Source organism: Akebia trifoliata, chromosome 3 (assembly GCF_017979445.1).
Source record: "Akebia trifoliata isolate Shusen 1 chromosome 3, ASM1797944v1, whole genome shotgun sequence".
In the NCBI taxonomy this organism is placed as follows: Eukaryota; Viridiplantae; Streptophyta; class Magnoliopsida; order Ranunculales; family Lardizabalaceae; genus Akebia; species Akebia trifoliata.
In genome coordinates this window covers 36,175,633-36,247,721 of record NC_141377.1, presented here as the reverse complement: position 1 = coordinate 36,247,721, position 72,089 = coordinate 36,175,633, and the positions used below count along the sequence as shown (strand labels likewise).

General features: G+C 34.2%; 7 protein-coding genes and 1 pseudogene across 8 annotated transcripts in view; 4 read left to right on the top strand and 4 right to left on the bottom strand.

The window, feature by feature from the left end:
• TBL14 (TRICHOME BIREFRINGENCE-LIKE 14) overlaps positions 1–1,613 on the top strand; it is a 5,459-nt gene extending 3,846 nt beyond the window's left edge. Inside the window, exons 4-5 of the mRNA XM_086434792.1 lie at positions 1–147; positions 389–1,613. The exon at positions 1–147 is cut by the window's left edge and continues 49 nt beyond it. Of these exons, the coding sequence (XP_086290918.1) occupies positions 1–147; positions 389–1,217 (976 nt within the window). The 3' untranslated portion in view covers positions 1,218–1,613. The remainder of the gene's footprint in view (positions 148–388) is intronic.
• A 1,793-nt stretch (positions 1,614–3,406) lies between these two features.
• Positions 3,407–18,870, bottom strand: LOC147406658 (TOM1-like protein 3). The gene is made up of 11 exons (XM_086434791.1): positions 18,678–18,870; positions 18,479–18,558; positions 18,036–18,183; positions 16,628–16,706; positions 9,030–9,128; positions 8,820–8,933; positions 7,356–7,501; positions 6,335–6,416; positions 4,914–4,999; positions 4,637–4,834; positions 3,407–4,222 (listed from the first exon to the last, which is right to left on the bottom strand). Exons 2-11 carry the CDS (start codon positions 18,510–18,512, stop codon positions 3,562–3,564), a joined length of 1,647 nt encoding a protein of 548 aa, XP_086290917.1. The 5' UTR covers positions 18,513–18,558; positions 18,678–18,870; the 3' UTR covers positions 3,407–3,561.
• Positions 18,871–32,230: 13,360 nt separating this feature from the next.
• LOC147406657 (U2 small nuclear ribonucleoprotein auxiliary factor-like protein) lies at positions 32,231–42,219 on the top strand. Of its 2 annotated transcripts, none has more exons than XM_086434789.1 (7): positions 32,231–32,514; positions 34,082–34,202; positions 36,304–36,465; positions 37,643–37,692; positions 38,061–38,193; positions 41,734–41,800; positions 41,883–42,219. In XM_086434789.1, the coding sequence occupies exons 1-7, from the start codon at positions 32,317–32,319 to the stop codon at positions 41,929–41,931; spliced, it is 780 nt and encodes a 259-aa protein (XP_086290915.1). In that variant the 5' UTR covers positions 32,231–32,316; the 3' UTR covers positions 41,932–42,219. The 2 variants fall into 2 exon arrangements, with proteins under 2 accessions (XP_086290915.1, XP_086290916.1); XM_086434790.1 differs by having other exon boundaries at positions 32,236–32,514; positions 37,646–37,692.
• Positions 42,220–43,513: 1,294 nt separating this feature from the next.
• LOC147406656 (uncharacterized) lies at positions 43,514–45,081 on the bottom strand. Its single transcript, XM_086434788.1, has 2 exons — positions 44,271–45,081; positions 43,514–43,971 (listed from the first exon to the last, which is right to left on the bottom strand). Exons 1-2 carry the CDS (start codon positions 45,044–45,046, stop codon positions 43,908–43,910), a joined length of 840 nt encoding a protein of 279 aa, XP_086290914.1. The 5' UTR covers positions 45,047–45,081; the 3' UTR covers positions 43,514–43,907.
• Positions 45,082–53,517: 8,436 nt separating this feature from the next.
• On the top strand, positions 53,518–56,735 carry LOC147406655 (Tetratricopeptide repeat (TPR)-like superfamily protein). The gene has a single exon (XM_086434785.1). It carries the CDS (start codon positions 53,769–53,771, stop codon positions 55,908–55,910), a length of 2,142 nt encoding a protein of 713 aa, XP_086290911.1. The 5' UTR covers positions 53,518–53,768; the 3' UTR covers positions 55,911–56,735.
• Positions 56,736–57,878: 1,143 nt separating this feature from the next.
• LOC147406654 (Pentatricopeptide repeat (PPR) superfamily protein) lies at positions 57,879–61,280 on the top strand. The gene has a single exon (XM_086434786.1). It carries the CDS (start codon positions 57,879–57,881, stop codon positions 59,943–59,945), a length of 2,067 nt encoding a protein of 688 aa, XP_086290912.1. The 3' UTR covers positions 59,946–61,280.
• LOC147406653 (pentatricopeptide repeat-containing protein At2g13600 pseudogene) lies at positions 59,946–61,858 on the bottom strand (annotated as a pseudogene).
• Positions 61,859–68,232: 6,374 nt separating this feature from the next.
• On the bottom strand, positions 68,233–70,492 carry ABCG5 (ABC-2 type transporter family protein). Its single transcript, XM_086434784.1, has one exon. The coding sequence runs from the start codon at positions 70,289–70,291 to the stop codon at positions 68,378–68,380; it is 1,914 nt and encodes a 637-aa protein (XP_086290910.1). The 5' UTR covers positions 70,292–70,492; the 3' UTR covers positions 68,233–68,377.
• Between the last annotated feature and the right edge of the window lie 1,597 nt (positions 70,493–72,089).

Genomic DNA, 72,089 nt, shown 5'->3' with positions numbered 1-72,089 from the left:
ATATTCAGGATTTGGTTGTAAAATGTGGTTATCAGAGATGTGGGCTTGTAGACTGAACCGACGCACAGATTTTTCCTATGAGGGGTTCAGGTGGCAACCTGAAAATTGTGAGATGCCGGATTTTAAAGGTTCAACATTTTTGAGAAAGTAAGTATCTTCTTTATTATTCCCACTTACTTTTTTGAACAAGGCTAATTCTTAGGTAATTTTATATGAATTGGTGTGCTCCTAATAAAAGTTGGTGAGGCAATAGAAGCTCTCTCTTTCTCTCTTTCTCTCTCCATTTGAATAGGTTGACCAACCACTTTCTACAATAAGAGCTTTAGTGATGCCGAGAATTGGGATTTATGATGAAATGTTGTGATCTAATGGTGATAATGGATTCTAGGATGCAAAACATGACGGTTGCTTTCATAGGGGATTCCTTAGGAAGGCAACAGTTCCAGTCTCTAATGTGTATGGTTACTGGTGGTGAAGAGAGCCCAGAAGTCGAAAATGTCGGAAGGCAGTATGGTCTAGTCAAAGCTCGTGGTGCTATTCGTCCGGATGGTTGGGCTTATCGATTCCCAAGCACCAATACTACCATCCTCTATTACTGGTCTGCAAGCCTATGTGATTTGGAGCCCCTAAACATCACAGATCCGGCCACTGACTATGCCATGCATCTTGACCGGCCAACAGCATTTTTGAGCCGTTACATCCACCAATTTGATGTCTTGGCTCTTAATACGGGACACCATTGGAACAGAGGGAAGCTCAAAGCAAACCGTTGGGTTATGTATGTGGACGGCATGCCCAATAACGATAAGAGCCTTGCGGAGATCGGGAATGCCAAGAATTTTACGGTTTTTAGTGTCGTCAAGTGGTTGGATTCTCAACTTCCCCGTTATCCACGACTCAAGGCTTTCTTCCGGACCATATCGCCTCGGCATTTTCTTAACGGGGATTGGAATACGGGGGGTAGCTGTGATAATACCACACCGTTGTCTCGTGGAAGTGAAGTTTGGCAAGATGCATCGAGTGATGTTGTTGTTGAAGGTGCCGTGAGGGGAACGAAGGTTAAGATTTTGGACATTACTGCTATATCTGAGCTGAGAGACGAAGGCCACATATCCCGTTATAGCATTAGACCAACGGAGGGTATGCAGGATTGTTTGCATTGGTGTCTTCCGGGAATTCCCGACACATGGAACGAACTTCTTTTCGCTCAAGTATAGGCCGTCCCATGTCGTATAGTTTATCGATTGTTTTTTTGCTCTATTCTTTGATGCAACTTCACTTGCTGACCGATTGATAAGCAGAAGCAGCACCTCATTCAAGTAATTCTGTCATCCCTCCCTCTAATTTACGTTGGAAATGGCATTCTTGTAATTTTAGTTCGATCTTTTCATAGCATTTTTTATGCAATGAGCGACTGCTGGAATGGAATTGAAAAAAAATGAGGGGTATGACTCTTATTGCAGACTGAATGACGAAGTATGTTGCCGCGAAGCTGTTAAATGTATCATATCGTCATATTATAATTTGTTAGAAGAGGATTGATGGTCTTGCATCGATTTAAGTTCTTTATGTTATTTTCTGGATTTGTACAAGAATATCCCACTTATTAATTTTTGAAGAAGTATCCCATTCTTTGATTAAGCTTTTGTTCGGTTGTGTTTTTTGAATTACTGAATTTATATCCTGTACATTAATCATCTTTTAATCATGAATGACGATGAACATTATTTAAAAGTTAATTTCTTGGATAGGTCTGAAACTAAGCAAAACCGTAAATTAGTTTCATTAGAAGGTTATATCATATACATTTTTCGATAGATATAAAATTTTATTTAATTTTTTTTTTTTAAAAAAGGCAGAAAATGAGACCTAATTCTTTAAGAGAGTTGCTATTGCCATGCCAACTGCGTGCAAATTTTTGGTGATTTATATAAGAATTGGTGTGGCATAAGTAAAAGTTGGCGAGGCAAGGAACCAGGGAGGCATCAATATAGCGTGTGTGAATTATCAAATGTTCGATCAATTTACACCTCTTGAGTTTACACTTGCAACAAAAGGATTTTTCCAAAGTGAGACATTTGTCACAGATGACAAGAAAAATAAAATAAAAATCAAACTAATATTTGCCAATCCAAGTCAATTTTTCATGTCAGTCTTGGCCGAGATATTTTAAGATGTTATGAAACTTTAAACCATGGTTTTGACTATAAGATTCAACAATTGTAGGAATCATAATTCAATCAAAAGTGATTAAAATGTACAAAAGAAAGAAGACCAATAAGAATGATTAACTAGTTCATCTCTTTCTTTTAAAAAAAATAAGTTTGCTTTTGTTTGGATTTTTCAGGGGTCCATAACCACCAACAGATAAGTTTGTTTGTAACAAAAATCATATTGTTCGAAATCCCTTGCCTAGATCTTTCCAACCTCCAAATTAAATGTTTTTATCTCAGAAATTTTATTTTTTTGAAAAATCTATAGTATCCTTAGAAACTTTATATTTTACAACCAACAATGTTGTACATACAAAAATCATATTGGTGGGCTTTTACGGCCCAACAGGCATTAGGCCTGACTCATACAAGCCTGAGCTTGGGCTGTACTTGGGGCTTATGGTGGGCACTCATTTACTGGCTCAATCCATTACACCCAATTGTTTAAATGGGCTAGAGTATGGAATGTTTGGGCCCATAATAGCCAGGCCTGGTTTTGGTTTAGTTACATCTGTTCAGGGCCTGTCTATAGTAGAGCTCAGTCAAGTCCTAAAATCTGGCCCATTAACACTCTAATGGTCTTGGCTATCAGAATCTTATACTTGTAATCACTGTTTTCAAGCACTAAGATGTGAGGCGAGGCACCATACCAGCTAAAGCCTCGAGATGTATGGTTTAAGTCTTACAAGTTATTAAATATACAAATAAATAAAAAATTATGGTAGTTCACAATTTTTGTGAAGTTTTTAAAAATGGGTACAACATATACTATTAAGGTGTAAACCCATGTCCAAAGATGTCCAAAAAGGCGGTCGTATCCCCTAAGGCGTAAGCCTTTTCAATGCCTCTTTAAGTAAGGTGTAAGCCTATTGATTGTGATGCGGCCTATCATGGAAAATGAACTAATATGGAAACTAATGCAAAGATAGTAAACTTACATGGTTGATCTGTGATGACTTGATTAGTTCCAACCCTGAGTAAAAAACATATTATGAATATGAAGATACCCAAATTTTGGAACCATGAGGAGGCTAGGTGTAGGGATAGAAAACTAGACCAAAGCATGGACCAATTCAAGAACCCAAACACCAATTCACCATAATCACATAGATAAATATATTGGATGAAGAAAGCAACACACTCTTAAGCAACAACGCCATAAACAAATATTAGAGAAGGCAAGGCAACTTCTATGCTCCAAATAGAAACTCCACCAAATTTTATTTAAGTAGCAAGAAGTCTTTATTCAAGAAGCAAGAAGTCTAGTTATTTATTGTAGTGACAGACTAATAACTATGAACAATAGTAAAAAAACACAAACTGTCCACACTAAACGCCAACTTACCATTCAAAATGATCTATTAGTACCAGGTTTGGAGGGAGATGAAGACTTGGCCTTTGCGAAATCCAACAGATCTTTGAAGAGGGCATCCTCTGGTTTCACTTGTTTAGTTGGTGGGGTCGATGAGTCCTGAGCAACGGTTTTCTCTTTGTTAAGAGTGAGATTCTGGGTCTGCCCTACTAACCCGTCATAAGAGAATCCCGATCCATTACTACCTTTGGCTTGGGAAGGACCACCCAACAAACCTTGTGGGTGTTGCTCAAAGAACTGTTGTCTCTGATCATACTTGGATGGTGGAGGTGGTAACCAAGGAGCCGAGGGAAGCTGCTCGGAGGATTCCTCAGGTTTCTTGGGTTCATCGAATTTCAGTTGCTCAGGAATCACGAAAGATGAGGTTGAGTCCCACCCATGTGATGGAGGGGGCGAGAAAGTTATTTTTGGTGACAATGGTGGATGAGGCGGAACTGCAAGGGGTGTTGGTTTGGGCGATTCTGGTAATCTTTCAGATTTGTAGGAGTCCCCACTGAGATAGTCGATGATGCTGGCATCAGTACTGATTGCCTTGTTTGATGAGGGTGGTGGGGGAAGAAGTGGGCTAACATAGACCTGTTTGTTCTTGGCTTCAGCGGAATTACTACCCTGCCCCTGCACAATGTCTTTCGAGGACCTACAATAACATAATACACAATAGTTAGTAAGAGCTCTCATTTACTTCAAACAGATATAATGGCATAAAGGACCCTTTATTAGATGGTTTTGAAAACTTTAATCATCAAATCTTTATGGGAAGCAACGGTTTCAGTAAAGAATTTACTAGCTCATACTTCATAACATCTGATATATAAAACCAATCTATGATGACCCCCTACAATTTTCTAGAATGAGAACAACCACTCTAGCAATCTATGAAACATAAAAACTAGAGAAAATATTAATATGGAAAACTTATTGGGCATTGGGTATTTTTAGTTGTAGGTTACACTAAAGTTCTGTATAGGATACGAACACATTGATACTTAATATGAGGAAATTTATAAAGTGTGATGGAAACAAAGAAAGGGAACCTCAAAAAAACTGTCACCTGCGAGCTAGCTGAGCAAAATCATCTTCAGACTCGTCGTCCTCGTGATTGACATTCACAACAGGTGCAGGGGGAGTTTCTATTGCTCCTATTCCCAAAGATGCAGTAGGGGTTCCTTTCGCTATGTCATCATGTTTCCGAAGCACACGCTGTAAGTCATCATTCAGCGTCAAACCCTGTGATAGAAGTTTCTCATCTCTGAAATATTAGAAAACATCATAGTCAGTGCCAACATTTTTAATGAGATAACTGTAAAAGCATTGGAGCATATCCTTACGAAGTAGTGTTCACAAGAAGCATGACACGTTTCTGGTACGCATGGCACTGCTCGACAAGGTCTACAATCAGTTCTTGCTTTATGCCCTGCCCATAAGAAGCACATAAGAAAAAGAAAAAAAAAACAATACAAAACAAAACAAAATCATAGGAAGCAAAATTGGAGGAAAAAAGGAGAAGAAAAATAATTGAATCTAGCATTCCATTTTCCAAGGAACAAAAAACCCTAAATATTTGTCAGGGGCCCCATTAAGTTGAACAAAACTCCAAAGCGATGTTAAATAAGTGGGGGTATTTCTTTTGACAAAATCTGCAGACACCATTGAGGAGTTTCTCAATTTGTGCCCACCAATCTTATCGTTTGCCTACATCCATCAAAAAGGCTCACTCTTATCATTTTTTTTTTTAGTCAGACACTAGCTCTCTCTTTCATCAATGGACCTTCACCATGAGACAAATCCACAAATACTTGATCTTTCTTTGTGTATTTGTATTATACTATGTATTTAAAGAGATGAATCCCATCCCCCCCCCCCCCCCAAAAAAAAATAATAATAATAATAATAATAATAAAAATAAAAATAAAAATAAAATAAATAATAATAATAATAAAAATACTCCTAAGAGATCAAGGAGACGTACATGGGATTATAATGAAAAAAAAAATCCTTCTCTAGATACAATTAAGCCCCATCCAAATACAAAATCATGGAAAAAAGACCTCTACAATCTTTAAACACCATTGACGATCTGACAATGAGATCTTGATTCGTCAGATAACACCACGTGGCTCCACGTTTCCATTAAAAAACAAAAAAGCACTCAGTGGTTTCCTTCCTTCCCTAAACCACAAGAGCCTGCAAGTGGGAGGAGACTCGTAACACAACTTCCAAAGGAAAAAAAACAAAGGTAGACCAACTTCTAAATACATGCATGAATAACCCCATCCTAATCCAATTCATCCCAAAAAGAGGGAAAAATGATCAGCACCTCCCTCTTGCACACATAGCAAAGATCGAAAATCATCTTTTTTGTCAACTGTCAAAATCGTAAGTGACAATCCAAATCCCACCCCCCTCAAAAAAAGAAGAAGAGGTACTTCGGTTTCTTGAGGGTTGCTTCTTTATCTTCCTCTCATCTCTGTGTGAGGTAAGTCCTCTCAACCTCCTCTCTTTGCCCTATAGTAATAATTTTTTTTTATATCAATCTAAAAGGGTATAAAACCAGTTCCCATTACCAAAATCCAAAAGAAAGGTTATTATGTGGCTATCAATGTTAACCATAACAATTATGAGGCTATTATTGTCTGGTTTGAGCAAAATGAATGAACATGTAACTTGTTGGACTTCTTCAAAAGAAACAACAGCTACACCGAGCAATATAGTAGGCAGTCTTTCAAAGTAATCAAAAAGAAGAAATTACCTCAGGATTACGAGGATCCAATGCACTAAGCATTTCCATCAATACACCTGCCAAACTCTGAGCATTTTGAATCTCTGTTAAGCTGCATTGAAGACAAATCAGGAAAATTATCAAAATGCAAAAAAGATTCATTCATCACACACCAAGTAGAACAATGTCGCAAAGAAACAGTGCAGAATGGATTATAAACCAATGGATGAATCCAAGAAGGGCCTATGTTCTGCTTGTACAAACAAACTCACAAGAAGTTGAATGGAATTATCCAAAATGTATTAAAAGGATATGATCAAGAGCAAACCAAAAACATAGAATTTTCATCTAATAATATAATAAACACTATATGCAAGAAGATATAAAAATTACAATGGAAGTAGGGTGTTAAGCAGATCCAATTAGTGTGCCTTCCTTTCAAAGCACACAAGACAGAGGTGAGTACTTGTGTGAAATCCTACATGAAGTTGTTTATTCCATGAGTCACCTAGAGCAAGCAATAAATTCAAATTGTAGATATATAACAACAAGCTCTTTTAATTGCCAAACAAGGATGGTTCTTCTTATGCTAGATTCCAGAACACGTCATTAGTTTTCTTCTCATAGTAACATTGAACAAGAGCCCCTCTAATATTTGGCATAACATAGAACAAAGGGAAAGAAAATATAATGAATCTTCGCTTGGTTCGAATTTGGGTTCACAGTTCGTGGTCTGCCACTCTTGGAAGAAGACTCAGGTCAAGAGGGGCATATTATCAGTTTAAAAACAAAGGGGTATCTTAATATTGACCAAACCATGCGGGCATCTCTAACATTCACCAAAATAAGGGGGTTGGTTGGCTGTTTTTTTACGAACCGAACCTCGAAATGGTTCGGTTTGTATCAATTTGTGGTTCACTACTATATTAGCAAACATGGTAACATAGGCGCAATTTACAAAATGGGCACATATTATTCAGTCTGCTGGTTAGTTAATTCAGCTGAGACCGAAAGACAATCAAATTGCCAATTATCATAATGCAGAAAGTACCTGAGACCAGAAGCATCAGTTTGAAAAACTGCCTCAACAGCTGTGTTCTCATGTGTAGGAGCAGAACGAAGAGTCGGCTGGGTTTGGGGTGGAGTAAACAAGGGGACACTATTCTCTGCACGGGGTGGGAAATCTACTCCAGCAGACTGCCAATTATTGAAAAAGAATCAATCTATCCAATGTTCGAGTTCAACAAAAAAAAGAAAGAAAATAAATAATTCAAATTCTAACATTTACTTAGAAACCATTCACTGCTCTAGGCTTCCACCCCAAGCTCTAAATCAAATGATTTGTCAGGAAACAAGGAAAAGAGATTACTAATTTTTTAAGTAAGATACCACATAAGCACATGGGTATCCAAGGGAGAAACTGTAGGTGTAATATATGTTTTCACCATCACATTCTTAATCCAACTGAGCTAAGTGTCTTAGCCTGATTCAGATATAAATAATTACGCGCACAAAAAATCCCTTTACATTCTTTCCACACATTTTTCCGCTAAGGTTTTTCTCTTAGAAATGTAAACCGGAAGACCTGTTAGGGTCTTGTTTATCAAAGGTTATTCTCCCACCAAAACATATTTTTTTACCCTTATCAGCTTCTGTTACATCCTTTTAACGTACCCTTACAAAAATAAATTTTGGCAGAGATCAGCATCTAAGTATCAGACTCCTAGTTAAATATAATAAAAATAACTGTAGGACCCACTTTGCTATAGTTGTGTGGGGGATAAACATCCCGTCCGCTACAATTTTGTGTGGGACAAATTTCCATCAAACTACAATTTTGTGGGACCCACTTTATATTCTTTACTCTTCACCTCCTTTAACTTTACTATATTTCCTCTTTTTACCCCTTTAACCCATTTTGTTGTTTTTCATCTTTTACCCCCTTAATCTTAAAAAAAAATTATAATACCCCGCCAACTTTATTTTTTTTCCACTTTTACCCCCTTAACCCCCAAAGAGGCGTGTCGTAGGAACGGGCGAACTCTAGCATATATATAATATAACGGTAAGTCTCACTTTGCTACAATTTTGCGGGGGATAAACATCCCATCTAGCTATCTTTCCTCTTTTACTATTTTTTCTCTTTTACCCATTTTTTTCAATAATTCCCCTCTATCTTTACTATCTTTCCTCTTTTACCCCTTTAATCCACTTTATTATCTTTTCCCATTCCCCCTTTTTTAATAATACCTCTCCAACTTTATTGGTTTTTTCTTTTTTACCTCCTTAACCTCAAAACTTTTTAATAATACCAATCCCACTTTATTATTTTTCCGCTTTTACCTCCTTAACCCCAAAGAGGATGCCCGTGCCTATGGCACGGGCGAAATCTAGTGTATAAATATATATATAACTTCCCTCCTGAAAATAAGAAATGCTTTTAACCGTCCGAAAAAAGAACCTCTTAAAATAAAAAAAAATCTAGTTATAGGTTGAGAAAATCAAAAGTCAGCACCTTCAGTTCATGATATGCAGCATGGTATTGGGGATATCTTCCTCCAGGTCCCCCAAAAGCTTCTTGCCATGTATCAATGAGAATCAATATCTTTTCCCTTACATTCATGTCCGGCTGCAATATTGAAGCTTGACATCATCAGTACAGGAAATATGATATCAAGACAAAGGCACATAAAGAAGATTTAATCGAAAGAATGGAGGCCGCCACCTTTTTCTTCACTATTTTGACCATGTCATGTAAGATATCACGCTCAACGATTTGCTGGAACACATTCTCCCCACAGTTTTTGCTAAGAGTCTCTAATACCTGGATCAACAATTTTCATAACAAACATCACACCTAGAGGAATTCTAAAAGAGCATTAATTGTGGAAAGTCCTACAATCATGACACGGAAACATGGTACTAGCAGCCATGTACATAGTACTGGTAATCTAAGTTTAAAACTCCATTCTGCTTTGTCCATTTGGGTTTTTCGAAAAACCAAAATACAGAATTGAAACATTTTGATACACTCAGAAAACAAGATTTGTCTTATATTAAAAAATAAATATAGAAAAAAAATTAAGTGATTAAATGAAAGTCAGGATAAACATAACACTTTTCACATCAATGCAGATTAGAAATATTCCAAAACATTCTGAAACAATCATGTACCTTGAAACAATGCCTTTTATGCATGAATAGTGCAAGAATTAAAATATTTTAGCGATTGAATAACTTTAGGAATGATACATCCCGCTTCTTCGTTCCAATACACATTGGAAATATTTCAAAACATTCTGAAACAAACATAGAATACCTTGAAACATTGTACTTGATGCATAAAAAATGTTTGAGTAGTCTAGTTTAGTTGATTAAATACATCCTAGAAGTTTTTTTGATAGGTAAAGGGTTTAGTGGTTAGCAAAGTGAAGTTGGGTTCAAGGGGTTTTTGAACTTAGGACGTGAGAACAACACTCCACGTGTCTTACCAACTTAGCTAAGTTGGCACTTCAAATGAATCATAGAAGTCATACATTTTTTAATGCTTAATTAAGAACCAATATCCATGGCCCAATGACGAGGCATGTGAATTTTAATCACACGATTGTGGGTTTGACACCCACCAAATATGATTCTATATACGATGATAAATATGAACAACATTTACACATACTAGAATTAATAAGAGAAAAAAGTGTTGAAGTTATGGCTCAAAATCAATTAGGCCCGGTCCAAGTGTGCGTGTTTTTGGATCGGTCCAAGGTAATTTGGGTTGGGCTTGTAACTTATGTAAATGGCCCACTTATGTGGTGCTTCTAAAGAGAGTAGAGAAAGAAAGAAAACCTAAAGAGGTTGAGAGGTTTGGGAAGACTGAGATCTAGAAGAAGGTGAAGATAAGTGATAAAGGTGTTTCCTTGTATCAATTTGCCCCGTTTTCTTCATAGTGAAATCGAGCTCCAACACTCATACCTCCATGGACGTAGCCCTTGGGCGAACCATGTAAAATCTCGCGTTGTGGGTATTATGTTCTTACTTTTTCTTTGTGTGATTGTTTATCTTCTTTGCATTTGCTACTATTAATTGGGTTTATCCTTCATTGCAATTATCAAACAAGGTCTTGGAAGGTGTGGCATACAAGGTGTTTGGCGAAATGTTCAATAGGTGTGTGATCAAATTACTAGTGTTCACATACACAACAAAAATTTACACATTGCAATGTAATATTAACTAAAAATATCAGGATCATACAAACTAATGTGCCGCACATATGAAAGATCAATAGAATGTGGACTTGTGTGGAGGTTATAAGTAATCGGGATCGTCTTCTAATTCTTTGAACTGCATGAGGCATGTTCATTGTACCAAAGGTTTAAAATATCAGTTTGAGGCAATGTCCAAGCCAAAAAAACTAAGACATTATGGACAATTCAAAACATTCAATGTTTCTAGGTCAATGCTTCCTTCCGTTCTCAGACCAATCCAAAATATCTCGGTTGAAACATTCTGAGATGGTGGGAAAATTTAAACAATGGTCATGCATACTGGCAATTCAATCCAACTCCTCTCCATATTCTCAACAAATCTCTCTTCTTCTTCTTTTGATAGGTAAAAGAATTTCTATCTCTATTTCACAATTAATTCTCCTTCACGCTTTCTCTTTCTCTTTATCTCTCTTTCTATTTGAATTGAACCAAAAACTTGAATAGAGAAGAAGTTACCTATGTTACATCATCATTGTCAGCATCATCAAAGCCTTATCCTAAAGATTTGGCGTCGGCTAACTAAATCATGTTCCTCCATTCCACTATCTCCAAAGCCATGCTTTCAATTATTCGAAGTGTGTTCATATCTGCTTTCACGATCACCATCCACACTTTTATGGGACTTCCTCTTGTTCCTTAGAACTTTCAACTTGAATATTTCTTCTAACTGGGTTGTAATCAACCTAAGTCGAACATGCCCAAACCATCTTAGTTTATCGCCTATTGAAACTACTCTTACAATTTCTCGAAGGCATTCATTTCTAATTTTATTGTTCCTAGTCTTCCTACTCATCCGTGTAAACATCTTCATATCTGCCACGCTCAATTTATTAACACGACGCTTCTCGATCACCCAACATTTAACTCCATAAAGCGTAACTGTTTGAACTATCAAGTTATAAAATTTTGCTTCTAACTGGATTGATTTGCCTATCACATGGCACTTGAGAAGTGCAGCTCCATTCAATTCGGGTTTTATGGGCAAACTCTCCATCCTTATGTATAATAGATCCAAGATACAAAAGTGGTTACTTCAAAGTATTTCTAGACCATCAGTTTATAGGACATTCCTCCTCTTGTGTGTAAGTTCTAGGAGAAAAAGCTTTTTTTTCTCTTTTTTTTTTTTTTTTTTTTTTTTTTTTTGTGGGGGGGGTTATCAACCCGTGGTTTGCAAATAACAATGTCTACCTTTTTCCTAAGAATTAGGTTTTCAACAATGAAATAATTGTTTTGTTCATACCTATATGTTGCATGAAACATACCAAAACTTTTCAACACTTTTGGAAGTTGAACTTCAAAATATACTATGTTAAAGAGTCGTAATGTTTGGACCAAAATATTCAAACCAAAATGAAACTGTGAACCTTGTGATGTTGTAGAGTAAGGTGGGAGGGATAGAAAGAGCATAAGCCATATGTTGTCAATAGTAATAGAAACGAAACAACATACTTGCATCTACACTAGAGCAAGATATCATAGCTTGTCTATTGGCCAACCAAGAGACAAGGTCAAGCCTACAAAACATTCCATAAACATTTTAAGGACCAATGATCATGGAAGCAACTAGCCAATCAAAATTCCAATAAGCCATATGAGACCAAAGATGATAAATTCTTGAAATAGACTAATAAATTGCCGTTGAAATTATATTATCTGCATATATGAAAGAATGCCCATGGGGCTAAAAACAAAAATAGGCATTGATTGAATTATATAAACAATTACTTGCTTGGCAACTAAACTAAAGGGCTCATCAAAATGGATGCAAAACATTTCAAAAGGTCAATAAGAACAAGAATGTACAAAGGAAGAGAGGGTGAAGGATTGTGTGGATGTTGGATACTCAAGGTGGGAAAATTATAAGGAGATGAGGAATGCCAAGGATGAAATGTGTCCCGCGATGATAGGTGAGACAATGTAAATGAAGCGAACAAAATGTGGGGCTTGAGAGATGTTACCAAGACACCACAAAACCTAAGGTTCTAGTCATGCCCAAACACCTTTACACAAGACAACACTCCTTGAAATGTGTCAATGATGTGTTGAGCTAACATCGTCGAGAAAATTTAGAATTGGCACTTCTTGACAAAACTAAGGTGTTTAATAAACTCGACTTTTGTGTATTACAAGTTTCTAAAACTTAATAGAGAATGGCTTTCAATGACCTAAGTACAAGGTATTAATTTCGATTTCTATGTCTATTTCGGTTAGTCTGGAAATGGAAATATTTTGATCAGTGTGGAAATTAATACAAGTTTTGGAAATAACAAAAATATTGAAGAAATTTTCATTGACCTTGAAGGAAATGATAAAATAGGCATTAAAGCACACTCATTAAGTGATCCAAATACAATAAACTACCATATGGAGTGTGAAATTGAATATCAACATCATTTTGCTACACATTCGTGCAAGTATTGAGAGTCCGACAATGAAAATAGGAAAAATAATATTGCATTAACTACATACAACTTAATATTTAAAAGAATAAAATGAAGAAATTATCAATTATTGCACTCTTATGTTATTATATTTCTTTTATTTTTTGAATAAGTATGAATAAATTACTAATGTATCCAACTAATTTAAACACGGTTGATTGTATGTATAAACATACTAATATGCTTAGAATACATTAAAATAAGATGAAATAGATACTTAACTAATCATAATTCATCTATACCAACAGATGAATGTTATATGCAATTGTTTATTAGTAAATACTATGTGTAATTTACAAGTTCTTTCTAGAAGAAATTATAAGCATTTTTTAAAAAGAAAATTTAGGTCAAAATTTATTATTCATCGAAATATTGCATTTTTATACCTAAAAATTGATAATTTCAAATCAAATTCACTATTCATCGTAATATTCCGTGAAATGAATAGTGTTTCCACCGAAATATATACATAAAGAAATTGTCGGCTAAATTTTGTGTCGAAACTGGTGGAAATAGGAATATTGCGGTATATTTCATGGAAATATGTCAAAATTTAATATTATGCCCAAGTATAACCTTACATGGTGAACACATAATGAAGTACGCTAAAACTAGACTAAAAACTAGGAACATTCACAAAGTATAGCATTTCATCTTATGCATGTCGTTATGTCACATTAGGTACTCTCCTCTCAAATATATATATATTCAAAAAGTATTGGCTTGGGAATGAATAAAAAGTGAGAGGATGATGATGTGTGATATACACTCTTTAAATGTGAAGTCCTTTTCTCCCTTGTTCCACCATTTCTCTCGTTGTCACTTAGATAAGACTTACGTGTTCCTCATTTATTCTTATTGTATATGTTGCTCATTTGACAACACATGACAATAGTGCACCATTAAGTTCTCTTTGTTTGTTGATTGATACACACATCTAGCTCTATACATTTCTTATTCCTTTATACTTAGTTATCTCCTTTTATCTATTTGTTTTGTTTAATCATCTTCATCTCTAATATTTATCCTTTTTTTTTCCTCTTATCTTCATAATAATGTAGCTTCTAGATTTTTCTAGTCTATACTTATTTGGCTTTGTTTTTCCAAGATTTGTTATTTTATATTTTAATTATTCACATCTCATTAATATTTTCTTATGATTATTAACCCATGCCAAGAGTTTCAAAGTATGACTATTATCTTTTTTTCCTTGAGCTTGAGCTAGAACAAGAGAGGACTAACAGGCACGTACCATAGAGATCACTTCATCGTACCGCTCACATTTATTCATTTTTTATTCTCTCCTCTATTTATAACAGTGTAGTTTCTAGATATTTTCTATTTTTTTTACTTTTCTTTGTTTTTAAATGAGTTGTAGTTTTTATATTTTAATAATTTATGTATAGTTAATATTTTCATATGGTCATTTACTTGTGACAAAATTTCTAGAGACCAACGCGCCAAACCTTTGACACTTGGCACTTGTACCATGTACTTAGGTAACACAACCCTTGAGTCTGAGTTGGATCGGGAGAAGAACTATTAAAATGGAAAGCAACTCTCATAAAAACCAACAGAGTAAAGATAATAATAGTTTCAATAGATGGATGGAGACAATGATGGTCCTTGTCACCTTGTGCGCCAATGAATAGCCAAAAAAGATATAGGTTGGAAGGAGGAGTTTTGTACAAAGCAACAATCAAAAGCAACTAGCATAGGCTACCGAATAATCAAACAAAAACATATTAAAGTTGCAAGCTTAATAAGCATTGCAATAGGGAGCTATCAATTTGAAGTTCTCACATTTGGTATAAAGACCATGGAGGACAAGTATAATTTTACTTTCATTGGTAATCATTTAAGAAAATAAATCATTGCTAGAGAAAAAAAATGGACTTGGAACGGGAGTAATACTTTTTAATATAAGGCATACTACCTCTATGACATCGATGAAACTGGACATCATGCTTTGGGCTGATGAGAACAGGTGTATTTAAAGGCAGGCCTAGATAGCCCTTGAGGTCTCTCTGCCAGCAAGCTGGGCAAGGATATCCAAAGAAAGAGTGGACCTGATTTAACAAAGGTGCTAGGTCTAGAACTCTCTTTTTCCATTTAGGATTGAACATTGAGGTTAGGGTATTGACCTCCTAGAACAATTGGTAAAAGAAATGATCTTAAAGCTTAGTCTAGGCTAGAGTTTTGGTGGTTTGGGGATATTGATTTTGGATAGAGTCAGATGAAAAGTTGAGCATAAGTTTTCATAAAGAAAACCCTGAGTAAATCTTATTGATAAGTTCATGAACTATTTGAGTGTTAAACACAATTTTGTTGAATCTTTTTAATAATACATGTAATATAGTTGTTCAAAGATTTGCAATAATTAGCAATTTTTTTGGAGATGAACTAATAATTAGCATATTATTCACTACTAATTCCAAACAACTAAAAAAGGACTGTTTTTATACCAAGATAAGAAAAGCCATCATTTTTTCAATAATTCCTTTTTTCTTGCAAAATTTTTGTGTAAAACCCCCAAAATAATTTGTGAATTTTCCCGTCCTGGATTTTTCCATGTACAATAGTAGGGTTTTAGATTGAAAACCCAAATGAGTAGTAGGGTTTGAGTATTTGTCCCATAGCCCAGTAATACCATTTGCTTAAAGAGGCAAAGTTGTAATTTGTACTACAAGACAAGTGCGAGGAGCCAACCCATTTATGATTCCAGGGGAGAAAACTCCTAAAGGGAAGGATCCAGAATATCATATATCTCAGGATCAATAGGAATAGGAAGAGGATTAGGGGTTGGCAACATGCCACGACAATCTATATGGCATCGAAGTACTCATTGTTTTCTATCTTTCTATTTCAGGGGAGTGGTGCAACTAATACCCAAAAGCATAATGAAGTATAACAAATATAAAGAGGACATGACATGCATGAAAGTTCCTTTATTTTATCTATAAAAAAAGGTTTTATTTAGTAAGACAATTATGCTGGAGACCATATAATTACTGGTCCAAACCAACCCTAACAACAAGGAGGACAAAAGACAAAAATCTAGGTTTCCTTCCATAAAAATAGAATCATCCTTCATATAGACATTCATCCTTCTTAGTGTTGTTCTTTAATGTGTAACCATAATAACTACACTTTTTCTTTTTTCAGCTTCTCGATCCCTTTATGTGATTGGCTTCCTGGCAAAAAGTTTATGCGTAAACCTAGAAAAGCCAACCCTCTACGTTACCCAGCTACTCTAAAATGGGAGACATATCTGCACCATATCCGCCATGTATCCTTGTCGTTTCTGGGTATCATTCATTGCTGAAAAAGAGACAGCTTAACTTTTGTTCAAAAACCATTCCATAATAGGAACCTATCAGAAAGCATTACCAGAAGTTGTCCATACTTGTCACCAACTCTCTATTAGGAATATCTGGCCCCTCATAGCATCAGAAGGGAAAAACATATTTATTTGTTGATCTTCAAAGTCAGACTTCAGGATAGAGGAAAAATGCTCTGATGTTCTGGCTTAATAGAAAACTCCCAAGTTCGAACATAAAGAAGCACAAAATGACAAATATTTAAAATTGTAGAAGACTGAAACATATAATACTTACAAAAAGAGAGAGTAGCTGTATCTTGGGATTTTTCATTGTGAGACGCTTCTTAAGTGTCTTCAAGGCATCCTTTGCTTGCCTGTAGTTTTCAACCAATTCAATCAGGACAATGAAATGCCAACATATTTTTGCTAACATAATCAAAAAAGGAAATAATGGAATGAGAGGTAGGAGATATAACCCGGAAAAAAGGGATTTAATTAATCATCAAAATAGAAAGAAGGAAACACCAATGCTACCGTGACCACAGCTGGCCTCCCAATACAAAACAAAACTTCACCACGTTAATTAATAAAAAAGACGGAATGTTAACCTCCTTTAGTTCGGAAAATTTAAATGAATATATCCCTAGCAAGATTCTCAAGACATTGCTAAAGGGACTTATTACCAGCCTAACTTCGACAATAAAAAAGTGTATCCGAGGTCAGAAGTGCCTAAAACAGATTCAAGCTGTCTGGTTCCATACTTCCATTCATCACCACACAGGTTTCTCTGCATTAATCAGTAACTCCTTCTTTTTTTGGCTAACCGCGTTAATCAATAATTCACCATCATCGTGTTGAAAATAATTAACAACACAAAACTACATGAAACTATCAAACTTAGAAATGAAATGGGGCATACCAGTGTTAAGGCACTAAGGCGTGAGACAAGGCACTTGGCTGGCTAACACTTTGATGTGCAAAGGATAAACCTCACACGTATGCAATTTTAAATAGACAAAATATGATTAAAAAAAAACATATTGATCAATTAAAATTCAAGAGACATAGAAAAATATCGAAAGTATTCAAAAAGCAATTGAATGTTGGAATAAACAGATTATATGGATGGTCTCAAGTTCTTGATTCACATACTCGAGCATGATCTAAATTTTTCAACCCCTTGTATTGGATCAGATGTTATATATGGGAAGTTTCCTCATGATTTGTAAGAGAATAATCAACTAAGTAATTCTACTTTAGACGACATGCAATTGACATAATAAATTTATCCTTTGGAAGAGTGATGAGCTCCTTACCACCAACGCATAGCATGCATTGTATATGATGATGAATTGAACAGATAAATTATCAGTCAGTCCTCAACATTGGTTCATATATATCAACCCTTAACCTAAATCTTTATCACCACTAAATTCAGAAATTGTTAGAGGATAATCAATTAGCCAATGCAGCTCAAGACAACAAGCTCGATTAAAACTCCCTTTAAGGTGATTCAAGTAGATTCTCACTACATAGCCATAGTTGTGGATGAAAACAAAGACAGACAAAAAAAAAAAAAAATCAAATACAATATTACGGTCATCGAAAGGAAAATGCTGATGGTTACTTAGATCCTCACTACATAACTATAATAAAATTATCAAAGGAAATTGAGATTTTTGGTATAAAAAACTTCACAATACCCAGGGTCCACGTTAATAATGTCACATAATTCGATGTTTATTCCCCAATCTGGACCGATCAGCAAGTCGTTCGTGGCCCTCTCGATGCATGCAACAGCATTATTGGCCATGCTAGACCCCTCTTTTCCTTTCCCTTCCTTCCTTCCCTCTAGAAACACAGCCGATAAAAAAAAAACAATCTTTGAATAAAAAAGAACTCTGTAACTAAAGATTAACAGAACCCATCTTTCAAATGCATGTCTCCATCAAAATATAGGGAAAGAATGATCCAAAGATCCAAAAATGAACCATTTTTACCCAAAATTGGATCAAAATAGAAGCACCCACATTAAAGAAATCCACATTTCAACACATCAAAACAATACCCATATATGCAATTGAGCTAAAAATGCATCAATGTACAGAAAAATAAATTAAAGAGAGAGATATCTTGGTACACTGACTTTCATATTTGGGAGAAAAACACCTGAAAGGCATTCTAGAGTTCCAGAATTCAAACTCAGAGACGAAGAAATCAATGAAACTGAAAGCCCAGTAGAACCCAGTACACATTTATATAGAGAGAGAAAGAGAGTAACGGGTGGCAGCAAAAAGAATCAGAGGCGAAAATCTCGAAGTAAAGATTTGGTTTTGGAGACTCACCTGTCGAAATTCTATAGACGAGAAGAGAATAATTTGGTGGAGAGGTTTTGGTTGGTGGTTTTGGGTTTGGGTTTGTTTGTTGTATGTTTAAGAGAAACTATCAAATGGGATTGTGAACCTTTGAACTATAGATTTCGCAATTTAGTTGACTTTTATTCATTTGGTCTCTCTTTCTTGCTTCTCTCATTCTTCTATAATTCTATTTGTAAGTGTACATCACCATATATATCCTTAAAAGACTTTTCCTTGATTTGATGACATGTGATGAAGTGAAATTGAGGCAACTCTTTGTTCTATTATAAAATAGGCCTTTAGTGTGTTATAAGCACCCCTTCCATAGATCATAAAGGTTTTGAACCGTTAGATTTTCTTTGATCAATAGTATATAATAAAGACCAATAATGATACCAATGAAAAATTAATATTTCAATAAAAGTTTAAGATTTTCAATATATGTTATTGAGAAAATTAGTGGAGAAAAAATAAACAATGACAAAAAAGAAGTTAATGATACATATTAAGATAGCGACAGTGGGAAATTTTAGCTTGTTGTTGGAGTTGAACGATGAAATAAAATCTATCTTGCCAATCTTGGTATTCAAGATAATGCATAGACGATGATTACGTTGGCGTTGATCTATATTTTAAAACTTGAAAACTCGGTTTTATTTTTTATGTGTAATTATTGGATACTTCGTCCGATGATTACGTGAGTTTAGAAATACTATTTCTGCATCTCTTTGATCAAATCCAACATATTGGTCAAATCACGATGGGCCAGTAAGAATATCTTAGGCAAGTCACCATAAAAATATGAAGTGAAACATTGAAAAACTATTACTCCTAAAATCAATTTTATTAATAAAAAATAGCATAGGTGAAATGATCAATTTACTTCATAGAATAAATTGTCATTTATATAATAAATATAACACAACTATGGGTCCCACTCTATTTATAATTATGAGATAACTGTCCCTTTCAATTACAGTGGAATGGGGTCCACACTATTATCTAATATTTTGGTCTTTTCAACTTTATTGTCGTTCCTCTCTCCCCCCCTCCTCCCTTTCTTATTTTTCACTAATATTCCTTTCATTTTAGTATCTTTCATTTTTTACCCCATTTTTCAATAATATCCCTCTAACTTTATTGTTTTTCCTCTTTTACCCCTTTAACCCCAAAAAGGATTACAAAACGGACAAACTGTAGTAGTATAATATAATATAACTTTAGGATATTATTTTTAAGTTTTAAATTTATCTAAAAACATAAAACTCCAAACCTCTTGCCTCTTATATATATAAATTAAAAGCAAATTAATATTTTCAATTAGTTCTTTAAATTGCACAATTATTTTATTTTTCATGTCTAGACATAAGAGCATATTTTGTTTCTCTCTTAAAACTTTTTTTTTCTTAAGGCTACCAAAAAATGTGTAATATGCGTTATATGGGCTCAAAACCTTAGAAGTTTTAGCCCAAGCCACTTATTAATCATGTGAAAACTAGTCATATGGGAAATGGTAATGTTCAAGACTTCATGGAGAAACCCACCCATGGGTTGCCTAAGTGGTAAGGGCGAGCATGTGAAGTGTGGGTTAGGCGCACGTCATGGGTTCGATTCCCCTCTTGGATTTTTCTCATGATTTAACTGAGGGACCATGGCGATGGATTGTTGTGGTAGTCATCCCTAAGATTAGTCGTGGCGCGTGCAAGCTAGCCCGGACACTCGATTAGCAAAAAAAAAAAGACTTCATAGAGACATTAGCAGCTTCGATAGTCTTAATTTATTTTTTTTCAAACACAATCTTAAAATGCATTAAATATTTCAGTTTTCAAGAAAGTAAAGTGTGTCTTTGACATTGTGCAATGAAAATTTTGTAATATTTCATTTTTTAGTTGTTTTTTATATTAAAAAAAAATTGTTAAACAAATGAGGTAGGGTTAGTAGAGGTGAAAGTAGATTCGATGGGATATGAACCAAGGTCGTGAGATCGACTCTCCTCAAGTCTTACCAACTTAGCTAAGTTGGCACCTTCGATATTTACAAAATTGTCATAATCCAGTAACAATGACACAAATATTCTTTTGTACTTAAAAACAAGATAATTATTTTTAAAGGGTATTATTTTGGAAAAAAAAATAAAGTGAATAGGGCATTAAATATATCAGATTTTATCCAAAATTCAAGAGATTCAAATACGAATTTAACGGGTTTCGACCATTGGAGTAGATACGAATAAAAATATGGGTTGATTTACCTTGACTAGATTAAAATATAGATCGAATACGAATCTGCCTATATCCAAATGATATATTGCTTTTGAAATTATATTTTTTATATTTTGTCTACTACTTTAATATATCACAAGTTCATATAAAATAAAATAAAAATTATAATGGTAAAATTGAACAATATATAAATTAGAAAAGAAATCTAACACACAAAAAATGTTGAATGATCCGAAATTATCCGACCCGAACCCAACCCATTTAAGCCCTAATTACTAACATCCTTAAGAGTACTTGAGCCTTATGTATATATATTAGAGTTTACCTGTGTCGTAAAAGAGGATGAATAGTAAAATTTGAGGGGAATTATTGAAAAAAAGGGGAAGAAAGAAAATACAATAAAGTTGAAAGGTTTTATTGAAAAAGGGGGAAAAGAGGAAACACAATCAAGTGGGGTCGTGTGGACCTCACTCATTTGTCTCAATCTTTATACCTCACAAAACTATAACAAAGTGGGGTCCACACAAACTATAACAAAATAGAGTCCACCATTGTATTTTCTTATGTAGATATATATAAATAAAACACAATAGTGGGTCCCACTCCAACTACAATTGTGGGGTCCACACAATTTATAATAAAGTGTTGTCCACACAAACTATAATAAAGTGAGATCCACACAAACTATAACAAAGTAAGGTCCATCGTTGTGTTTTCTTATGTAAATATATATAAAATAAAACACAATGGGGGGTCCCACTCCAGCTATAGTAATGGAGTCCACACAAACTGTAACAAAGAGGGGTCCGTCGTTATGTTTTTCTTATGTAGATATATATAAAATAAAATACAATGGTGAGTCCCACTCCAGTTACAATTGTAGGGTATAAATATCTCTCTAGATACAATAGAATGGGGTCCACGCTATCCTATTTTATTGTATATTTATTTAACACCCTTCGACTTTATTATCTTTCTTCTCTTCCCCGTTTCTCTTTTAATAATATAATATCCCTCAAATTTTATTCTCTTTCCTTTTTTACCCTTTAACTCCAAAAAGGATGCTCGTGCCTAAAACTCTAATGTTATGTGTATATTTGTCCTATATGGGTTAAAAGTTTCAGATTGGACTAATTTTTGTGAGAATAGTCTCTATGGTGCAGAGATGATCCTCACAAAAAACCCCAGCAAAAGTGATTTATGAATTAAAGGTAAAAAATTAACCCCATTATGAAATTTTTAACCTATAAGACAAAACGCTGGCTCCTAATGTTGTTGTTTTTTTCTTTCTTTGTTTTCGTTAGCTAGAGAACTTGACTCATATATATATATATATATATATATATACATACTGAAATTGGCTTGACCCTTTCTTTCTAAATAGTTTAAAGGAGTCTGATTGGTAAATGAGGGATTTTTGAGAAATGAGAGTCACCACTTAGTTTAGGGTTAGGAACCAAAAATAACTCCAAACGGATTTGAATCGGTTTAGGAATAAGAAAAATGGGTAAGGGGTCAACTTACGGGTTTCAGAAGGTGTTAAGCACTGAACCCGCCCGATCAAGATGATCAGTTTCTATTACGATCCAAAACTATCCTATGGTCAACATGCACAGACTAAAATCAAACTAAGGTCCAATCATCATCAAATTATATCGGATTTGTTAAATAAATCTTATGACTAAATTTTTTCAATTATTACATGATTATTCGAATTTCGCAAAAAGGGATAATTTTGAAAAGGCCCAAATCATATCACATGTTCTGGAGTTTACATGGTAATATTTTCCAAATCATTCGAAATAAGAACATAAGAAAATTCTCTAAATAGGAAAATTGTGAATATGAAACTGCTAAATTGGCAACTTATGGAGTTTCTAAATAAAAAATTTGAAATTTCCTAAATTAAAAAGTTAAGAATATATGATGAATTCCAAAATTAGAAGTTTATAAAAATGAATTCTTCAAAATAGAAAGCTTCAATAAATATAAAATTTCTAATCCTGAATTTCCATGAACATGAAATTTTCAAATAAGAAAATACAAAAACTTCTTAATTGGGAAAAATGTAAAATCTCTAAATTAGAAATTTATTAATATGTGCTTTCCCAAGATAGAAAATTATGAAATTTCTATACTAGAGTTCCAAAAATGAATTTCCCAAAATAGCAATTATAATAAAAATGGGTAAAGGGTCAGCTTACGGGTTTCAGAAGGTGTTAAGCACTGAACCCACCCGATCAAGATGATCGGTCTCTATTACGATCCAAAACTATACTATGGTCAACATGCACAGACTAAAATCAAACTAAGGTCCAATCATCATCAAATTATATCGGATTTGCTAAATGAATCTTACGACTAAATTTTTTCAATTATTACATGATTATTCGAATTTCGCAAAAAGGAAAATTTTGAAAAGGCCCAAATCATATCATATGTTTTGGAGTTTACATATTTTCCAAATCATTTGAAATAAGAACATAAGAAAATTCTCTAAATAGGAAAATTGTGAATATGAAACTGCTAAATTGGCAACTTATGGAGTTTCTAAATAAAAATTTTGAAATTTCCTAAATTAAAAATTTAAGAATATATGATGAATTCCAAAATTAGAAGTTTATAAAAATGAATTCTTCAAAATAGAAAGCTTCAATAAAATATAAAATTTCCAAATTAGAAAATCCTGAATTTCCATGAACATGAAATTTTCAAATAAGAAAATGCAAAAACTTCTTAATTGGGAAAAATGTAAAATCTCTAAATTAGAAATTTATTAATATGTATTTTCCCAAGATAGAAAAATATGAAATTTCCATACTAGATTTCCAAAAATGAATTTTCCAAAATAGCAATTATAAATATAAAATCTTCCAATTGAGGAAATTATGAGCACATGATAACTCAACAAATCGGCGAACTTGAATATCACACAAAACCACCAAGTACATATATCTTGAAGTTAATGAAACTCAAAATCATGTAAAATTATTAAATCAGGAAAATATAGGCATGCATGAATCTTGAAATTAGCAAAAATCAAAATCATGTAAAATCATCAAATTATGAATCATGTTAGCAAATTCATGAGTTGGAAATTCACATATGTCAAATTTCTAAGTTGGAGATCTCGTGAACACATAGTAAATCAACGGGCTGAGAATTCATACACATAAAAATTTTGAATAAAAAACATTATGAACACATGACTAATCAACGAATAAAAAATTCATGTGTTATATGTAAAATTTTGGAACACAAAAAAAAAGTTAAGGATACGTGATACACACTACGAACACATTGATTAAAGTCAGACCATTATCCATACACAATAGAAACGAGAAAAAGTGGAAAAATAAAAAAAATTCAAAATTTAAAATAAAAATAAATTGAACTTACATCCATGATAGAGTTGCATCCTTCATATAGAACTCGAAATAACTTGAGAAAAGAAAGTAGAAAGATGACGAGATGAGGGCTACTATGAATCTATCAAAAAAATAAAAAATCACAAATGATGGCTGTTGCAAAAATTGTTGCTACGAGTTGCAATTGCGTTATCAATCAAAAGAAGGAAAATAATTGTTGGTTGTGCTGTCGAGGCATTGTGGAGTAAAAAAAAAGGATAATGGTTGTGTTATTGATTTTCAAAGGAAGAGAAAGAAATAGTTGAGGGTTGTTACTGTTATGGCATGAGATGGAAGATTAAAATGAGATAGCTGGGGTTATTTGAGACGTTCAAGAGAGGAAGGTAGTAGGGTTGCTACTGTTGGGAATTGGAAAGGGAGGATGTTAGACAGAATGAGGGTAGAGAGAGGGTCGTGAGAGAGAGCAAAGATTGTTGAAGGAGTAGCCAGGTAAGTCTCTCTTCTCTTTATTTATTTATTTTTTATTTTTTGCTGTCTAAAACAGAGAGTGAACTCAAAAAATGCAGAGAAGCAAGATGAGAAGAAGAAGATAGAGAGGGGTAGAGACGTAGGGGAGTCTGTGAGAGAGAGCTCCAAAGAGAATGTCTCAGTCCAGCCAAAAACGTGGGAGAGCAGAGTAGAGGAGCAACCTTTGTTCTTTAGAAGGTGGGGAGAGGGAGATGTGGATAAGAGGGCTGAAAGAAATTCATTGGAGAAGACCTTAAGAGAAAGAAACATCTCTCTTTTTATAGAAGACGGTTTCTATTTTTGTTCTCCTTCCAATTTTTTTTAAATTTTTTTTACACGTTTCTTTTTAGGAAAATGAGGGTAGGGATCTCACACTACTCATATCTTAACACTTATCCATCAATTAAGTCATGATTGGTCAATTTATATATATATATATATATATATATATATATATATATATATATATATATATATATATATTTCAATTTTAAATGATCGCTTCGATTTTAATTTTCAATTTTGTGAGTTACTTGATTTTTAATTTGAAATTTTTATTGGTCGACTAAATTTTTAGTTTCAATTTCGATCGTTCATATTTTATTTTGAATTTGAGCTATTGGTCGATTGAATTTTAATTTAATATTTGGTTGATTGATTTAGTTCTTGCTTGATTAGTCGATTGAATTTTTAATTTTTAATTTATTGGTTGATAAATTTTGATTTTGAATCTCAATTTGATTTTAATTGGTCAATTAATTTTTAACTTGAATTTTTAATTTGATTTTAATGAAATTCTTCTTTAAATTTTAATCGGTCGATTCATTTTTAATTTGAATTTGAATTGGATTTTGATTTTTAATTTAAATTTAATTTTTTATCATGTTTTCCTAATGATCAGGGTCTCTAGGTTAAAATTAGACATTGATGGGAATTTTTGTCATTTTTATGATTTCTCATAAATTTCTCTATTTTTGTCGATTTGGGTCTTATTAGACTCAAAATCATATTCTGAGTGCAATGGTGGCATTTTCGAGATTTTTTGAGGGTCCAAATTTTATTAAGGGTATTTTTGTCATTTTATTGGTTTTTGCATATTTTTACAAATTTTGACATGAGGTTTCTTTCAATCCCAACGTGATTATCTAGGTCATATTTTTCTAACGTAGAAAGGCCTCTAAGTTATAGGACTGTATAACGAACCTAAGCGTATGTGCTTGCTAAATCGAGTGTAAGATATAGCGATCCTAAGCGTGCGTAATTTTCTATGTCGAGTCATAACGAGTAGAGGAAGTAGAAGAACTAAAAGTGAAAAGATTGGAGACAATACTCACAAGCCTTTGAGTTCTTTATGCTCATTATTAAGAATTCATCACAACCGAAGGACGAATTGTCGAATTAGGTAGATGCAAAAATAGGGTGTCTACACATACATACATATAGGGTCACATTCGAGGGACATCTACAAGTGACAACTATTTTTATATCTTTCGGATACCATTTATTTTACAAGATCCAATGGCAATGTGGCAGAAAACATGAAAAGATGGACAAAATCCATGTGATTATGTAAAAATAGTTGTCAGTTTTTAATGTCCCTCTAACGACATTTGGAGGTGTTGTAGAAAACATTAAAAAAATGGACAACATCTGTGTAATTGTGCAAAAATAGTTGTCAGTTTTAGATGTTCCCAGAACACTTGTCCACATGTCATAGTGACAAAAATCTGTAATTTAAAAAAAAAATCATGATTAGGTCGTGATTTTAATAGTTTTCGATTAAATCATGTTTTTTTTTTTAATCATGATTTATTCGACTATTTCTTTTTGAAAAAAAATCATGGATTATATTTTTTTAGCTATTTTCAAATGTTATTTTATCATTTAATATAAAATCGTGATAAACTGACGCACTTTATTAGACAATCCTTGTATGTTCTCTGACCTGGCCGTTCATAGAACCATAGATCCTCTACTTCAGGATAAACAAGGAAAAAATCTATGGTTATGTGAAATTCTAGGTCAGAGAGTGTACAAAGAGCATCCATTATCACTACTATTTAATATATGAAATATATATTTTCTTTTACATTTTTATATTTAAAAAAAAAACATTGTTATTTTTTTTAATTCATCCGATGTCTCACCGACTTCACCAACTTTTGTCGATTTCTTCTGAAGCTTTCTATTGTTGAATTATTCTTGAACTCCAACTTTGTCACTATGCCACATGTAGGTATAACATAAAATTCTATGAACTCTCAATTAACCAAAATTAAAAATTTGAGAAATTATTTTCACTATTAGATTTAAAATTTTAATTTTGGGAATTCCGTGATTGTCTATTTTCAAACTCAAGTTATGGCTCATTTAAAATTTTTTTTTTCCAAACACAATCTTAGACCATAAAATCTACAGGGTTGAAGTGTCATTTAGTCCACATGGCCCAAAATGATGATCTCGATATAGGTTCTACGTGATCCTGTCTTTGTCTATGCAACCTTAGTCAACATTAATAAGCCAATGTTGGTAGTCAAAATTTGTTTTATATGGATTAGAAGTTTCAAAATGGCTAATGATTTTGTGAGGATGATCTCCCCACCATAGAAAACATTCTCACAAAAATTCAGCCCATTCCAAAACTTCTAATCCCATCAAAAGTGGCTTACAAATTAATAGTAAAAATTGAAGGTCCACGATTCATCAACTTGTAAATTGGGGTTAGAAGTTTCGAAATTGGTTGATTTTTTATGAGGATAATCTCATCCCAATGTTGGCTTTTGAACATTGTCTATTTTTAATATTTGGGTGATTTAGACATACCCCCTATGTTTTGTTGAATATTATAGATACCCCTTATGATTTGAAACTAATGGCATGCATTCCTTGGCCTTAGTCTTTTAAATAGATTAAGGGAAAAAGACTCAAATGCCCTCGTCTTTAATCTCTAACTAAAAACCCACATTTTTCTTCTACAAATCAGTCATCTTCAATCTCTATGAATAAAGTTTTTGATCCTCATTATCTATCTTAAGATTGTATCTACTTCAAGTCTTCAAGATTCAAATCTCAAGGCAAGATATAATTTTTGAAGAAGTATAGATGATGGAACTTTGGATAGCAAAATATATGATGTTTTACAAAAAGAGGCAAGATAGAAAACGATGGGTGAAAATAAAGTTGAATAGATTAAAGTTATCTTAGAGTTTGAAAAACGTGAAGATGATTGATTTTGGAAAAGAAAAATCTGGATTTTTCGCTAGAGATTAAAGATGAGGGCATTTGAATTTTGTCTCCTTAGTCTATTTAGAAGATTGAGGTCATGAGAAGTATGTCATCAGTTTCAAAACATATGGGAGTATCTCTAATATCTAGAAAAACATAGGTGGTATGTCTAAATAACACTTAATATTTTCTAAATAGTACGTTTTCTTCATTGAGTAGTGGTTGGTTTCCTTTTATACCCATATTACAAGGAACCATGCGAATGGCTGCTCAAAATTACGAAAATACCTATTTTATCTTCTTCCTTATTTGACCAGGATCAAAGATTTGCCTTTTGAAATTTACATGCTAAACTGATGAACCAATGGCATGACGCCACGTGTTTAAATGAGCAAGAGTAAATGATCAGTAAAGAGAAAATTTTGGAACAATTAAGTGCTTTATTTATTTACACATAAATTTTGAAACAACAAATCTCTCTTTCTCGACGAATGCCACTATGAAAATTTTGCTATTTGAGAAATAGCATCCAACAACCACACACGCACAACCCTAAATAGGGAAAAACCACAAAGTTACACCAATTTCACTATGCTCAAAGGCCAAAAGGGGAAATCACAAGTTTTCTTTCGCGAAATGAGTTAAAGTAGTCTCTCTTGCCCCCAATTCAAAATTAACATTTGAGGGCGTCAAACCTATATGCATGTTTGGATACCATGCACACTAATCTTAAGTAATATGAAATAATTTGCTGGAATGATAATATTTACGGGTCCTTCTCAATGTGTGCTCTAAGGGCACACATTAAAGAGCAATAAATACACCTTCGGAATAATTATATAGGGGTATTTTGTTTAAAAAAAATTGAAGGCATTTTTAGTACAAAATATAATTTCCCAAGTATATTAATTGCACACGTTAACAAGACCCATATTCATGTTACACTGAAACATTTGATTAAAGTATTTCTTTCCCATCTTAAAGATCCATAGGAGAATGTACAAGTAATGACGAGTAATCAAACCATTTTAAACAACATCAATTAAAGGTTTTGTATGTTGCACACTCCTCAAGGTTTGAATTACTAGATATTATCTTCTTCTCTAATTTTTTGTTGTTGTTAAACTTTGACTTCTTTTCTAAGAAACTATTTATTCGGGGAACACTGATGTGGTGCTTGCCCAATGGACTTTAACCATCAAGTTAAAGGTAAAAAATTGAAAGAGAGTAGAGAATGTGAAAAAAAGAATTGAGATAGCCCCTTTACCTTTGAAGTAAGCAATAATACATAATTAACTTCAACTACAAACATCTTCGTCAACAAGAGAAGGTAATTACTTTCTATGATATATAATATAAAATTTGTGTTTTATTGGATTTGAGATCAAAATTAACAGTTAACAATATGAACTTGAGTTTATGCATTTAGGAAAGTCTCGATGAGAGCATGTGATGATGTGGGGAGGGGCATTCGCAATACGACTAAGCAAAATTGTAGTAGGAAAAGGCATGGGAATACAAAATATTCGAGATCCAATTGAGCTCTTGACCATCTGAATCATTAGATGAAGAGTGTCTAACTAGGGTGCTAAGCATTTTATCTTCGGATGGGGTGTGTTTGGTTGAGGGGCACTTTGATTGATCTCTCATCCCATGGGGTAGCCTACTTGGCATGGGTCGTACTTGGATAATGTGCAAATATCTCAAAAAAGATCTTTGGATGTGAATCTCGATGAATTTTTTAGATGAATCTTGAGGGAATGTCTAAGTGTTAAATCGAGTATGTAGACATTTGCCTCCCACAAGTTTGAAATATGCCAAATAAATATGGGCCTGAGTTCTATATAGGGTCCTATGGGCTTAATCAGGTAATATGCATATGGACTATGGAGTATAGACTATATATAAATATATGGGAACTGTTAACGTTTAAGACCTTATGGTGACATTATCATTATCTAACACTTTTTTTTTCCTTTCTAATAATATCATTTCTTATTTTATCTTTTAGTGAAAAAGATAAGGGTATGTTAGTCGTTTACATAATAAATACATTTATTATGTTGATATTGATTGTCAAAACATTTACTATAAAAAAAAAATATTTAATTCAAAATACTTAAATGCTCATATCATTTATTATGTAAATAAATATTTATTTATAAAAAATCAATACATCATTGTCTTCTTAAATAAAAGATAAAACGAGGAGAAGTATTATTAAAAAAAAAAAACTAACATTCCCGTAAGGTATTGGACATTAACATTTTCCTATATATATAATTTTTTTAAATAAATTTATTTCTAAAATAGATTTAATAAAAATAGTTATGTACTCTCATTTGAAACCAATTTAATATCTAATTAGATAGCCAAACAACACAAATTGAAAGTCATTTTAAAGAGTCATGCTAGGGTGACACAGGATTTATTGTGATTCTCATAATTTTGATGTGGAGATGCATAACCGTAGATGATTTTTTACTTGTATCGCAAAAAAACACATCTATGGTTATGTGCACATCTCATGTCATACTTATGAGAATCCCAGTAAATACGACTGTGTCATTCCAGCATTTTCCCATTTTAAATGACTAAAATATATTTAGTAAAAGTTTATACGTTTTGATCCGATCCCAACAAAAACAGTACCCAAATATCGTGCATATGGTTCTTTTTCTTTAAGGAGATTCTCTTACACCTGACAGATGGTTCTGTTGTAAGAGTGTGGATCCAGTACTCCTAGGAGTTGCATAGAAGACTTCTACTCCTTTTTGTATTTTTTACCTTATATCTCACTCTCATGCCTACAATATTCTTTTAAATGTGTATCCACGACTTACTTTTTTTTTCTTTTTGTTGATTTTTCATGATAAATTAATAATCGACCAAATAACTTCATCTTTATTTGGAACGACATGTTTGTTTTTAACAAGATCACTGACTCGGTGGTGTTGATGAAAATTGAATTCAAGTCCATGAATCATCATCCAAATTTTTTATCAACTGACCTAATTGACACCTACAAATACTTTCATCTTTATTAGTCGAAGACTTGATGTACCCCCCCCCCCCCCCCGCCCAAATTTTTTTTTTTACTTCAAATGTATAAAAATAAGCAATTTAATATATTTGGTGATCTTTTGACATTTTACTCTTCAAAACTCTTGATGGTAATTAATTTGAAAAAAATAATTAGTTATAAAAAATTATTTACTTTTATATCAATGATTTGTTTGTCAACTTAATAAAAACAAATAGCTTTAATCAAATGTTTTTAAGAATCAATTGCTATCTTGTCACTTAAACTTTAGGTTGAATTGAAGATAGAAGAGTTTGGAAAAAAAAAATTAGGGCTTCTCGAAGGTTAATTTGATGGTTTTTTTGTCGTTTTCTGGTAATCTTTTGTCTAGGGTCATGTTATATCTCATCAAAAAATTCGTAAGAATAGGTCTAAATTATTATTATTATTATTTATTTGAATTTTCGATCATTTTTTACCAAAACAAATCAAAATTCAGAGGGGTATATTATTATACGATTTCCCCACACCTTTTTGGGATGAGACTAGTCCCTATGATACTATGACCCTATGGAAACTTCCCAACGTGCATAGTGTAAATCAGAAGGTCACTCAATTTTGAACACATGACTGTGAGGTGCAAACAACTATCACTAATTTTAAGTACACCTCATGTAATATTATTATTATTATTATTATTTTTTGAAGCAATTAACACTAGAAATCACCACTAATCATTGGTAAAAATAGTAGGTAAAAGTAATTCATAAGTGGGTAAGTCCAAAGACAACTTTATAAGGATGAGTAGATTAGTAGTAGATTATCTAAGTAACTCCTTAGAGTACGGGAATTCGATTCAACCTTTAACACCCTCATAAATGGAGTAAGGATCCTGTACTTAAGAAACTGTCTACTTACCCAATTCCATATTCTATTTCCAATCCATAAAATCACCAATCAAGTTGATATTTGTAGACCCCGCAAAGTATACGAACATGTAACGTGGACAACAAAAGCGATATGAAGTTGGGTACTTATTCAACATCCTGAAGTACAAGATCCTAAAAAAACCAAAAAAACAAAGCTTCGCAGCACCTCTTCTTCACTAGAGGGCTGTTGATATGAAGTTGGGTAGTTATTCAACCTCCTGAAGTACAAGATCCTCACTTGAAAAAACTAAAAAAAAAAAAAGGCTTCCCGGCACCTCTTCTTCTTCTTCTTCTTCTTCAATCTTCTTCTCTGGAGGGCTGTTGCAGAGAGAAATAGTGGTGAAGTAGTCAGCCATGGCGAAGGGATTTGAAAGCTTCGATTCCATATTTGGGGAAGTAATTGCAGAGTGGGAGAGCCCAAGTTCTCTTCCTTTGAATCCATTTCTCTTTCATGTCCACTCTTTAGATGCTTCACGCCTCAGAATCCATGTCACTGATTTCCATTCCTACACTTGGGAATCCATTCGATCGATTCAACAACTTGAAGACTTGGTGAGCTCTTCTAATCTCAAATTACTTTTTTTCAATGTTGTCTAATTTGCTCCAATCGACACCACAACCTTGAAACCTGATTTCACATTTTAAGCCCAAGAGAGAAAAATCCACATAAGGAAACGTGTGGGTTTATCATAAATTCTCTGAACTTTAATGCCTTTTTTTCATACTTATTTGCTCTTCTCAAGATTGTGTCTATTATCTTCAGAAAATCCAAACCACAACCATGAAACCACCACTTTTTAAGCCCAAGAAAGAAACCCCGCACAGAAAAAATAGATGGGTTTATCAGAAATTCTCTGAACTTTTTTATGCCCTTTATCATAATTTGCACTTCTCAAGTTTTTGTCTATTATATGCTTTAATCCACACCACACCCATGAAACCAGATATCAGGTTTGAAGCTCAACAAAGAAACCCTCATAGAAGGAAAATGTATGGGTAGGAAATTCTCTGAACTTTAATGTCTTTTGTCATATTTGCAATTCTCAAGTTTTTGTCTATTATTTGCTTTAATCCATGAAACCATCACTTTTTAACCCAATGAAGGAACCCCACAAAAGCAAATAGATGGGTTTGTCAGAAGTTCTTTGAACTTGAATGCCTGTTGACTTGCAAATTTGCACTTCTCAATTTTTTTGTGTATCTATTATCCACTTTAGACCACACCACTACCATGAAACCATCACCTCTGAAGCCTAAGAAAGAAACCCACGTATGAAAATATCTGGGCTCCTGTACTTGAATGTCTTTAGTTATCCAATTTTGCATTTTCTCTAGTTTCCGTTTTTTATTTGTTTCTATCCACACCACAGCCATGCACCCAGAACCTTTTAAGCCCAATAAATAAACCCCATATAAGAAAAGTATCTGGACGTACCAGAAATTCCGTGTACTTGGATGTTGTTGTTTTTTGTCTCAATCATTTGTGTTAGGTACTCTGTTCTTAATTAAGCTGTAGATGGTGAATCATCAAATAGATTTTTTTTGGTTCTTTTTTCTTTTTGAGGCTTAGAATGAGAGTACCTTTGTTGGAGTTGAATTATGACTTTTTATGGCATACTGGGTTTTTGTTTGCTTGTATCAACTTTACGCACCAAATGAAATTAATATTAAAGAAGAGAGTTATTTGCTTCAAATATTTCAAGGGAAGCCCTAAAATGTGAATAATTCTTTCCATGTTTTCTGAAATATTTGCCAAATTTCTATACTTTGTAATAGGCTTTTGGTATTTTAACATTTATCAGGGAAGGATTCTTGGGATCTACACACCAAAACTCTTACCAAGATGGTGGGTTTAAGCCTAGATCCAAGTGAAGTATTTTGGATTGTAGCTCCCGAAAACATTTTACCTTTGTAGTTCATTCCCTTACTCTTAAAAGCTTTGGAAATTGTTAAAGAAAGGGTGTTTTTTGTACTCTAGCGTCAATTTCCTACTTCGAAAGATTAGAGAACTTCTCTTGATTAAAAATCTTTTCTGCTGATATTGGTGTTGGTGCATCATGGTTTGACTTAGTTAACATAGCATCTACAAAATATGACAACTTATATTTCTTTTGTGCAGAGATATGATATTGGGGTTGGTGGTCCATGGTCTGAGTTTGTTGATTATCTTATAACATCTATAAAATCAGGCAATGTAAAGCTTGTTTTGGGAGGTCTTGTAGCATCCACAAAATCTCCTGGTGAGTGATTTATTTATCTGTCAATTATCAGTTTTAATTTAAGGCTATTGAAATACTATAATTCATGTAAGGATGAGTGATGCACATTTAATCCTCTCAATCATTGTTTTGATATGCTACCTTGAAAAATAAGGTTGTTGGCAGAATAATACTGTAAGTTGTGTAGAAAATAATGATGGAAACATAGCCTTCACATTCGATTTGATTAAACAAAGCATGAAGCTGTGGCGAGAATGTGATGTCTTCTAATTCTATATTGGCTCGAATTCTAGCGAATTCAGAACAATAACAACAAAAGTTGTAGGTCGACAAGTAGAGTTGTCAATTGTAATTTTCCAAAGTTAGTAACAAATGGTTGTTGTGATTACTTTATTGTCCTCATATAAAACAAAACACAGTCTGGCAGCAATAAGCTTTGCTTGGAAAAAAATAAACTCTCATTCTAGCATGGGTTCATTCAAGATGATTCCTAGAATGCACAAAAGTACTACTATGACCTATAGGAAGGCCATGGATCATTGATTAGGAATGAGGAAGAAATGTATTTGAACAGGATATCTGGTTCACTTGAAGCAAAAGATTCTGAAAGTAGTTCTTACTTGATGAGTCACAGGCTCCAATGGTAAATTTGTAATTATTTAGATTGCCACTTGTTTGATTTCAAAGTTATTTCTTACCACTTTTATTTTTTTGGGATTAATTTTAGATTAATTAAATTTATTATGTACTAGTTTTGAGTTGTCTTTTGGTTATTTTAGGAGTTTGATTTGAGTCTGAATCCACGTTATTTTTCTTTAGGTCTTATTTGGAGGTGTTAAAACTTGTCTTAGTATGTTGATTTTTGTGTCATTTGAAATGTTATTCAGTTACCTATCCAACTAGCAATTTTTTTTTTTGTTAATCCGATTAAAATACTGATAGGATATCAATTTTACGTGGGATCTGCATCTCAAGGTGAAAAATGTCAAAGTTTAAGTCATGTTAAGATTCGGGTTTAAGTCAAAGCTCTCTTCTTGAGACTTCTCCAGTGATTGGATATGGTGTGAAGCCATCTTTTGGTGTGATTCTAAGGTAGTTTTTCTTTCGTTTCTGTTATCTTTTTCTTCATCTTTTCCATCTTTCACCATTATTTTTTTTTTGTTTTTAACTCATCACTATTAAGAATCCTCTAAGCCCATCAAAAAATCACCCAAACCTATCCTAGTGCATATAAAACCTACTAAGACTCCTTCAAAATTCAGATCTGAAATCCATAATCCACATCCACACCCTTCAAATCATCCTTCCATCAGACTTAATCCTATTCCATACCGCTAAACCTAATTACAACAACCTATTGAAAAATTTTGCATTTCACATACTCAATCAACCTTGTTGAAACCTTTCACAATGGCCAATAAAACATGTTGGGCCTAAAACCTTTTCTTGAGACCCTTCTATAATTTATCTTTCCTCTTCTTCACCTACCTAGTCTTTCCTCCACTCTTCCTCAAGTAAAACATACTTAAAACCAATAAAACCTAGGTTGTCCCGCATCAAAAAGATTCTGAAAGTAGTTCTTACTTGTTGAGACCCTTGACATGGTCAAAAACCAGTGAGATATCAATGTTGCATTTTTTGTTAACTGCAATTTTTTTTACTCTGAATATCCGAGAACTTGAGATTACATGATGCAAACAATATACAAAGCTATTTTTATCTTTAAAGGATACTCATAGTTTTTTGCTTTTGCTCTTCGTATAAATATTCAAATCAATTGATGTAAATTAAGTTATGATAAAGTGCTGACTTATTAATTACCCTATTTAGAGGGTGTTGATAGAGCCAAATCTTTGAATTCCAGTCTGTTTTTAGGTTTAACTTCACCATCATTCAACAGTCATCGGATACAACTAGTGTTACTATTGTAAGCAATGGTTAGAGGAGAGAGATGCATAATATTTGCATAAAAGGTCTGTCTCTTTCTTGAGAGCTTCTTGCAGAGATAAAAATAGAAGAGGCTCATTGTGTGGAGATTTGTTTAAATTGTGGAAAATTTTATAATCCTTACACGTTGGAAGGTTTTCTGATGCGTGTAGTTTGTGAAATTCTGGTGTTTCAGGTGCGACCTATGCAAAATTGATTGCTCATAAGGCCAAAGGAATGCCTATCATCACTTTCTCACTTGAGAGACTCACAAACTCATCTGCTAACGATGCCATGGCTAATTTATCAATGGAGCTCTTCAAAGCGTTCAAAAGCAAGCAAGATGGAGTGGTAAAAGGTTGTAACATCGGCCTCATAGAGGAACTTTACTTTTATTTTCTCTTGCATAATCTAATTAATAAAATTATAGTTCCTATGCGTTCTATTAGAAAGATTTTTGGCTGTTACCCACATTTTCCCAACTAATATTCTGTACCCTCAATTCTGTTCGTGATCCGCCTATCATCCATCGAATTATTATTGGTGATAGTCATAGTAATCAAGTTCGGATTTGGCAATTATTCGGTTGGAGTCAGTTTGGATAAATTTGGGAAACAAAACAGGAAACAATTCAGACGGAGGATATACAGAAAAAAAAATGGAGCAGAGGGTAGAAAAAAATGTCAAATTTGGATGGTAAGAACACAAATCACAAAATAGTGGCTTATTAAAAGGTTGAAATTGGGTGGACCATGATTAAAAATTATCTAGATTTTGTATGTATTTGAGTTTGATTAGAAAGTTCAGAGGAGCTCAGAATATCTGGTTTTTAGCTTTAAATTAATGTGTACAACTCCTTCGTTACTGTTCTTTATGGCCAATTCTCCGACCCTAGAAACGTGGCCTTTTGGCTAAGTTAATTCGAAGACCAGACACCCTCAATAAACCTAAATTATAAACTTTAGTTGCAATGATTTATCATTTTCAACATTCATCATCACAATTGTGTCATTGGCAAACTGAGGTTACGAAATGTTTGGTGGACCTCTATTCCACGCTCTAAAACCAGAGATCATCCCCATACAATAATCTTGCTCAAAGTCTCTCCCACAACAATGTATAGGAAACGGTAGTGAGGAATGAGGATCACCTTGATAGACCCTTTAACGTCTGAAAAATCTGGTTAGGGATCCATAAACCAAATTTATGTACTCATTTTCTAATCTTAGCCCATCCAAACATTTCCTGTCCCACCCTTGAAATAGTAAAAGCACATAGGCTATCACTTCATTCTCGATGCCAAGACCGTGGAGATGATGTATAGATCGGACCACTTGGCTTATTTGCTTGAAATCTTTTAAAGATTCAGCCCCCCTAAATATTTATTTGAGGATATCTATTTCTAATGTTTCTCACTTAAATAAAGCGCTATGTGTTCTTTTTTAGTTTTTGTTCTTTATACTTTGACTGCACGCAGATAAATGTAATTCCTTCATTTGAATTGTTTTCTAATGTTCTGATTCTTTTTTTTTCAGCAGAACAGGAGCGCTCCTATCAGTTGACAAAAATTATATCTGCTGAACGGGTCTGTCTACTTGTTCATAGCCATGTTGTACTTGGAAAAAAAAATTGATTCACTTTGTTGGTTTGAATTATATTTGCAGTCACCTACTCGCGTCCTTAATTCATTGAATTCACCATGAACATTTGGTTGGTTAATCATTTCTGATTCCTTTATTCCTATAAATTACGTTTTTTGACACCCAAATATCGGAGGATGGCTGAAGGTGCTGATTTGCTAAATTGGTTAAAGTCTGTGATTGTTGATACAATGACCTGGGTTCAAAACCCACCTTCATCTTCTAATTTCTAACCACCAACTTGCTTTCTTATCACGAACAAAGAATATTAATGCTTTTATTACAATCTAACTTGTTTATCTCCCTTTATCAGGACAAAACTGAGAGTCTTCAAAACCAACTTGACCTGGCTTTGTTTTCAAAGAAACAGAGGATGCGAAAGTTGACCACATCAGATAAAGCGTTGCCTATTGCTACTGCAGTTTCTGACTCACATGATTCTAAGGGTGAGTGGCTTTATTTGTCTAGTGTGTCTATGTTATTGGCTAAGATAGGATTTTGGCTTTGGAATTTTCACTTTAGATTGGATAGAAATACTATGTGCAATATAAAAATCGTGCCATATTACTGTCTTAGCTACCAAGTTGGATGCATGGTTTTAAATTGACATATTTTCAAAACGTATACTGAAATATCTCCAGTATACGAGGGATAAGAAGGAAAGGTTACTTGAATATTCTATTTCCACAAAATATAGTTTATATATATATAGGGTCAGGATCCCTTGACTCCTAAGAACGACTCATGAAAAAAACGCATGATCCCAACCCTTTAAATGCAAAATCCAATGGTTGAGATTTATCCTCGTGATAAGTATCTCCGAGATTTGTGTATCAAGATACTCAAAAATCTCAACCAATGGATTTTGTGTTTAAAGGGTTGGGAACATTTGTTTTTTTTTTTTTTTTTTTCATGAGACATTCTTAGGAGTCAAGGGATCCCAACCCATATATATAGATTTAATAAGTTAGTAGTAAATAAGACATGTAATCTATGTTGCATGGATAGTGGATTCTTCTAAATGGATGAAGTATCCATGTTAGACATGTCAGATTCTGATATGTCTCTTCTAGATTTTTCGCCTCTTTACTTAAGTGCAACTTGTTAGCTAAAATTTACATTAAGTTTACTTTATTCCTATTGAAGTTTACAACGTAGCAAACATGATATACATATATGTATTCACTTCTCTTTGTGTATATTGTGCAAGATATCCCTTTGTGTAACTTATCACTATTCTTATTATTGTAGAAGAGAATAATTATATTTCAGTGATTTAAAATATACTTATGACTTTCAAGTCCATGAGACACCTATTTTGGTGCCGTGGCTTCTGACTTGTATTGGTACTAATGTAACATAGCATGTAATAGGGAACCCAATACTTATGCTTAACAATTAGTTTATATAAACCTCACTGGGTTAATTACGTTATTTTTTTGATAGATAAAGAAGAATTTATTGAAAGAGGGAAAAAAGAGGGGGGTCGAGTAGACCAACGCAAAACAAAGAAAAAGAAACAAAAAAAAAAGATCTGCAAGCAACAAAAAACAAAACAACAGATTCTCACGACAATGAACAGACCCTGTCCCATCTCACAACAAAATCTTCAAAGAAGATCCCTCTAAACTCCTTATAGAGTTTACTCCAAGAAAACAAGAGCTCCAAAACAACCAGTACTACTCCTTCCCTCGTTGCCTCTTTCCCCTAAAAAATGCATTGATTTCAATGTTTCCAAATTCCCCAACAAATTACCGATGGAACCAGGAACCAGAGAGTCCGTTTTGAAGATGAGAAAGCTACTCCCCACAACAGCCAAGACTCTAGAGTTGACTTAACATATTTGGGAAAGTAACCCACAATCCCAAACAAAGATAAGAAGTGCGACCAAACGTGATGAGCCACATGACAATGAATGAGTAAGTGGTCCATCGTTTCCGCCTGAGATCTACACATACAACGCTGATTTGGTGAAATAAAGCCTCTTCTAATCAACTGATCCATAGTAGCAAGTCTGCCCAAAGCCGCCATCCAAAGAAAAGTCGAAATCTTCAGAGGAATCTTACCACCACAAACCAATGTATAAGGAAAAGACATAGTTGAACTAGGAGCAATACAATCATACAGAGACTTCACTGTAAATTTCCCGTCCCTCGAACCTCCCCACACTCTTGATCATCCGAGGAACTCTCCATACTCCTATTCTCCAACATAAAAGTTAACATCCCAAGGCTATCCCCTTCCCAATCATTAAAAGATCTCCTGAACCCAAAATCCCAATTAGCCACCCCATTATCCAAGCTTCTGAAGCACGAGATGACCTGATTTTTTTTCAACGACAAGACAAAAAGATCTGGATAAAGGTCCTTAAGGGGACCGTTTCCACACCACCAATCTTTCCAAAATCTTACCTTACTCCCCCTCCCCACCTTGCATTTCATATTTTTCTTGAGATACAGACTTCTTCTAAGGATACCTTTTCACACCCCACACCCCGTCAACCTTTTAGCTAGACCACTCTCCCACCCATTATCATTCACCCCAAATTTATCCACAATAACTTTTCTCCAAAGACTCTCTTCTTCCTCCCCAAATCTCCAAAGCCATTTTCCCAACAAAACCGAGTTCATATGACCAAAATTTCGGAAACCTAAGCCCTCATTCCTTTTAGGCAAGCATAACTTTCTCCAATTTACCCAATGGTGTTTTCTCTCTCCCTCTTTACCATGTCATAAGAAATCCCGGCAAATTTTAATCAATTGCACTTCCACGTTTCTAGGCAAGGAAAACAGAGAAAAAGTATAAATAGGAATACTAGCCAAGACACTTTTAATAAGAGTAATCTTCCCCCCTTTGGATAAAAACTTTGCCTTCCATGAACTTAGTTTCTTTCTCAGCCTTTCAAGAACCGGCTCCCAAATTTCCTTGCTATTATAACCCATACCCAAAGGAAGCCCCAAGTACGTGGACGGCATAACTCCCATCTGAAAACCTAGCAAAGCTGCTGCCACCTTCACCCCATGTGGTTAAGACAGTTAATTTTTTGTGCCGTCTTGGAATGTTTTGCCCGAGACTCGAATGAAACATTGACCCCGAAACATTCAATGTATAGGATTGTTTTGCTTGAGATAGCCTCAATTTTTCTCCCGACTAAAACATTGTCTCAAGATGAGATTTTAAACCTTGGTTATGACCTCCATACCATAGGTTCTAAGTCAGCTATGTTATTTTACTTTATCCACTGAAATGACATTATTATTATTGCTGACAAACCATTTACCCCAAAAGACCGATCTGATGGGGAAGGTGCAATTATGAATATAAGAGGGTCACGGGTTAAACTGGGGCACGATACGTGAGCACGTGACACTCGGGAGCGGAGGCGGATAACCCAACACTCAACACTACCCCTCACCCATAAGGGTGGAAAATTCCTTCAAGGAGACTTGAACCTATGATCTATATGAACCTAGCGCTCTGATATCGTGCTGACAAACCATTTATCCCAAAAGACCGATTTGATGGGGAAAGGGAGAATTATGAATATAAGAAGGTCACCGAGCTTAACTGGGGTATGGCGTACCTGAGAGTGAAGGAAAATATACACTCAACTCTCCCCCTCACCCATGAGGGTGGAAAATTCCTTCAAGGAGACTTGAACCTGTGACCTATACGAACCTAGCACTCTGATATCATGCTGACAAACCATTTACCCCAAAAGACCGATCTAATGGGAAAATATTCACTTTTTTTAAAATTTTTTAATTGGGTTGTTATAAGTAAAAGTTGGGGTGCCAATAGAAGCTCTGTTTTTCAATTCCCTAATGTTGTAATATGTTTGTTTCTACTTAAGATCATATCTAACTTCATTCACCATTCTACCATATGCATCATTTTTAATTTTAAGGGAGCTGTTAATATTCCCCACCCCCCTCTCTTGGAAGCGTTGAATGGTAAAATATTTGTGTTTACACTCCCAACTGCAGAGACACCCCAGACACAAGATTCTCCGTCCACAAAAGTCAATCACCGGGTTGTCCCTGCCCATCGCAGGTAACATATAATCTTCATTCTTCTTGATCACCTCGATTCAATCTGATGCTTCACTTGCATAATTTCTAATCTTGTTTTGCAGGGCAAAAGTGCGAGGTGTTCTCTTGGATGACACGGATGAAGATAACTAAAAGGTAGAATTTACAACACTTGACATCAAACTACATCTTACGATATTGAAGTTTCAGGTCCCCTTTGAGAACCTTGATTTTGATTTACAACGCAACGAAACACAAATTAAACGAATAGAAAGAAGGGTAGGAGTCTGAGTAAGTAACCAGTGGCTTACATAGTACATTGAATACACATTTTTCTTGTGCAGTTTGGTGATGTAGTTCCACCAGATTTCATTTGAATGCTTGTAAATGCAATTATTTTTACCATTAGTGGTATATTTTTCTCTTTGTAGTTTTAGATTATTTCATCTGATCAATAGAAATGCAGAAGATGACACATTATAGATATCTACATCCTTCCCTGCTCGATCTTCTCCATTGTGTTGGTTCAGTTCGATGATTGTTTCTGCAAGTTTAAAGCTTGAACATAGGTCCAACGAAGAGAGGGGACATGTTCCAACTGGACAAAGTTTTTATTAATGTGTTGTGTTACCCTCAGGGTTCCAGATTACTACTCTCACTAGGTTTAGAAAATTCGTCTTGACTCGCAAACTATAGCACAATAGCTTGTTTAATGATCCGATCATCATTTATCCCAAAATTTGTGCTTTTCTTCTAGCTGGGTCAGTAGTCAGCTGCCCTAGTTGCACGTATCCAAACCATCTCAATTGATTTTGTCTTAGTTTCTGTCTTATTGGGGCAGAAGTAGTGTCGTCTAAATTGTCTCTCATGGAAGTAGGCACAAGAGTACAAGTAAATATGTTTGGAACTGTGGTTACTCGATACATGTAAGTTACACTTCAAAGTTAAACATAAATATGAGACTAAACACATCAATATATGCCTGAACGCTTAGACGAAGAATCCATAAAGAGAATGGTGTCGTAGTGACTATTGAATCTTCTTTGCCCACCCTTACTATGTTCCATGAGCTGTGGATCGAGTTTGAGCTCCTAATCACTGGTTCATTTGTTGATGTAGTATCTACAATCCTACACAATGGTATCATACATGAAAGTTGGACATGTTTTTTTAGCTAGACAAGCAAGGTGGTTAGTAGTCAACATGAAGGTGGGTTTTACAAGGTTTAAACCAAGGTTGTGGGATCTACACTGCACATGCCTTTCCCAACTTAGCTAATTTGGACATTACTTCAAACTAACAAATACAAATTGGGTTTTTCGAACATCCTTGGATTTCGTGTTTCACCAATTACAGAATCTCTTACTCCTTTTATGAAAGCATTAGTACTTTTGTATAGTAAAATCACCTAGAAATTATGCCCTTGTATTTTATTCCTTAAAATCAAAATTTTTTTTTTTCTGTTTCTACGAATTTATTGATCTAAATTCAGAATACCCATTTCAGAAAATCTAATGACAAGCTTGGGTTTTTCATAAATTTTTTTTTTCTAGGGGTTTTCGGGTTCGAATTGTTCAAGAGATGTTTCTATTACAGGGGTGGTTTAGGCTTCTATGAGTAACAGATAACTTGCTTCGCGGAAGCAAGGAGGATTCATATGCAGGAATTAGGTATCCATCAAGGCTTCAATTACTGGGGGAGTGGGGTTCGGATATTTGCACATAGAAAACAAATGTTTATCCCTCAAGTGAGGAAACCAAACAAGAAAATTCCTTCATTTGTCATTAATTCAATCCTGTTTCAGATTTCCCTTTATCAGAACCCACTTTCATATATATATATATATATATACTTCACCCCCTCTGCACCAAACTATTTAAAACAAAATCTAGAGTTCTCTCTAGGATTTCCAGGAAAACAAATCCATGCGTATTTTCGTGGCTTTTGTCCAAATTCTCCAAATGATCGAACCAATCACTCAAAAAATTGCAAGATTAACAACATATGTTTGCGATGACATGCCTGGGAATTTCTTATGGTAGTTACATGCCATTTCTAAGTAATATTAGGCGGGTAGTTTACATTTATATTTATATGGAATCCCTTTCAAAAGAGTCTAGTCTTTCTTTCTATCCCATGCTTCTGCTTTTCTTGGTGTTGAAAAAGGACCAGCAACTCGGTAACAGTTCACCACTGCAACAAATAACAAGAACACTGCTTTAGAACTGCTGATTCAATTATCCTAGAAAAAAATTATTCAATTTTAACTATAAAACTGAAAATACTGAAAATGTCTCTCAAACTCAAATCTACCTTACACTATCCCATCCCCAAAGGTTGAAAAAAAAGAAAAAGAAAAAAGAACCCAAAACCATCTTCTTAGATCTCTTTAAAAATCACTTACACTAAATGAAATAAGAGGAAAACTAAGGTAAGATCAATGAGACCATGTGTATTGTTATGTTTTATTTTCTTTCATGAAAATAAATGACCTGCTATTGCTATTGCTGGTATCACTGCCTTTCTTGCTTTCTCCTGCAACTAAGAAGCTTCTTTTCAACAAGTCCTTATCAAGGCCGCTGCCATTCTCTCCCCCGATTAATGGAGGCTTTGGCGATACTTTTGAACAAGTACCCATTTTCAAGCTCGTTGTCTTCTTCTTCTTCTTCAATCCAAAAGTTGGAATGAACATCTTAAGAAGAAAAGTTCCACTGTCGTCCATACTTCTAATCCTCGTCATCTCCTTCTTCTTATTCTTTCTTTTTGTACCTCGAATCGTAGTATTCTCATTGGATTCTATCATTTCTATCACAGTCGTTGTTGTCGATGGCTGCTGCTCGATCATATCTTTCAAAGAGAGCTCGTAAGAATTCTCGGGCATGTTCTTGACCATCTCCATCAATTGTTTCCGGCCTCTAACTATTGCCTCGGTTCGAGATGTCGGAGAAAGGAGTTCATATTGGTGGTTGTAAGGACGATGGTGTGGGTGATGCAATAGAGCCGTACCTTCGGTTGGAGGACTGCTCGTCTTCCATAGACGTGGTGACATGATGTTAGACTCATCTTCCATATCAACATTGAATTCGATCATCCCACCACATGGATCATCATATTTCTCAAAGTTTTGAGACGATCTTGATTGAGTCAATGGAGCACAATAAATTGCATTTGATTTTGATCGATCATGATCGCCATCGTCATTTCTTCGACCAAAGGGATTGGTCAGATATGCATGATTTCCGACGAATCCTCGCTGAAGGTCAAGCATGGTTAGAGGGGAAGGTGGGTTGAAGGAGAATGAGACTTATGGTTGTGGAATTTGAGGTAGTAACTTTAGGACCCCAAGTCTAACTGTCAAAGTCAAAAAGTCAATGTTTCTAGATGAAAGACGTAGGCCTATTTTCTTCCCCTTAGACTTTCCATGCAAAATCCTTAGTTTAGTCTCAAATCTTAATGACTTCTCATGGAAAAGTGCCACTTGGCATACATATATATATAAATTTTGTTTCGTACTTCAAACCTTGGTGGACTAACTTTTCGAAAATTAAGCTGACTAGGTTGCGTTTGCGTAGGCTTTGGATCATGGACTCTAGTTTTCCACTTATCAAAGTCGTTTTTAGTGTAAAAGCCAAAAGTAGGCCAAGAAACACAAAGGTCCTGTTATTTTCAGCTTCATGAGTCAATTTTTTTTGCTTTTTTAGTTTTTAAGCTAAAAAAGTCAGATAAATGATGTTCGTTTGGGCTTTTTTGACCCCTGTAAATTTCAATTGAAGCCCAAAAGTAGCTCCTAAAAGAAGTTGCTCAAGAGGGACTTCTTCAAATGGCTTTTGTTGGAAGCCAAAAACATAAAAACGGTTCAAGTGTAATTATCAAAATACCCTTTATCTTTAATCAAATTTCCAACTAAACTTAACCTTAAAAAATGAAATGAGATTACTAAAATACCCTTCATATTTATCAAAATACCCTTCATCTTCCAAAAATACCATTCATCTTTAATCAAATTTTCAACCAAATTTTACCTTAAAAAACAAAAAGGAATTATCAAAATACCCTTTATTTTTAATCAAATTTTTAACCAAACTTAACCTTAAAAAAGAAAAGGGAATTACGAAAATACCCTTCATCTTTAATCAAATTTTCAACCAAACTTAACCTTAAAAAATAAAATAAAATTATCAAAATACCCTTTATCTTTACCAATTATCAAAATACCTTTCATTTTTAATCAAATTTCCAACTAAACTTAACCTCAAAAATAAAATGAAATTATCAAAATACCCTTCATTTTTACTAATTATCAAAATACCCTTCATCTTCCAAAATACATTTCATCTTCCAAAATACCTTTCATCTTTAATTAAATTTCCAACCAAACTTAACCTTAAAAATTAAAATGGAATTACTAAAATACCCTTCATCTTTACTACAAAGATCAAAAGTAATTCATCATCACTACTTTATTACCAAAACACCTTTCATCTTTATGTGGATGTTAGATTGTATATTATGTAGGTATTTTCTTTATCATATGTTCATTTTTAAGAGGAGATGCTATCGAAATTTCAATAGAATTATAAAATTTATAAATTTATTAAAATAATTATTTTTATAATTTTTTAATATAAATTTATTATATATATATAGTGTAATTATATATTTATTAAGGTATTCTGCTAATTTTTTGTGCATTATAGGTGCATTATCAATATTAAGGGTATTCTGATAATTTTATAAGAATCCAGCAATAAAAAACTGTCAAATGAACATCAATTTCTAGTTTATGTGCTTCTGTAACGAACAAGCTTTTGTTGGATGTGACTTTTTAGGCTCTAGGCTTTTACTTCTTCCAGAAGCCAGCTTCTAGAGTTGGAGCTGGCTTCTGTAAAGAACAGACCCAAAGTTACCTAAACCCAATTTGAGCTTTTGTGGGAACCGAAGAAAAAATGTGGAAATTTTGGGGCAAACAATTGATGTTGTAATCATAACTGTTATAGAAATGACTCGAAGTGAAATGATTTTAGCTTATTCCACCTCATCTTCAACTTCTTCATAGAAATTTATGTTTTTCATTTTTTTTTCTTATAAAAAATCTTCAATCTTCAATTTTGTCTTGTTTTGTGCTTGAAATCTTCAATTCTCGTCACAGAACCTTAGATCATTTTCCTTGGGATATATAAAATCATAAATCTTTTTATTGTGTATCGCGAGGCAAATGATCTACGATTATGTGATGAGGGGTGTACGGGTGCATATGTTAGAGTGGGGCGTCAAATTATCATGACTCTTGTTTTAATTAAACTTGATTGGAAAGACTAGATTCTTTGAAATTGTTGAGAGAAAGACGAGAAAATGTGTTGGGCTGAGTCAAATAACTTTTACAAATGGTTTACGGTAAATTTCAAATACGTCCCTTCCACATGACCGCCTTCCTAACTCTCGTGAATTTCGAGAGGTAGATAGTACAACCCTAGTGATCTAGATTCAATCGCGATCGATCAAGCACTTAATTAACTCATAAGTACCCTTCATTAACTAAGCTGACCCACCAAGGAACATCCCACGTGTAGCAGTAGTAGCTTATCTCTAGAACGGAATGAATCCTAAGAACGACTAAAATGTCATATATCTCAAGAGCTAGATCAGTTCCCAATGAACAAGTTATAATTGGCTCAACAAAAATGGATGTAATTGTACCTAAAAAAGTCATTCAGGTTCGAGCTCTTGTTCTTGCACATGAGCACTCGCTAACATTCCTTTGTGCTATAGTTTCATTCAAGTCGATATTGTACTTGATCCACGATCAGAAATGAAACTCAGTAAGTAGGCATTGAATCTATTTCTGTTGCTTATGCTTATGTGGGAGCAACCTAAATGAATCTGTCTCTACACGGTATCTTGTACCACTTGCACTTGTTTCTAAACTTCAATTTGTTCCTACCGAGCCGACCTCTTTTACCTATACATTAATCTTGAAATTACTTAAGAATTTAAGCATATTTTTTGCAGATTTGTTTTTAAAAATATTTACAAATGATTTGCTAACCACCAAACAGAGCCTAAGAGTAATGATTATTAGTGAAGGAGCGTCTGACGTCGTAAGACTTGTTGGTTCCAATGTCCCATCATAATGTTCAGCACTTTGCATTAAATTATTAAAGTTAGTAATTTAATTTTTTTATTTTATTATAAAAACAAATTGAAATAATTTCCCCACTAGGATGACCCCTCATGGACACGGCACGTGGAAAAAACAGGTGTAACTCGTGTCCCAAGTGATAGCATAGACAAAACAAAAATAGGGTTTTGCCTCCCCCCACTAATTTTAAAAGAGTCAGACTATACTTACCAACTTAGTAAGATTTCAACTCTTACTAAGGATCATTGACCTTACCTTGTACCATCCAAAAACATGATCCAATGCTACAAGATTCTAGAGGATATTTTTTTTTTTTTTTAAATATTATTTTTCATCGTTGAATTTTAATTTTAAATTTGGAAGTTCCGTGGAAACTTGATAGTCTTTTATTTTCAAAATCTTGGATTAAGCCCAAAAAAATTGTTTTATTTTATTTTATTTTTGGATATGAGTTTTTTTCATGAAATCTAGAGGGTTTTGATGTTAGATTCCCAATGTGATAGTACATTTGAGCAAAATGACCTTTAGTAAGACTTAAAACCTTATTGAGTCAGTAAGGAAAGTGTTTTACATTAAAAAAATTAGGGTTTTGTATTTTATAAATTTTGTAAAAAAATATATAAGGAAATGATATGATCAAGTATATTTTTATACGTCCAAACTCATTCCATGGAATTGATATATGAATATCCTATTTTAGTAATGTAGCAAATATGCAGAGTTGGTTGCCCGTTAGCAAATTGTTGTAAATTTTATCCAATGCTTGGTTGTTTTCCATTGACCATCAGCTACAAATAATCATAAGTTTTATCAGATTGATTGCCTGTACTTTATCAATCGAAAAGTTGTACACGCTTCCATAATTTTCCTTGAGAAATGTTACAAAACTTTTTTATTCAAAAAAATCGTTATCAAGTATTGTAAAATTTTGCGACAGAGAACTTTGCAATGCCTTCTATGATAAGATGCAAAATAAAACTTTGCAAGTAAAATTTTGTAAATATTATGAGCATTTGTTTCATAGAAATAAATATTTGATAGTTGGATGATTTGTATTGACCCTAAGAAGAATTTAATTTTAGGAGGACTATTAAAAAATAACAATCATTCTAATCTAAAAGTGAATTTATCATAATTTTAATATCGAGGATATCCCATTCTTTATGAAATATGATTGATGATTGGTAGCTTCTGCATAATATTTGTATAGGGTAAAAATGAATTTGATTTGGACCCTATACGTGTCAAAATATGTGATAGGTTTGGCGGCCAAGCAAAGGAATATCCGACGCTACCCAAACGTGTGGTATCTAAGGAGTTTGTCAGTTCTCCTCAGCATGGAGTAATTGAGCTAAGTTGAGTTTCTGCCCATCCCAGGCATGGAGGGACAAACCATAGTAAAGTAATGGAAAGAACTGTCCTCATATCAATCACGTTCGGTTGTAAAAAAATCACTTCTTATTATAGAAGAATTTTTTGTGAACAAGTCCAAGGATTTAGAAAGAGGATAAATCTATGATAAACTCTAATCTCCATGAATAAGGAAATTGATGACATGACAAAGTAGTCATTAAGGAACTGGACTGACCTATAAATAGGGGAGGAAACATTGAGTGAAAGGATTTTTGGGAGGGAGTCAAAGTTAATAGGTATTATTTTCTGCAACTCCCATTGTAATGTGAACATCAAAGGGTGTTTAGTAAGTACCACACCAGTACCCTGTGTGTGCGTGAATTAGGAGAGCCCATCATTAAAGAGGTTTGAGTTGTATGTTCGAGATAAATCAACATAAAAGCCTTTACAATATTTAAAAAAAAAAAATACTAGTTATAAGAGACAATATAGATTCTATAAAAACAAATAAATTTATCGACTACTAGGTCATCTAACAGCTCAAATATAGTTGATATAGTTGAGACACGATCAAAAAATGATTTTTGGGGGTAGAATCCGTGGCGTCAAACTATTGGGATTCCGATTTTTCTAATTTCTTTGATAGTAGAATGTGAGAAATTACCTTAATTAAAAAAAAAAAAATAGTAATATACATAGATTCTCTTAAATAAATAAATTTGTCTTTAAAATTAAAATATATTAATTAGGGGAGTTGAGGTAATGTCTTACGTAGGATGTCTTGTCCTTATATCATATATTCAATTGTTAATTTAATAGTTTGCTTATTCTAAGTAAAAATAAAAATAAAAAACGAAAATAAGTCAATATTATTTGTCCACGAAAGTGATTGTGTCAAAACACGTGTGTGAGAGGTAGACGTAGGGACAAAACCCAAATTGGGGTTTGTTTGTCGGTTCTCCATAAGAACGCGTAGAAATGATTCTAGTCAAACTTGAAACTCCTCTTGTAAATCACATTCTATATTTTTCAATAAAATCTGAAAATCATTAAGTCATTGATGTGAACAGACACATATTAATGAGGACAGCATCACGTCTTTATGAAATATAATGCAAAAGTTTGCAATCACAGTAATTTTGCAGTATTTTATCTTGCAAGTGCTTCTTAGTAACTCTAAAAAATTCTCGTAAAATTTTATTAGAAATTGTAAAAATTTCATAAATAGTTTTAGTTAGGGGTATCAATGGGCCGGTTCCAAAATACCGTTAAAAAACATGGGTACCCATTGGTTGTGATTCTCAAGAATCGAATAAGAAAAAAAGTATTTCAAATCATTATAAAACTTTTATCATTTCAAGAAATAATATATTATTTACAAAATTATTAACTTATTTATAATTTGTTATAATAAAGAACAAAATTAATAATATTTTTTTCAAAAATAAAAGTTCATCTTAGTTAAAAGTAAAAAAAATTAGAACAGATAACTCATATTAAACTCCAATTGATAATTTATATGAAAAATTGAAGAATTTTATACAACATGCATTAATTTTGAAATAGAATAATTTCTATCAGTTTGATTCCATTTTAGACCCGACTCTAATCTATTCCAATAAAAAGAGAACTAGAATCGAGGTTTTTGGTTCCGATTTCGATTAAATGGGTACCCATTGATATCCCTAATTTTGATTTTAATAAAAATCATTTTTGCGCAAGAAAATAATACTTTCCTAGACATGTACCCTACACACTTACAAGTGAACCTATGTGTTCAGTGTATTTAATTATATGCAATTTCAACTATAAAAAATTATAAATAGTAGTTAAAATAGTTGATAGCATAATGTAAAGCCACTTAATAAATAAATAAATGTTGAAAGAAGAAAAAAAAATCTGCAAGGTAAAGAATTCTTGTCCTATTAATTTCTACCATAAGATTGTTTTGTTTGAAGTAATAGACTACATAATCGTTCTATAAAGTGTTTCTTATCTTTTTGAAAATGTCAAATGTTTAAAACTAAACACGCCATGTTGTATCGAATATGTAATTATGACTTATTCTCAACTTGTGTAATCCCAAACTTAAGAATCCTGCAAACACAATGAACTATTTGACCTTCCCTAAAAAAGGGAGAGGTCTTCAATTCAAGCCCCCTCGTTGGCCACTCACGTGAATTTATCCTAGTTTATTTGGTATGTGTAATTTGTGGGGTATTGCATGTATCGGGGGATTTGGGTGACATGTGGTGTTCTAAAAGGTAAGTTGACTCATCCTTGCTACTTGGTCTTACTGGTTTGAACAGCCCCATCATAAAAAACATAGGCATGACAAATATTTATTTAAATATCATTTATTACGTATTCAACATGTTACATATATAAAATTGTGGCATTTTTGATACAACATCTATGTGAACATAGTGAAATCCTATAATGTGTTCAAATGGCCCTTCAATCGTCTAGGGTTCATGATTTAAATAAGATTTATTTATTTGTTTCAAAACTACTTTTTGCCTAGTCAAAGGCTTCACAAATGACTGGTTACTGAACTCCCAAATTTCAATAGGCCCCCTATAATGTGTTCAAATGGCTCTTCAACCGTCTAGGGTTCATGGCTTAAATAAGGTTTATTTATTTGTTTTAAAACTCCTTTTTGCCTAGTCAAAGGCTTAAAAAATGGCTGGTCATTGAACTCTCAAATTGAAAGTCCCCCCTCTTTTTAAACTTCTTAATTTTGTTCTCTATAACTTAATAATGATTTTAGGTCCTCCAATTTGGGTGGGTGCGGACTACCATATAGGCTCAAATGTTACTTTAGACCTTTAGGGTTCATGGTATGGATAAATTTTAGAAAATTACAAAAACTTAGAAAGGGATAATTAGAGAATTTTTAAATTTAAATTACGTTGACCAATGGTTAAATGCAATATATATACATAGGGGTTGAGATCCATTGACTCATGAGAAAAAGACATGATTTAACCGTGAAATACAAAATCTAACAACCAACATTTGTATGCATCTCCATAACACACATCTTTGAGATACTTATCTTACGGATAAATCTCATCCAATTGGGTTTTGTATGTAAATAATTGGGATCATGTGTTTTTTCCACGAGTCACCTAATCCTGAACCAATCCCTCCTCTCCCCCCCCCCCCTCTTTTCCACGTACTTGAATTGATCAACACACATTTAATATTTGATGATGGAGCTACCGAGTATATATATATATATATTGAAGGATTTGATGATGGAGCTTCGATGATACCTCCTGCCAAATCTAGTCATAAAAAGTTGAGTTGAAACCTATTATATGATCTTAAATTTCTATCAGACTTAAATTGATCAATACATTTAATATTTTATTATTATTAAATAGTAACGGAGCTATGATTGTATTTTCAAGGTACAATTTATTATAAAAAGTAATTGTACTTTCTTAAAATTATGGGTAGTTTAGAATTATCACTAGTTAAGTTGGCAGTATTAACTTTATCCCCTTGCAAAATGCAAGATTAGGTTTATCCCCTTGACCATTGTAAGTCAACATTGCCTTTTCCTCATGATTTAATAATGAAATTTTGATTTCTTTTCCTTCAAAATGCCTTTCAAATACATAAATTACTAACTTAAAATTTCACTGTTAAATCATTAAAAAAAAGTAACGTTGACTTACGATCAAAGGGTAAATCTAATCGTGCATTTTGCAAGGAGGTAAACCTAATACCGTCAATTTTGCATGAGGTGTTTTTAAAATAATCTAAAATTATCAATTGTAAATTGTGAAGAGAATGTATTTTTTTTTTCTAAGAGAGTAAATGGTGATGAAGTAAATTAATGTTTAATTATACTTTTTATTATTTATTATTATTATTATTATTTTTATCGTGTATATCCCTACTCTTCAAGTGAGACTAAAGCCCTATGAGCAATTGGTTTAGTCAAGGGTCAACAGACCTAGAGGGTGGCCCCAAGGAATTCATTGCTTCGTGGGGTTTGAAACATTTGACCTACCCTTTTGAGAAGGTTATAGGACTCGACTTGCTACTAAGCCAACAGACCTTGGAGGATGGCCACAAGGAATTACGCATATTCATATATAATTCAATTTAAAAGCATTTCACATCCCTAAAGATACATTTAAACTATACACATTCATTCGTACTCTACACTAGTCCCTAAAGACCACCGACACCAGAACAATGATTTTCTAATTAGAAAGTCTTTACTCGGTCAATACTCGGCTGACGTGTTACGGATACAGGATCATAGATTTATTTCTTCGGGACAAATGAATAAATGCAAATCCCCATAACAGATCGTTCCCGTGTCCGTAACATGTCAGTCGAGTATTGACCGAGTGAAGACCTTACTATCAGCACTCAAGCCATAACTATGAATTAAGAATCATAGCCATGTACTTCATCAAATAGTGAAGATTTGAACTTAAAATCCCACTCTCAGTCCCACCCAAATGCCTTCCATTACATGGGTGTGAATGCAGTCTCTCTACTTAACCGTCTTCTTCCAAGAACTACCCATCAACCCAAAACACTACCCACCAACACCAATTCCATAACCAATACAATTCTCACTCTCCTCAACTCTGGTCGCCTTAAAAAAGCTGTCTCCATCCTCTTTGCTTCTCCTCTACCCTTCCCTCCTTCCCTATATGCTCGTCTCCTCCAATTATGTTCGTTGAATCTCGCCATTGTCGAAGCCCGTAAGGTTGAATCCCATCTTGTCACCTTCACTACCAACCCACCAATTTTTCTTCTCAATCGTGCAATTGAAGCGTATGGGAAATGTGGTTGTTTGGAAGATGCCCGTGAATTGTTTGATGAAATGCCTGAAAGAGATGGTGGAACTTGGAATGCGATGATTACGGCCTATTCCCAAGGTGGGTGCACTGATAAGGCTTTGTTATTGTTTTCTTATATGAATAAAGCTGGAATTTCTGCTAACGAGATCACATTTGCGAGTGTTCTTGGGTCTTGTGCTGCGGTTTTAGCTTTGTTTCTTTCGCGACAAGTTCATGGGCTTGTTATAAAACATGGGTTTTGTTGTAATGTGATATTGGGGAGCTCATTCGTCAATATTTACGGGAAATGTTTGCTTATGGATGATGCACGAAGAATGTTTCATGAGATTCAAAACCCAAATGCTGTTTCATGGAATGTGATTATCAGGAGGTATCTTGAAGCGGGTGAAGAAGATGAGGCTTTGGTTATGTTCTTCAAGATGGTTGGGGCCGATTTTAGGCCATTGAATTTTACATTATCTACCGCTCTTATTGCTTGTTCAAGTATTTTAGCAATCAAGGAGGGGTGGCAGATCCATGGATATTTAGTTAAACTTGGGTTTGAAGAGAATGAAGTAGTTATGAGCTCACTTATTGATATGTATGCAAAATGTGGTGGCTTGAAGGATGCTCATCGCCTTTTTGATCTACCTTGTTCAAGGAACATGGTTTCTTGGACTTCAATTGTTTCCGGGTATGCAATGTGTGGAAGAATCGAAGAGGCACGGAAGCTCTTCAATGACATGCCGGAACGGAGTGTGGTATCGTGGAATGCAATGTTGGTGGGATACGTACGGTTTCTTAAATGGGATGAGGCCTTGGGTTTTATTATCTATATGTGTAGATCAACCAAAGGTATTGATCATGTGACTCTAAGTTTGATTCTTAATGTGTGTGCGGGGATATCAGACGTTGAGTTAGGGAAACAGGTCCATGGGTTTACTTACAGACATGGGTTCTACTCGAATATCCTTGTTGGGAATGCCCTTCTTGACATGTATGGGAAGTGTGGGAGTTTGAAAAGCTCTAGAATTTTGTTCTTTGAGATGGGTCGTTATCGGGATAGGGTCTCATGGAATTCTTTGATCACGAGCTATGCTCGTCATGGGTTGAGTGACGAAGCAATGAGAATGTTTCGGGAGATGCAATGGGAAACAACGCCAAGTGAGTTCACTTTCAGTACCCTCCTCGCGGCATGTGCAAATATCTTCACTCTTGAACATGGGAAACAAATCCATGGGTACATGCTTAGGAATGGTTATGAGATAGATGTCGTCGTCAAAGGAGCTTTAGTTGACATGTACTCTAAATGTCGTTGTCTCGAGTATGCAATCAAGGTGTTTGAAGGAGCAAAATCGAGAGATTTGATCCTTTGGAATTCCATGGTTTTTGGGTGTGCTCATAATGGAAAGGGTAGAGATGTTCTTGAACTATTTGGATCGATGCAGGATGAAGGAATTAAGGCAAACCATGTCACCTTTCAAGGTGTTTTGCTTGCTTGTATAGACGAGGGATTTGTTGACTTGGGTAAGCATTATTTTGATTCCATGAGTGGCAAGTATTGCATTATTCCTCGATTGGAACATTATGAGTGTATGATCGAGCTCTTCAGTAGATATGGATTCATGGACGAGCTCGAGGATTTCATTCATAAAATGCCATTTGAGCCAACTGTACCAATGCTGATGAGGGTCTTTGATGCTTGTAGAGAACACAAAAATCCAAGGTTGGGAGAATGGGCTGCAGAACAGCTTAATGAATTAAACCCTTTGACTCCATTTCAGTTTGAGATCCCCTCAGAAAAAAAATTGAGCAATTGTGATGATTAAATTGCAGATACAAAGGAATTATCTTTGGCCTAGAGTTGAGGATGATACATTGGGTCTTGACGAAACTGAATGTTGTCGACTGGGAAGTTTAGATTGGAATTTCAGATACTTTAAACAGGTAATCTTGCAATCAGGAACTGATGATCAATCCTTGGCGCAGTTCTGGGCATCTTAAAGATGAAAAGTGAGAGTAAGAACTCCTTTGCAGAGGATTTGGTTCTGCAGAAACTATTAAATGCCCTTATCACGGAGACTGACATTCTTACCATTATGAACTATGCATTGAGATGAAGTCAGTTGTTGGTGTGCTAGATCAATTTTTAGACATTTGGGAATGTGAAGTTGCTTTTATGAATGTTCTTCGGAAGTTGAGTGTCGGAAAAAAAATCAAAGATTGCGGAAGAGGATTATAATTCTTTATTCCTCGCATAATTCTTCCTTCTTCAATAAAATCATTACTCGCCAAAAAATGAAAATGAGAACTTGTGGGATTTTTACACCGTCTTACAGAGATAATCAGGATGCTTGAAAGCAAAATTCACTCCATGGGAGTCAATTGCGAAGGTGGGCCAGAATTCTAAGAATGACTGAATTCTACATATTTTGATGTTCTAACAATTTTTTTTTTGTTTCCTATAGAATTTTAAGTACTATTTTACTTACTTCTCCGAACTTTAAACTGAATTCTTTTGTTTGCTATGTAAGTAGCAACTATTTTAATATTTGTTCAAATTATTGCCATGCTTGTACTCCATACCCTATAGTTAGACAGAAGTAAATGTAACATAAGACTAGTTTGCTTGACTTTACATTTATATATATATTTCAAGAATTTGATAAAATTCTTTTTTCAAATACTTCCAGTTTGATTATTTTGTGTCCAATCGAAGAAGGGAAATAATGACTTAGATATTAGGATATCCCTTGTTGGATATCTTCTCACTTGAGCACAATGTCAATTATCCAAAAGACACTTGGTATATCCATACAAGTGTGGTAACTTACAATCGTTATCATCATCAAAGCTTTATACCAAAGATTTACTTAGCAAAAAAAAAAAACCTGAAAGAATTGGGGTTCGTTGAAGGAATCTTTTTCTTCGAAAATTCTATGTAAAGTCACATCTTCTGTTATTAAAATAAGATAAATAAGGAATATTTCTCAACTTTGCCAAATAGGTATTTTAACAAGAGGTGAGATCCTTTACTACTACTTGGTAATCATCAAGAAATCTACTTGTAAATCGGTATTATTATTATTAATTTGCTTATTCAACCTCATCTTCAATCTCTGGCCTGAAACATTGATTTTCTTGTAAAATAATCCGTCCTCTTCAACCTTATTCTATATTGTTCTTGAGGTTTTCAAGTTGAAGAAGATAGCACGTTGAGGTCGACGATGAGAGTAAAAGTATTTACCATAAAGGGGTTTTTGGCAAGAGATTAAATAAGAATACCATGGCATTTAGGTTATTTATGTTACTCTACAAGAAAATACCACAGTCAAAAGGATATGTCTAAATTGTCCAAAGAACTATGATAATTTTATAACTTTTTATTAAAATTTAAATAATAATAATAACTATTATGGTTGTTATTAATTTTTTTTTTTTTTTTTTTTTGAAGGTTTTCTCAAGACCGTTTGTCTCCCTTCTATTATTCTCGAAAAAATTAAAAAAATAATCATAGAATTTTGACAAGAGATTGAAGATGAGGAGGCTATTTCAGTAATTTCAAAATTCTATTTCTATCGAATCAAATACCCCTGTTCTAGTGCTACCTCAAGTTAAAGTCTAATCCGGTCCGGTTGGTTCATTGTGACTATGCTGTGGTCTGTACCTTCCGGTCCATGGTAGTTGTTCAAAGTTCAAAATATAAACTCATGGGCCAAGAGAGAAACTGTCTCAACTGCATCCCATTACAAATAATCTATCTACACATGCTTGAGATGATTATATAACTGTTCATCATGGACCTTGATCTCCTTTCTTGTGCTCGCTTATTACGATCCTTCGACACCCACCGTTCGATCCTGAAAGGGAAACAAATTCATCTCCTCTTGCTCAAAAGGGGTCTTCTTGAATCAGCTCCTTTCATTGGAAATTTTCTTCTTCAAATGTACACAAGGTGCGGCCGATTGAGTGATGCACAGTGTTTGTTCGATGAGATGCCTCACACAAACTGTTTCTCGTGGAATTCGATGATTGAAGCTTACTTGAAATTGGGAAACAAGAAAGATTCGTTAGAGTTGTTCGATTCTATGCCTCAAAAGAATGAATTTTCTTGGAATGTGGTCATCTTGAGTTTTGCAAAATCAGGTAATCTTCAAGTCGCTAGAAGGTTATTTAATGAGATGCCGATGAGAAATGGGATTGCTTGGAATTCTATGATTCATGGATATGCGAGCAATGGCCATCCCGGAGAAGCTTTGAGGTTGTTTAAAGATCTCAATTCGAATCCCATCGAGCCATCAAAAATCGATACTTTCATATTGACAACTGTTGTCGGTGTGTGTGCCAATTTGGCAGCTTTAGATTACGGCAAGCAAATCCACACCCGTGTTATTGTCAGCAAAATGGATTTTGATACCGTCTTGGTAAGCTCTCTTGTTAACATGTACGCGAAGTGTGGAGACTTTGACAGTGCGAGTCATATTTTGGATTCGTTTAAAAAACCTGATGACTTCTCACTCTCGGCTTTGATCTCGGGATATGCAAGATGTGGTAGATTGACCGATGCAAGAAAACTATTCGATAATAGCAGCCCATGTGCCGTGATATGGAACTCCATGATTGCTGGATATGTTGCCAATAATCAAGTAGAAGCAGCATTGGGTCTTTATAATATGATGCAGACGGAAGGAATTCGGGCAGATTCCTCTACTTTTACGAGTGTCTTGAGTGCGTGTGCTAACTTAGGTGTTGTTAAAATTGGCAAACAAGTTCATGTTCATTCTTATAAACTTGGATTCGTAAGTGACATGATTGTTGCTAGTGTTCTTATTGACATGTATTCCAAGTGTGGAAGTCCTGATGATGCTTGCAAATTCTTTGGCGAACTTGAAGAACACGACACTATATTGCTCAATTCTATTATCAATCTTTATTGCAATTATAGGAGAATCGAAGATGCCAGATGGGTTTTTGATACGATGCCAAGTAAGAGCCTGATCTCATGGAATTCAATGATAGTCGGTTATAGTCAGAATGGGTGCGCCATTGAAGCGTTAAATCTCTTTTGTGAGATGCATCGGTTGGATTTGAGGATTGACAAGGTTAGTCTTGCTAGTGTGATTAGTGCTTGTGCTAGCATATGTTCTCTTAGACTTGGTGAGCAGATTTTCGCTCGAGCAACTGTTGTCGGGCTTGAGTCTGATCAGATCATCGCTACCTCCCTTATAGATCTCTATTGTAAGTGTGGCAACATTGGAGATGGACGAAGTCTGTTTGACGAGATGATGAAATCTGATGAAGTCCCTTGGAATTCAATGCTGATGGGTTATTCTACAAATGGTTATGGGATTGAAGCGTTGAAGCTGTTTGACAAGATGAGACACGCGGGTGTGAGTCCCAACGATATCACCTTCACAGGAGTTTTGTCTGCTTGCGACCACTGTGGTATGGTCGAGGAGGGAAGAAGATGGTTTTATTCAATGAAACCTGAATACAATATTGATCCTGGGATTGAACACTACTCGTGCATGATTGATTTGTTTGCCCGTGCGGGTTGCCTTGAAGAAGCAATGAATCTCATTGATTGGATGCCATTCGAGGCAGACACAAGCATGTGGTCATCGGTATTGAGAGGTTGCACAGCTCAGGGAGACGAGGCTCTTGGGAAGAAAGTAGCCGAGCATATTATCAAACTTGATCCCGAGAATTCAAGTGCTTATGTCCAACTAGCTACCATAAATGCTACTTGTGGAGACTGGGATAGGTCAGCACAAGTTCGAAAAACAATGCGAGGCCAAAGAATCCAAAAGAATCCCGGTTTCAGTTGGATCGAAATTGAGCACACAAGTGTGACAGGCGCATAGTTACCCAAGCGAAATCACTTCATCTTTCATCTGTTCTGCCAATATGGTGATCACTTCATATATCTCTTCTGTCTGACCATGTGACTTGTCTTCAGCTACAAACCCATGTCTTTCATTCCTCACCTCGGTCCAACTATAAGCCGTGTCTTTTCTCAAACCTCTCTCCTTCATGAGCCTCCTCACTTGGCGGGCATCATCCCATCTACCCGCGGCAGCATAAATGTTAGACAGCGAAACATATCTAGCACCGTTACTTGGTTCCAACTCAAAGAGAGCTTCCGCTGCCCTCCTTGCGAGATCCAAGTTTCCATGGACTCTACATGCACCTAATAAGGCACCCCACATCCCCACATGATCCAATCCAGATCGTGCATTATCAATCAACTTCATCGCTTCCTCAAGTCTGTTCTTTCGTCCTAGTGCATCGATCAGTAATGCATAGTGCTCTGACCTTGGACAGACACCGTAGTTCTCCATCGAGTACAAGATTTGGTGTCCTTCAGATACCAAACCCATGTGACTACAAGCAGATAACACCCCAAGAAAGGTGACGTGATTTGGTGGTGTGACACCTACTTCGATCATCTTCTCAAATACTGCAAGCGACTCCTTCCCGAACCCATTCTGAGCAAATCCGGTTACAAGTGAGTTCCATGAGATAATATCCTTCTCGGGCATCCTCTCGAACAATGTCGTAGCAGATTTCATGTCACCGCACTTGGCATACATGTCGATAAAAGCATTGAATACAAACACATTGAATAAGTCACTTTTGCTACTACTTCTAATAATGTGCCCATGAAGCTGTTTTCCACGTTCGATGAGTGCTAGATCCGCACAAGCACTAAGAACACTGACAAATGTAAAGGCACTAGGCCTGATCCTCTCATCCTGCATTCGCTCAAAGAGATACAACGCCTCATCTCCATGCCCATTTTGTGCAAACCCCGCAATTAAAGCCGTCCACGAGACTGAATTCTTGATTGGCATCCGATCAAATACCGAATGAGCTTCTATTAATCTAGCTGCCCAAGCAAAAGCAACAACCATTGAAGTCCACGACACGACATCCCTTTCGGGCATTTGATTAAAAACCCGACAAGAGACATCGGGTTCACGACACTTTCCGTATGCATCAATCAAAGCATTGTACATTATAATATTCAGATCAAAGCCGATTACAGTCACTCCCACTCCATGGACTTGACGCAACAACTCTAGCGCTCCCAAGCTAGCACAAGCAGTCACGATGCTGACAATCGTGAACTTATCTATTAACATACAATTGTGCTCTTTTTGCATTCTTTGGAAGATATCGATTGCTTCTTTGTGAAACCCATGATGGGTTAAGCCCGAAATCATCGAATTATAGCTTACAAGATTTGGATTTGGCATTTTGTTTAACAGTTTGTGAGCTTTTTCAAAGAACCCAAATCGAGTGTAGGTAGATAGGATTGTATTCCAAGAATGGGTGTTTTTAATAGGGAGATCATTGAAGGTGTTTTGAGCGCATTGTATTGAGTTGCATTTGGCATACATGTCTATGAGACGGTTAGAGAGAAAGACATTGAGATTGAGAGCGGTTTTGATAAGGTGTGAGTGAAGGAGTTTTCCATGCTTGAGGTGTCTGGTTGTGATGCACTTTTCAATGAGGGATGCATAGTGATGGATTGGATCAATGGTTGTAATGTTGTCATTTGTGTACATGATGTTAATTCAGCTCCACAGAACCTAGTGTGCTATTTTGAAAAAGAGTGATCGTGTTAGGGTTTAGGTTGAAATTTGAAAATGGAAGACCGTTGTGTACAATTTTTGTTTGTTATAATGGTTTATAGAAGAGCACAAGATTAAATGTCTGTATCCCGACCTGTGAATGTCAATGGTTAACCGTTGCACCCGAAATCCATTAGTCGGTTGTGGGTCTATTATTATTATTATTATTATTATGCGTGCTGATATACTGTCTAGAAAGCTTCAGTCCGTGAAGCTGACGTGTCACGGACATGAAATCATAGATTTATTTTCTCAGGATTCACACAAATGCACATTTATTATGGGAATTTGCATTTGTGTGTTCTGAGAAAACAGATCTATCTTTCTGTGTTCATAACACGTCAGTTGAGTATTAACTGAATGAAAATTTTCTAGTGAGAAAATCATTATTCTATTAGTATGGATCCATTATTGCATGAATAATGATTTTCTTATTACCCCTTCTGACACACGCCCCCCACCCATGTGTTAGAACCATATGTTCTTTTCTTGGGACACACAACCACACATATTTATGGAGATTTACAATTGTGTATCCCGAAAGAAAAAATCTATGGTTTTAACCCGCCATATCAAAGAGCATGTGTCAGAAAATCACCACTCTTATATTTTGACAATTTCATTGATAAGAAAATAAAATTAACATTACTCCCAAAGGCATTCTTGGGGTGATCTCGTAGTTCCTACGGGGGGAAATGATAGGATTGCAACTTGGGCGGGTTGGAGGGTAAACCTAGGTTCAAACCAAGTTGTAGAACTCTTAATTTGAGCACAACCCGATCTTGATGTTTTAAAGTCGGGTTGAGTTCAACTTAACCCAAGTTAGGTAATTTTGGGTGATTTGGTTGGGTTTAACCTTAATTTTAATTTCATTAGCAAATAAATTTTATTTTTAAAAAAAGAAATACAACATCAAAACAAAATGACTAGTAAATAAAATTGCATAAATCTTCAAATCCATCATTGAGAGAATATTTAAACAAACCAGACTAAGGCAGTGTTTGTTTGCGCTATTTTTCAACGCTTATTATTGAAAAAAAATATATTCAGTACTTTTTGTCAAAATAACGCATTTGTTTACTCTATATTTTCAACGCTTATTGTTAAAAATAAGTGAAAAAAATTCAGCACTATTTTGATGCTGAAAAAAAGTGCTGAAGTGGTAAGCACTTCACTTTTTTCGACACGGATAAGTATGCCCTTCGTTTTTTTGAGCACAGACAAGTATGTCCTTATTCTTAAAAGGATATTACCTCTTATATCCTATGGATAAGTTTATAAGCACCCCACAAATTAATAAACCCACATCATGGCTAAATTATTTTGTCTTATGTGGGTTAAAAGTTTTGGAATGAGTTGGTTTTTGGTGAGGATGATCTCCTCATTAGTATATAAGCACCCTACAAATTAATAAACCCACACCATGGCTAAATTATTTTGTCTTACATGGGTTAAAAGTTTTTGAATAAGTTGATTTTTGATGAGGATGATCTCTACAATGAGGAGATCATCCTCACAAAAAATCAGCACATCCTGAAACATCTAACCCTATCAAAACAAGTTCAAGAACCGTAAATTGTCCCCCCCCTTTTTTTTTTTTTGAAAACTATTTTTGACGAGTTAGAAGTTTCAAAAATGACTAATTTTTTGTGAGGATAATCTTTAGATCATATAGACCATCCTTACTAAAAATTTGCTCATTCCAAAAACTTTAACCCATATAAAACAAAAAAAATTAGCTATGGTGTGGGTTGCCCTTATTAATTCATAGGGTGCTTTTATAATTACACATCTTTCGTTTCCATCGAAAATTATTCATCCAAAATTAAGTTCTTTTAATGTTGATTTCAAATTTTGGTGACTTATATGACATTATTATTTTTAATTTGAAAGTTGTGGGCTTTTATAAATAGAAATTATTATTTATAAATTAAAGATTTGAGTATTATTTATTATTTAAAAATGAACTGTATTTTAATTTTATAAGAAATAATATATTTTATTGTGTTTGATAAAAAATAGGCATTTGAAATATTCAAACAATGTATAATATGATTGTAAGGGTAACAAAGATAATTTACCAACTTCAGCAATGTGTAACAAATATGATTCAACATCTAAACAAACAACTTTTTCAGCACTTAAATGCAACACTTATAAGTTTCAGCACTTAATGCTATTCAACACTTATTTTTTTCAGTTTAACAAACAACACCTAAATCAAAGTCTGCATTAACAATATTCAATTGTCCACAAGTCATAATAATAGTGTGGAATAAAAAATTTATAATTAATATAAAAATATTTATATATTAGTATATAATCTTAACCAGGGGTAGAGCCAAGATTTTGCCCACAGGGGAGGGTGGGGGCAATTAAAAGTGATTTTTTTTTTTATGTGGACAACTAAGACTTAATTTTTTTGTGGGGGCAATACTTGCTTATAAAAAATATCTGACGTTGTTATCTGTGGCAATAATTCCTCCTAAATCATTAGATTTTGAATATTCTTCTGTGGGCAAGTGACCCCATTGTAAATCCACCCTTGCCCTCAACTTGAATAGACGTCCGGTTGAGATAGTCTAACACAAGCTCCACTCATCTTCTACATAACTCAGTCTAGGTTCACCTATCAATCGGGTTAATCCTAGGTTGAATTTTGGTTAGGTTGTCCAGATTGTAACCCTAGAAGATGATGGAGTTGATCCATGATTTTTTTCTTTCTTTTGCCGCATTTCACTCAAACAATTGAAAAAAGAAGGAGATGATGCATTAAGTTGTTCGCAAATATAAAATTAGCATTATCTCTTACTAGAAGGTGGCATGTGCAAACATACATATATCAAAGGGGATTATTTGTAATTTAAAAATATTGATTAAATGATTTTTGAAAATTACATAGTAAAAATTACATTTTTACAATTTTAAAAATAAAGCAGCATGATTATAACATCGTGAGTTATAATTTTTTGTTTTTTTTTTTAATTTTTAATTACAAAAATGAAATTAATTATATTAAATTTAAATATAAAAGTGGGGATATTTATGACTACTCAAATTTTGGCATCTAATTTTAATCTTGAGAGGGCATTTTGAGAATTTCGAATAAAATCAGAATTTTACAGCTAATTCATCATCAGTTAGAGACGTTAAGGGGGGGATAAACCACACTTTGCATTTTGTGAGGGAGTATCTTTAATATCAGCCATTTCATAGGGTGGAGGCTGTAAACCTAAAATTCCTTATTATATATATATATATATATATATATATATTTTTTTTTCATACAGTGGTATTCCCATCGGCATTATTCTGACCCACACAACCCTTTGGCCCTTTACTTTTGTCTTTTCCTCCACAATCAGATTCTTAAATATACAAACAAAAAGAATATCATAGAAAAGATTTTAATGATTTTGAATAATATTTTTCATAAAAAATAATACATCTTTAAATATTTAAAAATATATAATTAAATAATAAAAAATAAAGAATTTTTTTTTTTTATATAACTAATTTAGTAAGATTTTAAATCTTATTTAGAGTCAGCAAACTCAAATGACTTACCAAATTGGCAGTCCTTTAGATCTCATGGAAGAACCCAAATCTAAAAATAGAAAAAATCAATTTTCTTTAATTAATCCAACATATTAAAATTGAATGGTAAAAAATAAATTTTTTCATTTAAATTTATAAAATTATGTTCTTCATATCCACGTGGCATCAGATCATTTTTGGATGCGACAAGGTGACCTTAGTAATTTGTTTCCTTCGTTGAAATTGAAAAGGAGGGTAATTTTATTATTAAAAAAAAAAAGTAATAGAGTCGTAAAGAGACGGGTTGGTATGAGAGGAAAGTTTGATAGAGACAAGTTGAAAAATTACAATTTGCTGACCACCAACCACGTGTATGGTTGAAACAAAAGGTGACCCCAATTATTTATTTGTGGCTGGAATCAATCACACCTCATGATGTGATGTTCCTCCAAATCCTCCCATGTATGCCACGTGGATAGTCCATAGGTGTGCCCCTAGTGAGCCTAATGTAGACAAAAGGTTCTAACTTTACGAAAAATTCAAAACTCCTCTGAATGAATCCAACGACAACGAGAAGTCCAAAGTTTATTTCTCAATTTCGTGGTAAAAGATAAAAGAAGACAAAATGATAACTTGACCTCTCAAAGTTAAAAAATTTACCTTAAAAATAATAAATTTTGATTTTGATGTAATATTTTGAATGGGAGAAACATCAAAATGATCTTAATTCAAATATTCTCAGACTTTCTATAAAAAAAAAAAACATTCAATATTTTGAAATTGATATATTGATCTCGACAATAAAAATGTTGATTCAAAATTGAATTATTGACCTCGACATTGCAAATATAATTTAGATTTTTTCATTGTACTGGATAGATCTTGAAAATACTTAAAATACACATATTAAAGTTGTGAAATAAACATTTGAATCAAACGTACCAACGAAATCTTCAAAAGAAATTGTATCTCAATTTTGTTCATAATTTTTTATTACACTTTGTTGAAATAGATTGAAAAATATATGTAAATATTTAAAGTTCAAAATATCTCTCCATTTCATCATTCATATCGTCAAAACTAATAAAAAATTATTGTAATTATTGTTTAAATTTTTTAAATATGTAAAGAAGATGATAAAAAAGATAGTTCATAATACTTATAAGACATGAGTTCAATACCCATTATGAGTAATAATTCCTTAGGGATTATCCGTGAGGACGCACCCTCACTTACTTAGTGCATGTGATGTGTTGGCATTGCACGTGCCCCGAAACTAATTCTTGGACGAGATCATGATTTATGGATTGGACAAAACTCAAATATGAGTCTAATCTGTTATCTATAAGGATTCACGATTATAAAAATAAAAAATAAAAAAGATAATTCAAATAATTCAAAAATGTTCTAAAGGAAATGAGATTTAGATCGAGACCATTTAGATGTAAAAAATTTACTAAATGAAATGGATTATCACAATACAGCTCAAAAGTCGAGGATTATTTAAAAAGAAAACCCCTTCCACAATGTATGTCAAGTAATTTTTTCCTTCATTAAACATGTGGTTGAGAATTTTTGGGATAAGTGGAAAATCAAAGTTTCTTGAAGATTACTCTTTGAAAAATTGACAATTTACGGACCACCAACCACGTGGATGAGTGAAACAAAAATGTGAAATCAGCTATTGTGGCTAGAATCACACATGACTCAGCTAATTTGGGCTTGGGAATTCTCATGATGTGATGTTGCTCCAAACCACAGGATGTGTGCCACGTGGAAAGTATATAGGTACTGTGCCCCCAATGGGCCCAATGTAGATTAAAGGTTCTAACTTTATGAAAAATTCAAAATTCCTCTAAATGAATCTAAAGACAATGAGAAGTCTAACGTTTATTTCTCAATTTGCCTTTAAAATAAAATTTAATTTTGATGCAATATTTTGAATAGGAGAAAAATTACAAAATGATTTTTAATTAAAATATAAAGACATTCTCGAAACATTAAATATTTTGAAGTCAATAATTGGTGAAATATTTAGGATTGATACCAAACTGAGAATCATGGTTCCATCGTGTCCTTAAAATGTCATCTGACACATCGTTAGGCCCACTTACTCATGAATGTTAGACTTCTCCACAATATGTTCCTTAAATAAAGAGTGTATTTTGTAACTCAAGCTGACAGGCTAACTTAAAAACTCATTGATGTGGTGGGTGCACGAATTGTATATTTTTTCCTTGGGGTACACAACTGCACATGTTTTATGGGCATGTGCAGTTGTGTATTCCGAGAAAAAAAATCTACGATTCTTGCAGGGTACACTTCAATTAAATTTTTGAGTTACCCTGTCAAGTTGAATTACAAATCATTACATTTAAATAAAATTAAAATAAACTTGAGTCATGATTTATATATTTTTTTATTTGAACTCTTTCCACCACGAATTTCAATTTAAGTAAGATTAATCATAATCTAATCATCTTTTTTCGTACATTTCTTGACCTGGCAATTTACATAGTCATAAATCTTTTTAACTTGTGTATCCCAAAGTAAATGATCTACAATTCTGTTAATGGAGCGTACAAAAAAGAGAGTCAGATTATGATCTTTAAAAATGTACTTTAATTAAAGATCATGAAAAAAAATTCAAATTCACTGATATTTAGTACAAAGTTTACCACAGAGTGAATGAAACATTGAGTGGGTTAATGGGCCCAAAAATGTTCGTGACAATTTAGAGATTGGTATAAAATCTTTGCTCATCACTTTGTGAACAAATTTTGTGTCCCAATGTACAAGTTTCTTAATTTATTGCTTATGAAAGAGACTCCCATTCCACATTTATTGATCTGAATTTTTTTTTTCTTGGAAGAGAAATTGAAGTGGTGACAAATCAATACATATGGACCACAATATTTCCATATTTGAGAGAGAGAGAGGGAGAGAGTTCTAATATTTCATAAGAGAGAGAGAGAGAGAGTTCTAATATTTCATATTTATTGATATGAAATTTGTTCTTGGAATACAAAATGAAGAAGTAACAAACCAAAACATGTGGGCCACAATATTCACATATTTGTGAAGGAGAGAGTGAGAGATGTTGTGACCTTATTATTCAAACTTCAAAGAAGAGCCATCTTGAGACCACCTTCCCTTTGAGAGCATCTACACCTAAGAATAACATAAGATATGAACCTATAAAACAAGATGAAACAAACCATGATCACTACATTTCTCCACCTACTCTCATCTCCAAACCCTTCTTCTTTAAGTACATCTTCCCCACTCACCACACATCCACCAAACATATATTCCAAACATTTCCCTGAACCAGAAAACTCATTTATCAAAAACCCTTCAAATGGATACTTAAACAGTGATATATAATGCATAAATATCCAATAATTCGGCATCCCATTCTTCGATATGAAGTACCCCGAGAACAAAAAGAACGATCCCATCACGCCCGATATCACTGAATTCCCCACAATGAAATTCGGCACAAGAGCACTGAAACAAACCACAACCGAATTCGCTGTGTAGAGAATCAACCATATTAACAACAAGAAAAACGCAAAACCGAAGAAATCTCGCCTTAGACCCACCAACCAATACAATGGTACAGAGAATAAGAGAGCAAGAATTAGTAGAAATGGTAGGTAGACGAGCCCATTAGCGATCACATACGATGACACTCTATAGCTTCCACATGAGGTCTCCTTCATCAAAATCTCCCTTTCTTGCAAGAAAATAGGTAGAGCTTCAGTGGTGCATGATAACAAAAATGTCAAGATAAATGCAAATAGGCCTACTCTCTCAGCTGAGCCGATTACATCATCTTTAAGATCGTAAAAGATCGAACCCAAGACTAGCCCAGCCATCAACATTTGAAGTGTTCGACAAGCGAATAGCTCCTTGGTTCGATAAATGTTCTTCGAGAACCTATGGGTAAGTATAACGGTTTCACGTAATCTTGAATTAGCGAAACCATTAGGAACATCATTAATCACATTATCGATGATTTCTTCATCAATTACCTTGGCTTGTTGAAACAGTTGTTGTAAAGTAAACTTACCACTTGTATCATTCTCACCTTCTTCCCCTCCTACTCCTACTCCTACTCCTCTCTTGTGGTGTGGTGGTAGTAATTGTGGTTGTTCTTGATGTGCTTGTTGAAGGGTTTCAATAGCATCGATGGCGAATTCAACGATATTGACATGGAGAGGAAGTTGTAGACCCATTGATCTTAATTGCAACTGAAGATGATCGACGGTTCCGTGGTGTAAAACCGAGCCATTAGCTAACAAAAGAATAGAATTGAACAGCTTCACAATTCGGAACCCGGGTTGATGTATACTAAGGACTATAGTCCTACCCCGAGTTTCTGCCATGGTCTTCAACATATCGATGATCTGATGAGCTGATGTACTATCTAGTCCCGACGTGGGTTCGTCAAGGATCAATACTCTCGGATCATGTATCACATCGACACCAATCGACACACGACGCCTTTCACCACCAGAGATCCCACGAACCTTATCGTCGCCGACACGGGCTTTTGCGACATGGCCCAAGCCCAATTCTTGGATCAATGCCTTCACTCTTGTGCTCAATTGAGACGATGGGAGATGGAGCCGGAGCTTGGCACTGAACATTAGCGTTTCTTCGACGGTGAGGAGTGGGAAGAGTGTGTCCTTTTGGGTGACATAGCCGGAGATTTTCTTGAATTGGGCCTTATTAATGGGCTTTTGGTTGATGAAGATGGAGGAAGTTTGAGGGGTGAGTCTCCCTGCAAGGATCTCTAAGAGAGTAGATTTTCCTGCACCACTTGGACCTACAATTGCAAGGATCTCCCATGGTTTTGCCACGCAATTTACGTCTTTTAGCACGTGCCGTGTGCTTGGCTTTGTTCTTCCTTGTTCTTGATCTACTTCTTCTTGTTTTTGGTTGAAGATCTTAAATGGGTTTGATGTTTTTTGTATTTGGATCTCGTAGTTGATACCCATTGCTTCTATCTCACAACCTTGTTTCTTCATTGAAGAAGATTCACTCTGTACCTCTTTTTTTTTTTTTTTTTGTTCGCCTCTCAAGCTGAGCTTTGAACTACTCTTGTGCTTGCTTACTTACTGCATGAAAATGTGGGTATTCATCAAGAAAAATCACAAAAGGAATAAAATAAAAGAAAATCTGTTCTGGAAGTTGTAAATGTGAGTGCTTCAAAGAGTTTAATGAGTATTGATGTATTATTGTTCACGTGAACTTCTTATTGCCATTTTATTATATAAGAAAAACCTTGTTGTTTTATAGTTCACGTGCCCTCGTTAGCATGGTTTTATAACTCGGATGACTACGAATCAACTCGGATGAGTTGGAATAGTTGATCCCCTTATTGACTCATGCACAATCCGAGTCACTTCGTCCTAGTTTTAGAAAAATCAATCCCTTTTAGTTTTATTCATTATTTCAAATGTTTTTCTAACCTTTCATTGATCATGATTCATGTTACCAATTTTTTTACTTTGATTGCTAACCTAACACAATCCCATTCATTTATCGAGGTTTGGGATTATTAGTGTAATGTTTCTTTTTGATAAGTAATTATTAGTGTAATGTGAATGAATAATACTCATGCATCCCGTTTAAATACAAAGTAGAAAGTAACTTTAAAAAAATTTATTTTGTAAGAAGTAGAAAGTAAACTCTTTCCTCTTTTTAAAAAATTTAAATATTTTACTCTTTAATTTTTTTATTTTATTTTTATAATTTATCAAAACAAATTTTTTAACTTATAAATTTTAGAAGTAATTTTTTTCATAAGTATATCCAAAGTCCAAACAGGTTTATTAAGTAATCATTTTAAAAACAATGCTAGAGTGGGTGCACACATTGAGCTAACTTGGAGTTATGCTCTGAACCATAACTCCTTTTCAATTGTATCTTGAGAAAAAGCATCTATGGTTCTAAGCACAACTCCACACCAGTACAGTGTTGAATCCAATGATATAAGAAGTCACTTTAGCATTTTCTTTTAGAAGAATGCTAGAATGATTGCATAGGACACTGTGCTTGACACTGCATCACTTGGAGGTGTGCTTAAACTCGTAGATTCTTTTCATTGTATCTCAAGAAAAATCATCTATGGTTTTGAGTACACCTCCAAATCAGTGCAGTGTTGAATAAATATGAGTGAAAAACATATATAGTTCTAAGCACACCTTCATGTCAGCGTAGTATTGAATACATATGCATGAAAAACTTCTATATTCTGAGCATACCTCCACGTTAGTGTAGTGTTGTACGAATTCGTTGTGGTATTTTTCTTTTTCTTATTGTAAATGTTTGTCATTGTGAAAATGAGAATTTGTGATTGTAGCATCTTAATGAGGGGCATGAAAAGGTCATTTATATATCTAGATTAATTACACATTTTACCCTATGCAATATTTATTAAAATAGAATAAATAACTATATTTTTATCAAATTCATTTGTGATAGCAAGTTTGGGGGAAAGGGTAGATGCGTGGCTTAGTAGAAGAGGGTTAGTACTAGGGATGCAAACTGATCAATTCCACATGTACTCAAAATTGAAATCTAAATAAAATCTCAATTCTGATCTTTATAGTTTTTTATTTTGAGTATAAGATCCTTGAAAGTATATCGATATATAGAAAATGAATGGATGTTCAAGTAGAGAACATACTAAAAAGAAAATGCTGAAATGACACAGGGTATTTACTGTGATTCTCACAAGTTTGACATGGGCTGTGCGCATAATCACAGATGTGTTTTCTCGCAATACGAGTAAAAATTATCTACGGTTATGTATGCATATCC

Bases quoted from the DNA above. Each gene is read 5' to 3' on its own strand.
- LOC147406658 (XM_086434791.1), bottom strand. From the start codon at position 18,512: ATGCCTTTCAGGTGTTTTTCTCCCAAATATGAAA. The intron at 7,502-8,819 runs GTGCTGACTTTT...AATAATTGGCAG, and splicing joins CTGCATATCATGAACTGAAG to TCTGCTGGAGTAGATTTCCC. The intron at 5,000-6,334 runs GTAATTTCTTCT...TCTTATGGGCAG, and splicing joins TGGATCCTCGTAATCCTGAG to GGCATAAAGCAAGAACTGAT.
- LOC147406657 (XM_086434789.1), top strand. From the start codon at position 32,317: ATGGCGAAGGGATTTGAAAGCTTCGATTCCATATTTGGGGAAGTAATT. The intron at 36,466-37,642 runs GTTGTAACATCG...TTTTTTTTTCAG, and splicing joins GCAAGATGGAGTGGTAAAAG to CAGAACAGGAGCGCTCCTAT. The intron at 37,693-38,060 runs GTCTGTCTACTT...TCCCTTTATCAG, and splicing joins AAATTATATCTGCTGAACGG to GACAAAACTGAGAGTCTTCA.
- LOC147406656 (XM_086434788.1), bottom strand. From the start codon at position 45,046: ATGCTTGACCTTCAGCGAGGATTCGTCGGAAATCATGCATATCTGACC. The intron at 43,972-44,270 runs GTCATTTATTTT...TATTTGTTGCAG, and splicing joins ACCAGCAATAGCAATAGCAG to TGGTGAACTGTTACCGAGTT.
- LOC147406655 (XM_086434785.1), top strand. From the start codon at position 53,769: ATGGGTGTGAATGCAGTCTCTCTACTTAACCGTCTTCTTCCAAGAACT.
- LOC147406654 (XM_086434786.1), top strand. From the start codon at position 57,879: ATGGACCTTGATCTCCTTTCTTGTGCTCGCTTATTACGATCCTTCGAC.
- ABCG5 (XM_086434784.1), bottom strand. From the start codon at position 70,291: ATGAAGAAACAAGGTTGTGAGATAGAAGCAATGGGTATCAACTACGAG.